At 43.5% G+C, this 72,089-nt stretch overlaps 1 protein-coding gene across 3 annotated transcripts; it reads left to right on the top strand.

The window, feature by feature from the left end:
- Positions 1–24,663: 24,663 nt before the first annotated feature.
- Positions 24,664–43,743, top strand: Sertm1 (serine rich and transmembrane domain containing 1). 3 transcript variants are annotated; one of them, XM_048424759.3, is made up of 3 exons: positions 24,664–24,910; positions 25,419–25,559; positions 41,061–43,743. In XM_048424759.3, exon 3 carries the CDS (start codon positions 41,220–41,222, stop codon positions 41,541–41,543), a length of 324 nt encoding a protein of 107 aa, XP_048280716.1. In that variant the 5' UTR covers positions 24,664–24,910; positions 25,419–25,559; positions 41,061–41,219; the 3' UTR covers positions 41,544–43,743. The 3 variants fall into 3 exon arrangements, with proteins under 3 accessions (XP_048280716.1, XP_085538676.1, XP_085538678.1); XM_085682550.2 differs by lacking the exon at positions 24,664–24,910 and adding an exon at positions 24,929–25,323; XM_085682552.2 differs by lacking the exons at positions 24,664–24,910; positions 25,419–25,559 and adding an exon at positions 39,890–40,262.
- The last annotated feature ends 28,346 nt before the right edge of the window (positions 43,744–72,089 follow it).

Consider the following 72,089-nt stretch of genomic DNA (forward strand, 5'->3'; position numbering starts at 1 on the left):
CTCAAGAATTTCAGGCAGACAAGCAAAATCCATTTTGTTTTAAATCACAACATGCCACATGGAAGACACATTAAATGAGATCAGAACAGAAGCACCAGTCAGGAAGCTGTGTCACCACACTAATCCAAGAGAAGATGTAATGACCAGAATCAAGACAGTGGAACTGGTGGGTGGGAAGAAGGAGAGAAGAAAGAGAGAAAATGGAGGGGGGCACACCTGGATAAGAATTGGCTGGAGAGAAAACGAAGCAGGAGTCTGTGAAGATTTTGAGGCACAGAGCTTGTTGGATTGATCTTGCATGAGATCTGGAAGATGTAGATAAAAGAAAGAGCGTGTGAATGCTGGGTACAGGGAGGCTGTCTCCCTCACTTTAACAGGGTAGATCATGTAAATGCTGGGCTCAGGGAAGCTCCGTCCCCCTCCCTTTAACAGGGTAGAGCGTGTAAATGCTGGGTACAGGGAGCCTCTGTCTTCCTCACTTTAACAGGGTGGAACACTGTGTTCGTTATTTTGTTTTTCCAAAGTAGAAGAAGGGAGGCCCAACCTTTCTTCTGTTGAAGCACGTGTAGACTTCACCGAGCTTGGCAACTCAAGGCAGGATTTCATTTTCCTTACCTCTAAGCAATGGTAGACAAAAGTCAAAGAGGGAGAAAGTGAGGAGGGTATTGTAGTTAGCTTTATTGCACTGAAAAACACCATGACCAATAGCCTCTTGGTGGAAGAACAGGTGCAATTTTTATTTTCTTTTTGGCTTATAGTTACAATCAATCATAAAGGCGAGTTGTGCCAGGAGTATGAGGAAGGACCCTGGAGACAGGAACTGGAGCAGAGAGCATGCATTTGCACTGAATATTGGCTTCTTCTCCGTTGCTTGCTCTATTACCTTTCTCACACAGCCCGGGCCCACCTGCTAAGGGATGACTGCTCACAGTGGGGTACACCCTCCCTCATCAGTTAGATGTCAGGAAAATGCACCAGAGGACAATCTGAAGGAGGCAACTTCTCAGCTGAGTAAGATTATCTTTTATGTCTAGATTTGTGCCAGGTTGATACAAACTAATCACGGTTGGGGATCAAGGTCAGAGGACAATCTACAGCCGGTACTGTGCGAAAGGTGTCCATTCTGTATCTCATAGCACGAAGAGGGAGGAGCAGTGCACTTTTTCTTTCGTTTGGGGGGGTTGTTTTTCTCTCTCTGCTTCTCTGCCTGTCTCTCTGTCTTTCCTTTCTCTGTGTGTGCCTCTTTTCTCTTCTGCTACTCCTGTCTCCAGAAACCAGTCTCCCCCTTCCCATTCCCTTCCCCCCCCAAAAAAAAAAATCCTAACCACTAGAGAGGAGATGAACAGAGGATCAGAAACACATAATTAGGGTTTAAAAGTTATTCGCTTGCTGGGTGGTGGTGGCGCATGCCTTTAATCCTGGCATTCAGAAGGCAGAGGCAGGAGGATATCTGTGAGTTCGAGGCCAGCCTGGTCTACAAGAGCTAGTTTCAGGACAGGCTCCAAAGCTGCAGAGAAACCCTGTCTCGAATAAAGAAAACAAAAGCCAAAAAAAAAAAAGTTAATTGTTCGAATATCAGGTTTTACGTGAGGAGAACCTGTGAGTTAATCTTGGTGAGCTGTTTGATGGAATTTGGGATTCCTGGGGAGACAAACATCTAAGCCTTTCTGCAAAGGTGTTTCCACAGAGGCTTAACAGAAAAGGGAGCTTTACCCTGAATGTGGGTGGCACCATTCCACAACTTAGGGTACCACATTAATTTAGGCACTTTTCTTGCTGTTATAATAAACACCATGACTGAAAACAACATGGTACAAAGAGATTTTGTTGAGAGCCGTACAGCCTAGTTTTGGACCAGTATATGGGTGCTTGTTCAATGGGTCTCCAGGTGAGGCAAAGCCCACAGGGACAACCTCACTCAGCAAGGACCAGTGGACTTTGGGACAAGATAGAATACTGCATGGCTCGCATGCTCCCTTCTCCAGTATTGATGATCCTTTTGGTAGTCTTATTGTCATGTCAGTCATGCATGGAACAGATGTGATCATTCCCGGAAAACCCATTTTTTTTCAAATATTTTCCCCTCAAATTCTTTGGGAGCTGATGCTTCTCAGGTTTCTTGCTTAGGGTTGCCAGCTGCCACTTCAGACCCCAGGAGCTGTCCTGATTCAGTGCTAACAGGGTCAGAGATAATTCACCCCTATTCCTGTAAATATGTTTGGTAACTTTTTAACAATGTTAGCGCTCTTGAAAGTGTGTGCCTTTGTTTATGACTTTTTAGTTTTGTAAAGACATGATGTACCTGGCTCGATATTTGGTAAACATAACAAAATAGTAAGTGTCGTGTTTGATTTCAAAGAGATGTTTTAATGTAAAAGTTGGGAGGGGCACATTTGATGTATTTGTTTTTGCTAGGAGTTATCATTGGAGGATGGAAAAACTTGCTTGTTAGTATGGTAGGACATGCTTGTTTTGATGTATAAATAAAGACTGTGGGAACTATTTGGGGCTTGTGTGAAACTCATCTGGTGTTTGGACCATTCATTTCTTTGCACTGACTGCCCTTTCCCATCTCAGGACACAAACCCAGGCTGCAGCAGGACCTTGGCAAGGTGTTGTTAGGCTTAAAGGTTGCAGTCCATCATAAAGTGAAGCCAAAGCAGGAACTCAAGACAGAAATCTTGATGCAGGTGCCATGGAGGATGCTGCTGACTGTCTTGCTCCTCATGGCTTGCTCAGCTAGTTTCTTATGCCCAGGACCACTACAAAGGGGTAGCACCGCCCACAGTGAACTGGGCTCTCCTGCATTAGTCAAGAAAATGCCCCCACAGGCTTGATCATGGGCCAATCTGATGGAGGCATTTTCTTAGTTGGAATTCCATTTTCCCAGGTGACTCTAGTTTGTATCAAGTTGGCAAAACCTAAGAAGCACAGTCTGAAGTTTTAAGAATGGAAAGAACGGAAAGGACTGTAGAGTACAAACCTTCTTCTCTGTCTGTCGTAGGCAGTGACAAGGTTCCTCACGTTCGACCTCCATGCCTGGCCTTCCATGAAAGACAGCACCTTTATACCAGGTACTGAGATCAAGCCTTATGTCTCTCCACTGATTTCTTCGTATATTTCATCACCGCAAGGAGAAAAAGCGATCTTTAGCTCGCTCTACTAAAATATACTTCTCTGAGGGGCAAATGTAGAGGATCAGGTCTCGACAGACTCAAACTGAGAAAGCACTCAGTTGGCGAGGTGTCTGTAATGATCTGCTGCTGCACAGGAGTGAAATAAAGGACTGAATGCTTGCTTCAAAGACATGTGAATAAAATGTATTGATTCTATGCTAGTGATAAAAGCCCTACACCGGAAGCTGCTCTTATCACAAGCGTTGGGTTAGCTGATGGATTACAGACAAGTTGGGGGAACATGTCACCTAATATGCGTGGTGTCTATAAAATATAATTATTCTGCAGACTTTTAGGAGACCCATGTTATTACCTCTCTATTTGTGCTCATGTAGTTTGTAATTTATGGAAATAACAATACCAGAATAGAGACTATTTCTAAACAACATTGGCAGACGAAATGAAGGAAATTCTTCCATGATTCTTAGCGGATTTTAGTATTGTCTCAACTAAAATCATTTTTAACCTTGGACTTCCAAAGATTTAATGTTCAATCGGAAACATGGATGGAGATTTGCCCTTTCATTAGCATATAAATTTGTTAATACAATAACTGTAACACTGGGGGTAATGAAGTACCTCATATCCAATAAGCCTTATAAAAATATTGCCTTTGGAGTGAGACTTCTTTTTAAAAAAATAATGAGAGCTAGGAATTAAGTTTGCAAAATTGGTAGCATCCCCTTTTAGTATCCTTCCGGAGAAAGATCACATTTGTGCCCTGTGGGACATTCCCATGTCCAGTAATTCTTAAATATAATTTTAGATGATATTAAATATAACTTTAGAGGTTTTAAAATGTCATTTAAATTATGACATGGTTTCATGAGAGGAAAGAATCAATGTGTCTTTGCCACTACAACAAACCTCAGATATAATTCAGGGTCATTTGACAACATCCATGCTCTCCAACAAGGCGTGAGAGATGGCGTTGTCTGGAACCTTCTCCCAAGGTCAAGATGAGTCTACTGTGAAGCTAACAATCCAGTCTTTGCCAGCCTGGTAAGGAGAGTTCTGAGCTCCGGGACTGTAGTGTCCAGAAAACTCCGCCATGCTCCTTCAGGGACAGTTTTTTTTTTTAATAGCCATTCCTAGTCAACTACCTGAGGAAGTTCTTAATTGCCTGGGCTGACATAATTTGTAGAGGTGAATCATTCATTTGAAATAAGATTTTCAATTTTTCTGAAATGAAACTTACAAGTGTGTAAGTTTCAGGCCCTGCAAACCCCAGGTCTACCTTGGAAGGATTTCTTCACAAAGCAAGCGTGTTATTTCAAGTGACATTTTACAATTGAGTTTCAGGAGCTTCATCAGAGCCCCTCACCATGGTTTGTATGAATGGGTGAATGATTTTCCTCTGCAATCATTCGGAGATTGGGGCTAATGAAGTGAACGCTAACCCTGGAGGCAAGTGGAATCTCTAATTTAGCTATATCCCTGCAAACCCTCCTAGCAACAAGTGCATTGTCGCACTAAGAATGACCACGCAGGTGTTAATTTCAGTCTTGTTGCTAAGGAGACTCCTACAAGGTCTGCATGATCTGCCCCCGAATCTCCCACTGAAATCCATGCTCAACATCCCTGAGAATATTCAGCAGCCACCTACACCATGATGACTAGCCAGCAAGTACATTAAAGGCTTGGTTCCTCCATGTCTCCTAGAAGTTCTACTTGCTGAGCTACAGAAGATCAAACTGTCACAGAGACCCGGAGCTGATCCACAGAGAGTTGTCAATCATCTTGACAAACATGGGCTAAGAATTCATAAATGTTTAATGCAATTAGCAAAACACGGGCTTCGTTTTTCGTCTCTGAACTCACTAACTGCCTGGAACTAAACTTTAATGAAAATGATAGGGTAGACCGTCAATAAAATTAAGATGAAGTAGGATTTTTTTTTTAAATTATGCAAGTTAGTGACTGCAGAGATGACTCTGCAGTTAAGAGGACTTTCTGCTCTTATAGAGACCCAAGTTTGGTTCCTAGCACACGTGGTGGCTAATAGCTATTTGTAACTCCAGCTCCAGGAGATCTGATGCCCTCTTCTGGTCACCACAGGCAGTTGCACAGATGTGGTGCACATACATGCACATAAGTCTTTAGAAAGTTCTGTATGTGAAAGTAACTTCCATTACTGATATGAGTATCCTTTTGTTATTTAAAATGAATAAGTATAAGAATCTCTACAGAATTTCCTAGGTCAGATGGCAATCTCTCCTTCAAAAGAATGGAAATCCTTTTATCTTGGATAAAATACATGAACCCAGAGGACATTATGCTGTGATAAAATAGTCAGTCACAGAAGAAAACAAGCCATTTTTTTTTACGTGACATCTAAAGTAGTCATCTCATGCATGAAAACAAAGAATAAAATAGATTGAAGATCTTTTCTGAGACCTGAAGGGAGGGGGCGGGAGGAGTTGTCAATCATGGGTATAAAATCTCAGTTGTAAAAGTTGATTCACCTCTGGACATTTTATGTGCCTCATTGGGCTTGGGCTGATAGACAACGGTGCTATATTCTCTACTTAAAGGTGTTGAGAAGGGAGATGGCATCCTGTGTTAGCACGATTTAAAAAAAAATAAAGTGAAGAATAAAGGAGAGGGAGAGAGAAGAGGCCGAGAGAGTGGAGGGAGGTAAAGAATAAAGAAGCAAGGAAAAGAAAATGGGGGAGGGAGGAAGAAGGGGATGTGGGAGGAACATGAGAAAATGTGGGAGGAGGCAGAGGATGTGGGGGGCAGGGGAGTGGGGACAGTAAAATGAGAGACTTTCCCCAAAAAAATGAATACAATTAATTTCTCAACCTGATGGATAGTGGCATTGTGGGTGAGGAGCAGGGTAGGTGAGAGTGGAGGGCTTTGTGTCAGGGGAAGATTGCAGGAGACGTTTGCAGGCTTCTTTGGGAGAAAGTGGCTAGCTAATCCTTAATACAGAAGTGAGAGCCATGGACGTGGAGTCCTCAGAATATTCTAAAGCTCAGAACTATGTGCATAGCAGTCCTGGGAGGTTATTGGCCTCTTTCATGCTGTCGGTATTCGCACTGGCGGGACGAGCACAATGGCAGGTAAAGCTGCTGTCGACTTAGGGCAAACCAGGATAATGGGCACCAGTGGGAAGTGTCCTGGCACAGTGTCTGTGGGCATCTATTAGGCTGCCCTTCACAGCCACTCACTGGTTAATAAGGAAAGGACAGAAGATGTCCGTTTTAAAATTTCTTTGATCAAGCAATGCAAAATTAATTTTATTAAGTAAATATCAACCCTTGAGGAGGCTTTTTTATATTCTTTTTGACAGATTGGAACATGTGGAAAAAAACAAAACAAACAAACAAAAAACTACTGATGTTTGATAACGTGTGATGGTTTTCTCAAAGGAAAACCAGGTATGATCAGAACCAGTCACTTTTTACCAAGAATGCAACCTACATCTGATTCAGCCAAGAGCCACATTCATTTAGATTTGTTAGTTGGCAGACACTTTGTCCGCAAAGGACTGAGTGAGACATCACATCAAGGAAGAAGCCTGGTAGTGCTTGCTGCCAATGCGAGGACTCCAGCTTTTCCTTAAGAACTGGGGTTGTTGACAGGCACATCTGTCACCGCAGACTTGGCAGACCTTAAAGCTCAAGAATGCTTCTGATGAGATTAGCAGAAATAATAACAAACACTGAGGTTTATTGAGTAATCAAACACACCGACACATGGAAGCTCGACACAATGCGGTGAGCTGACACTCTATGACCACAGTTAAAACACACACTCAGAACAGAAGACAGGCCGGGAAATTTCAACACGACAGAATTCTGAAAAGTTCATTGACGCAGCTTCAGATTCCAAATTCTATCTTACCTTTAGGAAAATGCCACTTTTCTCTTATCTACTACTACAGTGGGGAACGCTTATCTAAGAATATATGCAATTTTCTGAAAAGGCTATTAAAACTTTTCTAACAGCTTACCTGTAGGAAGCTGGCACTTCCTATCCATGTCAATCAAACCAACATCTTCGTAGGGGTTGGGGGGGTGAGAAGGCTCACTCAGTAATGCATTTGCTATGCAAGCACAAAGACCCCCAGACTTCAACTCCCAGAACCCCCAGAAAAGTGGGAGAAGAGAGGTGACTCCACAAAACTGTTCTCTGCCTTCCACATTCACACTGTGGCACCTGCATACATTTTCACACACACACACACACACACACACACACACACACACACACACACACACAAATAGTAAATAAAATGTTAAACAAAGCCTCTCACTGTAGAGTGATATGGCTTTCAAAATATATCTATAGACTACTTGACCATGAGTTAGTAGAATCCTGTCCTCTAATTTTTGCATGCAAGTCAAATGACAATAATCTTAAATTGTAAAGAGGCTAAGCAAGTGATGTTCATGCTGGATAATTCACTTCAGCCATTAATTCTCACTTCTAGTGAATACAGGAATCAGAGATGACTACCTGGCTTACAACACTTCTTAGAGGGGCTGTGTTTTTCCTTCTTTCTGTCTCTATGTCTCTGCTGCACTATCTCTATCTCTGCCCTGCCCCCCCGTGTGTGTGTGTGTGTGTCTGTGTGTGTGTGTGTGTGTGCACGCCAGCACAGAATCATGGTGGGCTAGTAGACAACTGCATTTCACCAGAAATGAGTTGATGTGCTGGTTTCCTCCTGATGCATCTAATAACAGAAATGAGAAACAAAGGAAAGGGAAGTATTTGGTGATGGAGGAAGGTCATCTGTCTATTGTTCCTTTCATTGGTTAATAAAGAGACTGCGTTGGCCTTTTTGATAGGCCAGCCTTTAGGTGGGTGGAGAAGACAGAACAGAATGCTGGGAAGAAGGGAAGTGAGGTAGTCGCCATGATTCTCCTCTCCAAGACAGCTGCAGGTTAGAATCTCCTGGTAAGCCACCACCTCGTGGTGCTACACAGATTATTAGAAATGGGTTAGATCAATATGTAAGAGTTAGCTAATAAGAGGCTACAGATAATGGGCCAAACAGTGTTTAAAAGAATACAGTTTTCATGTAATTATTTCAGGGGTAAAGCTAGCTGGTAGGCGGGCGGCGGGAAGCGGCCCACCGCTCCTTTTTACAGAGTGGCGCCCAACGTGGTAACTAAATCCACTTAAAACCTGAGAGAGCTTAAAAATAAGGGAAAGAGAGTTTAACACAGCTTTTGCTGTTTCCTAGGGCGTGCTGTAGAGAGATTTCCTGTTTCAGCATTCGCGGTAGAAAAAACACTGCGCCATTTTAAAATGTGGCTTCCTGGGTCCTGCCGCTGGTGCAAACTCTGACTATGGAGAGTTTCTGGGCCCAGACATTTGTGTGCCCACTTGAGGTGGGGAAGAAAGTACTCTGAGACCCTGCCATTGGCTCAGCGCTCCCTACCTGCACCTGGGCAGACGGCAAAATCAGGCTTAGTGCAATCCAACCAGATTCTCTGAAGGTGGCTGGCCCGGAGTCTTTCTGAAAAGCCATTGACAATGGCACTGGGACTTGTTTCCTCTGCATATATTGGATTTTGCTGTCTGGACACTCACCTTCCTGGACCTGGAGGGAGGAGGGAGGAACTTGAACTTCCCACTGGGCAGGAAACCCTGACTGCTCTTAGGGACGAAGAGGGAGGAGGAGAGGGAGTGGGGGGAGTGGGAGGGTGGTGGGAGGAGGGGCGGAAATGGAAACTTTTATAATTTAATAAAATTACTTTAAAAAAATAAAAATAAAAATAAAAAAAGAAATCAGGCTTAGGCAGACGGGAGAGCATGGAGGATTTCTGTCGCCATACAGAAAGCTGTTTCCAGACTGTGCAGTGCTCTGCGTGTCAGATTTGGCTGTAACTTGGATGAAAAGAGTTTCTGTGCTGCACACTCAGTCTCAGAGTTAAACTGCTGAGTGCGGCTCCAATGTGCACCCGCTGTGTGCCTGGTACTGTTCACGGCTCTGAGGCTGGAGTGGCTCTGGCTCCGCCACGCCCTAAAAGCAGGCCCATGCTTCCAGGGGGTAGGGCTCAGGCAGCTGCACAGGGATGGGGCTCAGCCAGGATAAACAGTGCTAACCTCAGGCAGGAACGATCATAATTATCATAATAAAAGCGCAGTTAAGGTTTAGACTGGAAATTGGCGGTACCGTATTACCTCTACATGGTGCAACTTAAGTTTTTAAGTACTGCTTAGCGTATTAAGAAGTGCTCCTGGATACAAAAAATATTACAGATTCACAATAGAACAGATTCAGACTTAAAAGACCTCTAAATGGGTCATAGTGTTGGATGACTGTACGTAGGCTTGGGAGAGAGAAGAAAAGGAATATAGAGAATAAAGTTAATGTCTTAAAAAAAAGGGCAAAGTCTTTAAAGAGACAGAGTACAGACAGTTATAGATTAAAATAAATAAAGTAAAGTAAGCCATGTAAAAATGGAAAACTCACGAAGAGTCTGGATTCTTTCTATTATTGTGTTTTCTTTAAATCTTTTGACTGTGAAGGAGCTAAGTACAGAGAGACATTTCATTATATGGGCTGCCAAGCAGAACCAGAATGGATTTCATAAGAGTATTATGACTTCAGAATTTGGGTCTAAGGACATGATGCTTTGGAGAGGGTCTTCTTTTGTTTTCACAGAGGATGAAACCCTATGGATTGCTTCTATTCCAATATGGTATGATAGACCACGCCCTCCTGAAAGGTTGCTGTGAACACCCTCAAAAAATTACTTCATTCAACTGCCAACTGAGATAAACCTAGCACACAGGTTTTACTATGAAAGACTTGATTAACAATGCCCCCATACAGCAGGAAGCAGTTTGGAGAGAAAAAACTGTGCCCATTTTCCCAAATATTGTTTATAATTGTTCTTTTACATTTAAAGGGGGATATGATATAGATATGAATAATTTGCATTGGTATGGATTTTAAGGTCAATTTTGTTATATGTATATATATTTCTGATCTTGATTAAGGTATTGTGATTGTGTAGTTCATTTAAAGATGTAATGTATAATTAGAAAATATAGGTTGTTAATGGATAATCATTAATAATAGTCAAGCTTGTAGTCATGTTAGTTAGATTTTCTAGATATATAAAGATATATTTCAGTTAGATAGGCATTCTTCATATCTTTCAAAGGCTACAGAATATGGCATTTAAAATGTTTTAATAACTTAGAGCTTTTCATGACAATGAGACACATCTGCTCCTGGCAGCACCAGCTACTTCAGAAAGAAGTTGGGCATCGAAGAGGCTCCTTATGGAGTTTGATAGCCATTTGGGCAAGAAACTGCTCTTGCCTGGACTGATGCATAGACTGGATACAAAGAACCCGCAGAGAGAGGACTACTGAACTTGTCTAAAGGTGAGATGATCTTTCGGGGTTCCTGATTCATGAAAGAGTCTGCAAGACATTCTGCAGGACACAGCAGATAGTAACTGAACTGCCTTTAAAATTTCCTGCTTCATGGAAATGTCTGCTGGAAACTGTGGGCCTGAAGGCTAAAGATGGATGCCCCAACGGTACAAAAGAACTTTGGGTGACTGTTCAGGCAGTGAGATGTCTCTGTCATTTCTAGAGTTTGAAAGTTGCTTATTTCTTGTTTACTTGGGTAATATTATATCCTTCTGGAGTCTTTGATGGAGTTGAAGAATGGTTAGTTGTAGTTATAGTTTTCCTTAGTTATGGTAAAAGATAAAGTAGATATAAATATTGTAACTGTAATTCTTGCTTGATAACTGTTTTGTTATTTGAAATTTACTGTGTTAAAGTGAAAGCCTTTTTTGTTTAAACAGAAAAAGGGGAAATGATGGAGGAGGGTCATCTGTCTATTGTTACTTTCATTGGTTAATAAAGAGACTGCCTTGGCCTTTTTGATAGGCCAGCCTTTAGGTGGGTGGAGAAGACAGAACAGAATGCTGGGAAGAAGGGAAGTGAGGTAGTCGCCATGATTCTCCTCTCCAAGACAGCTGCAGGTTAGAATCTCCTGGTAAGCCACCACTTCGTGGTGCTACACAGATTATTAGAAATGGGTTAGATCAATATGTAAGAGTTAGCTAATAAGAGGCTACAGATAATGGGCCAAGCAGTGTATAAAAGAATACAGTTTCCGTGTAATTATTTCAGGGGTAAAGCTAGCTGGGAGGCAGGCGGCGGGAAGTGGCCCACCGCTCCTTTTACAATTTGGAAAGGAGTGGCATCCATTTTGCATGCTCTTCAACTCCTTCTTGAAACAGTTTTGGAAAGCCGCGCACCTCCCACACATGTTTACTGTAATACATAAATGCTTTGTTGTAAATTTAAATGTGGCAGACTTTTTGATATAAGACATACTTTTATCTATCACTCTTTAAAGACTAACCCGTGAATTTAAATTCCATATAATTTTGGTACCCACCATCATCCATTTAAAAATACATGGAAAAGGGTTTCTTAATTTGAAAATTTTCATCTTCTTTCTATTTGAGCCTGTACTTTCAGTCCACTCCCTTCACACCTACCCCCATAATTGAATTTTATATTTCTGTACTCATAGGACTTTTATTTATCACCCTCACACATTTCTCTGAATAAATATGTACATAAAATGAAGCTTAATATATATTTTCTATTTTTATGAGCATAGGGTTCTAGATGGTAAAACATCTCTTTCAGACCAAGCTGCTACTGCAATTATTATAAAGTAGTTAGACTGTTTACCTATTCAAATGTTTTGTCAAAACATGTTTAAAACTTTAATTAAAAAGCCACTAAACATAAAAGCTAACACGTTGTTGAATTCTCTCTTAGAAGGATGAGAACAGCCAAAGTCAGTGTCTTATTTATAATTTTGTTGCTGTGAAAAAAAAAACCCACCATAACCAAGGAAACTTAGAGAAAGGAGAATTCACGTCCATGGTTTCAGAAGAGAGGCACGGTGACAATGGCATCAGAACCAGGAACCAAAGCTGAGACTGCAAACTGGAAGCAGCAGAGGCTTTTCTATCTCAAAGTGTCTCAGTGACAGACTTTTCAACAAGGTCACATCACCTAAACCTCTGGAAACAGTGTCACAAACTGGAACCAAGTTGTTCCAATGTGGAGACAATGGGCAACATGGTTCAATCAAACCACCAGAGTAAATGAGGATTTATTATTATTATTATTATTACTGCTATTGTTGTTGTTATCATCATCATCAACATCATCATCATCACTATTTCATCAGTGATTAAATGTTACTTATTTCCGGGTTGTTGCAGAAAATATAAACCATTGTTAATCCCCATATTTTACTGATACGTGTATGTTCAGAAGCTTTCTCTGATACTCAAACAATAGAAGTTTAATAACAATGACACTTGGTCTAGTTTCATTTCTGTGCTGTGATGACCACACTAATGAAAAGCAACTTATAGAGAAAGAGTCTACATGCCTCACAACTCCACGTCACAGGACACAACTGACGGAGAAAGTGTCTATGTGCCTCACAATTCCAAATCACAGGCCACCGTTTTGGAGAATTCAAGGCAGAGATTCACACGATCTCTTTGGTCAAGAACAAAAAGAGAATACACAAATCTTTGCTTGTGCTCAGCTCTCTCCTCTCTGACTTTGTTAAGAACCCACTGCCTAGGGAATGATGCTGTCCACGGTGGGCTGGGTCTTATATCAATTAACAGTTAAAGTAACCCCTCTGAAGACATGCCTACAGGCCATCCTGGTCTAGATCATTCCTTATAAACATTCTCTTCCCAAGGGAGCCTAGGCTGCGTCGAGTTGACAGCTGACACTAAACAGCATAAGGATCAACTCTATGAATCCTTCCTGAATTAAAAGTCAGAATAAGTTATGTAAGTATCTGTTATCGAGGTGTCAGATAGCAGCAATTATTAACAGTAACAGTGAAGAGTCTTCTAATTTGCCAAAGTGTTTGTTATTCCGCTATTAGAATCATTTCTTTCCCAATGTCTTTGGCATATGTCAAAAAAGCTTTATAAGACTTGTCTGAACATAAATTATACTTGTTGATGTTTCCTTTAGAGGCACTTCCTTTAATCCAGATTTTCACAATAAAACATGGAAAATTCAAAGCAGAAATATTGATTTCATCACACGTATCTTTCTGGCTACAGTAGTGCACACCCATGGTTGTACACCGGGGAGGCAGAAGCAGAAGGATTGCCACGAGTTCAAGGCCAGCCAGATCTACCTAGTAAGTTCTAGCCAGGGATACAAACAAAAGACCCCCATATCACAACACTTTTGTCAAAACCATATTTTCATGGGTTGTTCTTATCACATCACATTTTAAAAATGAAAATTGTTATTTGGAGACAAATGTTGTCTGTAAGGGGTTGTAAGTCACAAGTGGTTGTAAGAAGCGGTGCAGAAAGACTCATAGGCTCCGTATCTGGCTCCTTCAGATCACATGGTTTTTTATAAGTTTCAACAGCACTTTAAAATGACAGAAATGGTTTACTCAATATACGGAGAAAACTTTGTGTGCAATCCAACCGAGAAACCTAATATCTGACAAGTCAGGCAGGGAGCTAATACTTCAATGCCTTTAAAAGGGGCTGACTCCATTTTAAAACTGTCCTTCATGTGCACTGATGATGTTACTAAAATAATGAGAAATTGCTGAAAGGTTTCTGTGAGACTATTCACTAATGAAATCAATATATGGACTCTATATAATGCATCCTAATTGGTTATGATAAAAAAAAACATGGCAGCAATGTCCTGTCTCCATGGTGATTTTCTAAAACCATGCAATGTCAACTACAATGACAACCCTTCATAAAGGAAGAGACTAGTGATATGTGCATGGTTTCCTTTGTGTCTTCTGCCTGTGCATCTAGTTTGTTTCTTATCTTTTCTGAAATAAATTTTAAAGAATTAATATGACAACAGAATTTTGAACCAGTCCCGATGGCTCATGCCTCATAATTCCAGGATCTGAGAGCCCTGCCTGCACAGGAAGGTCATGAAATCAAGGCCAGTCTGGACTTCTTAGGGAGACCTCGCTCTAAAAACAAAATTAAATAAATAAAAATATATAATTTTCCAGTAATTTTGTTGGCTGTAGAAGTTCCTAATAATAAATTCTGACTCTTCCTTTGATCTGATAAAAGAAAAAAATAGCAACTTTTACTGTTGAAAACTTACCAACCAGCAAGCAACTGTAGTAGTATTTCTTGTTACTAAGAAGAAATTATTAAATATTTTATAGCCTAAGATTATTAGCAAAATTAGAATATTTTTTAATTATTTGTTACAAGGAGGGTTGTCTTCTCAAAAAATCTTAGGAATTCACAACACATAAACATTTTAGCTTGTAATTTTTGAGTTGGGTGTAGTGGTGCACACCTGTAATCCTAGCTCTTGAGACACTGAAACTAGGATATTCTGTGACTTTGAGGCCAGCCTAGGCTATATAGGGCGTTCCAGGACAGCTTCCCAAGACCCTTTCTTTAGAAGCACAAATCAGGTAAGCAAGAAAACAATCTTCAAAAACTGCCGGTCGTACAAAGCATGGCACTGATCCATAAGAATCAACAAATGGACTTATTGATTATACTCTTTACTCTGGTGTTTCAGAAGTTCTTGTTATTCCAGCTAACGACAAGCTCTAGGGAGGACTTTTTACCATTGTCAACTCAGCAATCACTTTAGAGTTCTGTTCGTGGAGGCCACTGCCCAACACGAGCTCAGCAGAGTGGGCAAAGTTGGTGCTGATGAACAAGATGGTGGTAGCCCCCGGGGTCCCCCCATCCCGCAAATCTAGAACTGGTTAAATTGTACAAAAGACTGCAGACAAATGCCTACGAGAGGACATTTGATACAACGCCTCGTCAGTGCTGTTCTAGTTTGGGAAGGTCATGAAACAAAAGAATTTTAAGGAAGCATCACAGCCAAAAATAACCCAAAGAGACAGGATGGAGAATGTGATGTGGCAGTTTGGATGTGGTCCAGACTGGTACCTATTAAAAGCTGAGAAAAACTGAATAAAACATGACCCATGACTAAGATGGGAACATTAATTGTTTTGTTAATTGTGATAAACATCACAATGTAAGATGTCATTAGCAGAGCTTCTTGGGGGCCCTCTGCCAACGTCTTTCTAATTCTTCGGTAGCTCTTGTTGTTCAAAAGTTTCCAATTGCATTTGTCAGACAGCTCAAGGGGAAAAGTCTCGGCTGGATAAGGTAAACATTTCAAGTATATCGGAATGTGGGTTTGATTTTTGGCGTTTCTTGAAGATTCCTCTTTGTTTCATTTTCAGAACTAAACTTTTATTGCAGATGGGGTGAAGGAAGATAAAAGAGCCAAAATTATTAAAGAAAACTATTGTTTTTCTCCTTCTACAGTATCCTATTCAATGTCTGAATCTAGAACATTGCAAATGACAAAAATAGACTATTTCTCCTTAAACAGAGTCCATAGGAAAGAAGCAATGTGTGAAGTCTCAAGAGTTTAAGTTAGTTAGTTTTAAGAAAACTCTCTTCTAAATAATGTGATGGTATAATTTTATGTAGCATGCTAAAGGTTTGGCAGCACAGTTGGATATACAATAGTACAACCTGGAGTGAAGGATGCCTATGCCTTTCTCATATGCAGCGGCAAAAGGGTAATATAAACACCCGTGAGTTCTCAGATACATCAACTTAAAAATAATTGACGTGAAACTGGCGAGCAACACGAAGTGTCTTTCTAAGGACCTCCGTTTGTGAGTCATTCTATGCTGATGGGCACCTGGTTGAGAGTCTCGGAGCTGGAGCCCAAGCTGGGATGGAGGGAAGTTGAGACACAGGGATGGTCAGGCAAGAAAAACAGCAGGGACACTGAGTAGATGCCTCTGGTGATGTTGAAGAAGCACTGCCCTTTGAAAGCCTAGAAAGGGAGGAAAGAAGGAGGAGGGAGAGGAGATGGCGTAGGAGAGGGAGCAGACACAGCAAGAAGATGGGAAATAATGAGGTGTCTGCTTGATTGGTTCCTAAGGAGGAAAAGTCAGTACGGGAGAGTCAGCACACTGGCTACCTGTAAGTGGGAACATCACAAGGCTGGTGGCATTGTCAGGCAGAATTGGAGTGTTCATGCCAACCACAGCCACTCTTTCATTTGCTTGTCTGATTTGTCATCTTGTCTTCTACACAGTCCCTAGTCCATGGGAGGTGTTAGATAAGGTCTGCTGAGTAAATAAACGCACTTCTGAAATTTAGATGCAAAGTACTTCCGGTGAACTACAGGTCAAAGCAAGGGTGAAGATGGCCGTAAGACTGGCCATCCTTTCTGTTTGTTTTGTTGGTGGTGGTTGGTTATGATTTTTAAGGCAAGGTCTCTCTGGGTAGCCCTGGCTTGTTCTGAAGCTCACCATATCGACCAGGCTAATCTGGAACCCACAGGGATCTGTCTGCTTCAGCCTCCTGAGTGTTGGGATTTAAGGTGTGCACTACCACACCTGGCTGATTGGCCAGTCTTAAGTGCATCACTTCCACAAACATTGTGATTACATTTCCTGTGCATAGAAATACTTTCTTGAACTCTTTTGAAGAGCATGTTTAAAAAATAGTTCGTGCTGGGTGGTGATTGCACACACCTTTAATCCCAGCACTGGGGAGGCAGAGGCAGGTGGATCTCTGTGAGCTCAAGGCCAGCCTGGTCTACAGTGTGAGCTCCAGGACAGTCCCGGAGCTATTACACAGAGAAACCTTGTTTCGAAAAACAAGAGAGAGAGAGAGAGAGAGAGAGAGAGAGAGAGAGAGAGAGAGAGAGAGAGAGAAAGGAAAGAAGGGAGGGAGGGAGGGAGGGAGGGAGGGAGGGAGGGAGGGAGGGAGGGAGGGAGGGAGGAAGGGAATTGTACAACTGTGACTCTCTTGGGCACATTCATCATACCCCACGGATGCTGACTTTACTGAGAAAATCAGGATGTAGGCATTGTCTTCTTCACCTAACACTAGAGCACTTTTGTCGAGATGTGTATGTTCCCAGGCAGATGGGTGTCCAAAGATGCCGGACATGCTCTATGGGATGGTCAAAGCCACACATGTGTCTGGCACAAGAACTGTTTCTGAAAAGCCGTGAAGCAAGGTCAAGTATACAGCAACTATGCCTGGCTTGGAACCTTCTGGCTTCTCCCCTGAAGATGATCAAGTCTCGTGTCATTATAACCTTTATACTCTTTTGAAAGCATTTTAACGCCGGGCAGTGGTGGTGCACTCCTTTAATCCCAGCACTCAGGAGGCAGAGGCAGAACTTACTCTGTGAGTTTGAGGCCAGCCTGGTTTACAAGAGCTAGTTCCAGGACAAGCTCCAAAACAACAGAGAAACCCTGTCTCGAAAAACTAAAACAAACAAACAACAAAAAAAAGAAGAAGAAAGAAAGAAAGAAAAGAGAGAAAAGAAAGAATGAAAGCATTTTAATGGATAATAAAACTCTTGCCAGACAATGGGAACTCTCAAAGTCAACATTTTTGGAAAGATTTCAACTTCCATATCTCAAGCCCTTCTGGTTCTATCCCGCTACACCCCAAATACCTTGCTAATGTTTTCAAAGTTAGTTTCCCCGCCCTAATGCCCTTTCGCTATGAGGAAATGGCAAATCCATATCAAGAAAACCCTGGCTCTGACAAGCGGCCACACAGCAATTGAAAATGATGAATATCAATCTCAAAGTTGCACATAGACTCAGTTCAGTAATCACAACCCCGAGATGTCAAGGTCGCACCCCACTGGTGATTAACATTGCTCATGAGTGATTGATAACCCACAGCACAATGTCCAGCCACACGAGCCTCACCGAGACAATTCCTTTATAAGATTGTCCATCTTTATGTTTTAGTGATTTTCTGTCATCTGCACCCTGGTGTGATTCAGTGTAACTCCAAGAACAATTCTAACCCCTGCTGAAAGGAAAGAAGAGAGAAAGGAGGGGAGGAGGAAGGGAGGAAACCAAAATCCTCTGATATAGTTTATGTTTTTGAAAAATAAACAGAGGATATTTTTCCTTGGGGATAATTTTGCTTCTTTCATTAGGGATATTTTAATGTACCTCCCCTACCTTCGCACAGTGGATGCTTCCTACTTGAAGTCTCATTAATGAAATCATTTTCCCCTGAACTGTATACAGTCCACTGACTGATTGGGACTTGTTGGTGCTTGCTTTGTCATAAATCGGGAGAGGGCACTGTTGTGGGAGATAAAAATGAAGGTCACAGGTTCATGTAATTAACCCCAAACCACAGCGACTGCTGGAGTAACTAAGCAGGGTCTCTGGGTCGTTCGATTGCATTCTTGCTGGTCTCTGCCCACTGTAGCCCATCTCAACCTCTTGCAGGAGCTGGCGCGTGAAGGACACGACACAAACCCATGCAAACAGGCCAAGGGTGAGCGTGTTTGGCATTGGTGTCTACCACTTGACATGGCCACTGTCTTGGTTCCGAAGTCCCCCCCACCCCGGTACTCCTTACATCGTGCGTCCAACTAGCACCTCCTCCTAGGGAATCGTACCATAGGGCATCCTGTTAGATTGCCCCAAAGAGCCCTATCTAGCTTTGTTTCGTCAGAGTTCACATTCAAGCACCAGCTCCTCAGATCTCTGTTGCTAATGACCAGTGTTGAGAAAAAACAAACGAACCACTATGGTTCTTCTTTCTCTTTGTGGAATGGAGCGCCCTTTAGGAGGGCCTCCTGTGGAACACTATTGGTGAACGCAGTCGTTCAGTTCAGATGCAGGCTCTGATGCTGGGGATTTCTGGACAAACGGTAACTTGGGAGGCACATTAGCAACTCCAGGCAACAGCCATTTGCAGGGTCCTGTCACGTCACTGTCACTTTTGAGGCGGTGCATATAGAACAGAACATTGCCTGATTGTCTCAGATAACTGGGGACCTGTGGAAAGCATATGCCCAAATAAGGGCAAATGGGAACTCACAAATAGCCAGAGCAGCTCAGCTTCCTAGAAATGCAAACGCAGTTCACAAATAGGAAAACAGTTCAGGCTTCCAGGAAGATCTACTGAGCTGTAGCTTGAAGGCCCCGAGGAGGGTGACTCATTCATTCCCTTACCTTCTCTATGCTTGGTTTCTGTCAGCCTGCTGCTCTCAGGTAACCACTGTTTCCCCCTTTTCTCCTCAGCATGGATTGTGTTCTTTGCTAATTCACAACTTTTTTTTTTTTTAATTTTGAGACAGGGTCTCAAACTTGGCTGCCCCTATGTAGACCAGGCTGGCCTCAAACTCACAGAGATCCTCCTGCTTCTGCCTCCAAAACCCTGTGATTAAAGGCATGCGCTACCACGTCTGGCAATTTTTCTCGTTTGTAATCTCTATTTATTCAGGATTTCAGCTACGCCAAGCTGTGCTGACCCAAAGCTTCAGTGTGTGTTTCTAGCATCTGTTCTAGATGCTAATGGACACAACCTAATATTTCTGACACAAATACCGTAAGAAGAGAAGTTACCTGAATCAGTTAATTGTCTTTCTTGTTGAAGCACAGCCTGTTCCAGGCTTTAGCCAAAAGTATTGCCAGCTTCGGCAATAGAAATCAATTTGCCTGGTATGTTTTAATGATCAGAGATGCGGACAAATGAATAGAAACAAAGAAGCCAGAATCATACCCGTGAATTAGCAGAGAAGGGAGTCTCCTGCCATCTCAATAGCAGGTGCTGTGACTTGGAACTGATCCTTGGACACTAGAACCACAGGTCACTAACCATCCATCCCCTTGTCCTGGTCGGTGCTGGAATCCTACAGTGGTTTAACTACCACCAGAGGGAGCTCATCCTAGGAACCTAGCTCCCAACTCCAGGGCTAAGGACTATGCATTAGATGGGCCAAGTCTAGATCACGTGCTCTTGTCCCAATGATTACATGTTCAGACGGAGGAAGAGTGCATGGCCTTTAGACACTGATGAAGTCTAGATCACATGCTCTTGTCCCAGCGATTACATGTTGAGAGAGAGAAAGAGTACATGGACTCTTAGACTTCATTATTGAGACATGCATTCCACCTGCCACTGAGTCTCAAGCAATGGAGCTGTAGTATAGGGCAAAGCTACAAAAGAAATGGAGACTTCAATTCCAGTAACTCAGACCAGACATGGCTGTCTTTCTGTTCCACGCCCATCCCCATCCAGCTGGCTTGCTCAGGAAGGAGAATGTGACTACTCACTTAAAAGGAACTGTGGGTAGGAAGAACATCATTGGCCAAGAAAAGACAATGTCACAAAACACTACAGCGATTCCTTTCACGTGAGCCACAAAACATGAATAAAAACAAGGTCCTTTAAAGCATGTTTCTGTGACGTGTCTGTCTTTCTAGCTTGTGCATGCAAATTTTAGGGCTCGTGCTTAGCCTCCTTGGTTCTTATATCCGTAATTCCTGGAAGCCAGAAGATGCTCCCAAAACAACTCTTAGATTTAATAGAACCCACAGACCAGAAAATTTTCTGTAACATCAGATGCCATAAATTTCTCCATACTTTGGGGAGTATAATAATTTAAACAATAGAAAAGATATATTGACACATCGTAAAAAGATTGTTATGATCTATAATTTTCTTAGAGCTATGTTTTCTCAATACCTTCAGAGAGCACTGATTTCAGAAACTGGGGTAGGTGGAATGAGGAAATTTGCTCGAAGACCGAAAGGTGGAAGCAGGAAAAAGCAGGTAGATGTGGGGGAGGGGCATCGAAAGGGGGACCGAGCTGGAGAGCAACAGAGCTTGTAAGATTCTGACAACCTAGAAGAATATTAGTGAATGGACAAAGGAACTTTGAATATTGCTTTAATGGTAGCAAGGAAGAAAAGGGGAATTTTTCTAAGTTTTTATTTTATGTATGAGTGTTTTGTCTGCACATATGTGTGTTTACTGTTTGCTACATGTGTGCAATCTACATAGAGGCTGGAAGAAAGGTCATCAGAACCCCTGGAATTGCAGATGGGGGTGCTGGGAACTGAACCCAGATCCTCTTCAAGAGCAGTCAGTGTTCTACACCACTGAGTCATTTCTCCAGCCCCAGAGGTAATATTTTAAGTGTGCACTGTATTCTGACTTGTTGTGGGAATTCATTCTGCTGACAGCTTTGGGGGTACTGGCCTTAGGGCGCAGCTTCTTGTCGCTGGATGTGATCTCTTAAAAGGAGAGGAATTTTTTGGTTCTCGTAACACTGGCCTGTAACTAAGAACCAGGCACATTGGTACCATTTTGCAAGTGTGTACATTAAACATCCCTGACAACAATTTCATACAACAGACTCTACTCTATCCAGTTTTTAGATCAAGAAAATTATGAGGCTCCAAGAGTTTTATATAATATAATTGAGTTACATCACCATCACACACATAGTAAGCGTCAGAGTCAGGCTTTAATGATTCATTATTATTCCAAATTCCACATGATTTCAGCATCCATTTCTGAATAAAACTGAGGAGCTAAGTTTCAAGCTCACCAGAAGCCGTATCTCCAGAGTCTGCTCGCAAGTTCCATTAATGCTTCCTAGATATTTGTTCATGGAAGAAGAGGAGGAGGAGGAGGAGAGTTGATTCCCATATCAACCGACTATCCAGTTCTTCATCCAGTTCTTCAGTGCCACAGGAGGCAATAGGAGAGTTTTATATCATTTAAAATAGAGGATGCAATTATTAATCCATTTTCATTTAAAGAAACGGAATAAAGAAAAGTTATACACAACTAACGAAAATACAACGACCTCCAAACACACTGGCATGTGTCTCTAGGCCATATTTGAGTGCCCCCTTTTCTTGTGATATGTGAGCAAATTGATTTTGATAATGAGCTAAAAAGCCTAACATCACTAGAATTTACCTGATGTCAGACTGGGAAGGCGGGGTGTCCTAGCCTCCAAGCCCCAAAGCAAAGAACTTGGATAATCACTAACCTTCTATAATGGGGTGAGTGGTCTCACCCCAAAATATATGTACAGTCAGAATCTATGAATGTATACTTTGAGGATATATGAAGGTCTAGGTAAGACTGTCAAATGTTGTCTTGCTAGACTAGGGTAGAACTTGAAGCCAATAAAAACTGTCCACAGAAAAGGAGAAGAAAGACCCAGAGAAGATGATGAAGATTGGTGGTGATTGAGGTGATCCATCTGCCTACAAGCTGAGAGCCATCAGAGGCAGCCAGAATCTAGGGGGAAAGCCATGCGGCAATTTCTCTCAGTGCTTCCAAAAGGGACCAAGTGACAATTTGATGTCTCCTGTTTAAAGCCATTGTGAGAAAAAAAAAAGTCAGTTTATACTAATCTAGAGACAGACAGACAGACAGACAGAGGTCCCAGGCAGCAACCAGCAACCTCTGAAATTGACAGGGCCTCTGCAGGATTCTCAGTGGAGACCCTGAGCTAGAACCACATGGAGCATGGAAGCCAACTATGGGGCTAGGGCTAGAGATCTTAGGCACAGATATGTTTGAGGACAACTGTCCTGAAGGCTGACAGGCTTAACTCTCTGAATCCTCAGGGTTTCCAAGGGGATGTGTAAGAAAAATCAACTGGCTTCATGGCATGATTTTAGGAGGCAGAGAGAACTTCTCTCTCAATGGTAAAACATCCCTGGATATAACAACCCGATGTAATGGATATTACTGCTCAGGAAGAGGATACGTGAAAAATGAAAGGTAGGATTTACCAAATAATGAGTACGAGGCTGTTCTAGTCTGCCTCTCTGTTGCTGTGACAGACATCACGACCAAGGCAACTAGGGGAGAAAAGGGTTTATTTGATTTACAGGTTACAGTTTATCATGGAGGGAAGCTAGGGGAAGAACCCAAACAAGAACCAGGAGGCTGAACTGAAGCAGAGGCCATGGAGGAGCCAAGTTATTGGCTTGCTCAACCTGTCCCCTTATGTAACCCAGGATCACCTACTCAGGGGTAGCATTGCCCACGGTGGCTGGGTCCCTTCACACCAACAGTTAATCAAGAGGATGCTCCCATAGACTTGCACATCGGCAGATCTGATGGAGACATTTTCTCAGTAGGTGACTCTAGTTTGAGATAAAATGACAAGGAAGCCAACCAGCACAGAGGTAGATGACAGAACAGAACTTGTGGAGGTGTCAAATGAACAAATGGGTGAGGTTTACCGAGCAGGCGCGGTAAGCGCGAGTCAGCAACTCCAGCACTTGGGATGCTAAGGCAGAAGAATCGTAATGTTGAGGTTGGCCTGGGCTACACAGGGCATCCCAGACCAGTCTGGGTTATAGAGTGAGACTTTGTCTCAAAAGCAAACAAAGAACACGAAGTGGGCAAGCTTTGGAGTACAAATGTTGGGAGAGAAGCTTCCTTGAACTTGCCTTCTTGACAATACAGCTCATTAAGCCTTCCTGCAGTTTTTATTTTATTTGAAATGAGATAGGTGGACAAGACTTCCCTAATACTGACTAGGTAGTTAAAGATGGCCTTGAACTTCTGATCCTCTGCCTCCACCTTTGGAGTTGTTGGGAGTACAAGCAGGCACCACCATGCTGAATTTATGTGGTGCTAGGAATGAAAACCAGAACCTTCTTTGGCTAGGCAAGCACTCCAAACAACTGAGCTGTTCATCCCTCATCCCTGCATTTTAAATGAGGCCCATGCAGACCCATGTAGAAAAGTCTCACGTGTCCAGGAGGAGGAAGAATATAAGGAGGAGGAAGAAGAGGAAGAGGAGGAAGGGGAGGAGGAGGAGGAGAAACCCAGCACAGTCTTTACTCACAGTGGCGCGGCGCCTCAGAGTTTAGCTCCCTGCCTGTTTCTACCTGGAAAATCAACAAGCATGGACTGAAGTAGTGTGGTTCAGGAGCTGGGCACTGATGAACAGCGGGATATGCACATGTTCATAGAGACTTCAGCATCTCAGTGCTCTGCTGAATTGCTTTTCAGGCAAAGAAAAACGGGCCTCCGGGTGGAAATCCATCAACAGAAAGTGACCAACACTTCCCAGGACTCGATGCTTCAGACCACATAGACCAGGGAGTCAACTGGGCCCTTGGATGTCTGAGTAAAAGGCACCCATCTCGACTGAACTACCTTCAGGTGTGGAAGGCTCCCATTCCAGAATTCCTTTATACGACTGTGACAGTTGTTCACAGAGACTTTTACAAGTATCTGTGACTAGCAGTCATAGAAACCATGGTCCTACTCATTCATCTGATGGTTTCTCAGACTGAGAGGGAGTTAAGGAGAAAGGCTAAACTGGGGGTGGAGGAGTCTAAGGTAAAATTCGTCATAGGAGGAGGCGATGTCCCCACACAGCTCGCCTTTGGGAGTGGGGGCTACACAGGGCTCCTAAAGACACAGGAGGAGAAACTTTGGAAGGAAGGGGATGCTTTCCCCTGTGCCTAAAAGAAACCTCAGCCCCACCATATACCCCCACCAAAGTTCACCGCACCACACCTGCCTTCCCCAGATGGGGCTCCCCGCGCAAACGCCTCCACATCCTTCAGCCATGGTGTAAGCTCCTCCCTTCTCAGAGCCTGGTGCTGTCCTAGCGCCTGAGCGCCCCGACTGCCAGGCAACTGGGAGTGGGCCCGGCTCTCAGCCATTGGTCGCGCGGCCCCTGAGGGCGGAGGGACGCCGCAGAGCGGGGCACAGCCAGGCGGGTGCCCACTCCCACTGAGCCTGCCGCCTGCCCGTGCGCTCTGATCGCACCTCGCGTCCGCTCGCTGGCGGTGCATTCCCTGGGACCGCCCGGCGGGCGCGCAGCTCCAAGGCAGGGCCGCCGCCCCACCCCAACGCCAGAGTCCAGATCCGCAAGTCAGTGAGCCCGGGCACAAGAGTGGGGAATTGAGACGTAGGGGGCGAGGAGCAATGGCAGTGGGTTGGTACCCAGAGAGGGCCGCCGGATGCCCCATCTAGGGTGGCAGTGGGATCCCTTAGCTTCGGACATCTTCATTCCCCCGTCTCTCCTGGGACTACTTGAGATTTGTCTCCTTGCTGTGGAACACCTTTGAATCTTTTCTTGAATCTTTCCTTTTCGTAGCTGGACGCATCCTTAAGGTCCTGAAGCAGGCCCTGCAGCCCAGCTCTCAGGGTCTTAGGGATACACAGCCAGCTACAGCTGGATCTACCTGGGGCCCAGTAAGCAATGTCCTTGGCCCCTGGATGACCTGCGTGGTTCCCTGCACAGGGAGACAGGAAAGTCTGCACTCCGGTCCACCGCGGCAAAGGTTAATTCCGCTGCCGACTATGTACACTTTGTACTACGTTTCTGGTGCCTTTTGTGGGGGTTTTGTGGTGTGTGAGAGCTTTTCTTTATTTCTAGGGTCATTTGTTCCTTCCCGGGGAGTCGCCACGCAGACATTGACGATTGGCATTGCTCTGTGCTGTATTCGCTTGAGTCTTCTCACCTGTCTTCGGTGGCTGCAAATCCGGATAAGTTTTTCCCAGGCGGAGCTTTCTCCGGGTAAGTAATGCACCCTCAATCCTTCGTTTTCCCAGGATGTGAGAGACTCTGCCTGCAGCCCTGCGCCTCCCAGTCCAGAGAAAGGTTCGCAGATTATGGGCAAATGTTTGAATTCTCATTAAGACGGAATAATAGGCAATGCGCCCCCTCCCCTTGAGAGCAGAGAGACACATTCATTCGCAGAAACGTCTTGTTGAAGACCAGGACTATGCCTGTGCGCTTTGCGTGGCCAGATGTCTGGTCCCGCCCGGGCTCACTCGGGTTTGATGTCAGGTTCCAATGACAGGGTCTATTTCTTAATGTCCTTCGTTTTCTCTGCCGCTTTATTTCCCTGGGGGAGAACGTTCTGCGGAAGCGCTTCAGTTCGCCTGCTCTTTTCTGGCGGCCAGATACTTAGAGATGGTCAGAGCTACCGTAATGGCCATGGTTCCCTTTGCAGGTACCCAGGGCAGGAGAATGGGCAGCCACCGGGTCCACCCAGGAACCACTCCTAAGGATGTTTATTCTAGGGTGCTTTTTGCTTTCTAGTTCCCTGACTCACTGTTCAGACAACGGAAAAGAGGAAAGATTGTTGAGTCTTTTCTTAAAATAATTGCTTTTTTGTGCCATCCTGCAATACATCGTCCTTAAAACTGTATTAAAGATTATATGTAATTGTCTTAATGGACCAACTAGACTATAAATAAGATTGCTTTGTGACCTAGCCCATAGTAGGCCTTATATATGGGTCTGTAACTGAATGTGCTTCATTTTTGCTGGAGAGAGGTTTCTTGTTCCCACCGACCACATACACACAAGGCACAACCTTTATCAAAAGAAAGTTGAGGTGCTTGTGAGTGAAGTTGCCTGGTGGGTCTACGCCCTGATCACCTTGGCATGCTGGGCAAAGTGGAGATGGAGAAAGAATTGCCTGCTTCTCTAATACTCTGAGGCCACTAAGCTCCAGGAAGTGGGTAGAGAATTCCCTTTTGTGTTTTTAGCTGAGGGAGGAGGGGCTTACTTCTCATCTTTATTCCCCTTCGAAATACAAAGTTCTTTAAAAAGCAGCTCAGAGCACAGTCATGACTTTCAATGAAAAAGCTTGGTGTAAGGTATGATAGATCCTGGTCTCGCTTGCTCTTGGTCGGCTTAGCTTAGCATGCTTACTGACATGTGTGAGATGCACAACTCTGTCCAATGTTGAGATAACGGCCATGCTGTTGTGCATGCCACCGATGGATTCATCTGCAGGGTTCCTGAATTCCTCTTCCTGTCTTCCTTTATCCTCTTTAATGAGGCAGATGAGCGATAGTGGAGATGATTGGTCACCATGATGAATTATGTGAGAGTTACTGAACAACCTTGGGGTTGTCATTCATTATAAGAGTAAAGATGAACCCATCTCAGGTGAAAATTCTCTCATTCAGTCTCTATTTCCAGCAGGATCAATTTGAACTTTGTTTGACAAAAGTTCTAGACTCACTCTTTTCCCTGCCCTTGTATTTTCCCATCCCTATATTATACAGTGGTTTTTACATTTAATATATTATCAGGAAGAAATGGCAAGATTGGATCGTATCAGTAGGTATTATCACATTTACTGCATTAATAAAAGGTATAGACCCAAATTTTGTTAACTTTTATCATTGCTCATACTGAAAGGTAAAGGAAAAGTAACAAAGCCTTTTGGTTGGTGCATAGATTAAAAAATCCAACAACGGTGCTCAAGCTGTAAGTGTGTGAATAGGCAGGACTCCTTTCAGATAATGTATTCGTGTAAAAGACCCAGACAGGCTTAGGTGAAGTCCTGGACAAGCATACATGGCTTGTTCTTGATTTAAATTCAAGAAATCTATATGGGCATTCACTGGGTATTCCAGGATGGCATGAGGCAGAGCCAAAGTCTGGTCCCGGGTTCTGATTCTAATGTTTGGGATGTGACCACAGGGTATAGCAATCTGAGGCCAGCTGTTCCTTGACACCAGAATTCCTTCTTCGGGAGTTCCGTAGGGATGTGACCATGCCCATGTTCACACTCTGAGTCCAGTTTATCATTTAACCAGGCTTGGCAGTGAGAACTGGGAGAGAAAGAGAGGCTGACTGATTCCTAACATTCAGGAGATCGTATCTACATTAACAGCATCTCTGGTTTGCGATGGTACAGCCCCACCCAAAACAGCAGGAATACGGCGGAGATCTGAATTCTCATCAGGAACTGAGCATGTCATTATGCTATTGGCAGATCCAAGCTCTTAACTGCTAATTTCCCATCTATTGTCTCACTCTAAGATATAAACTCGGTCTAGGTTACGGTATGTGTTGTGGAGATGGCTGTTTGACATTGATAGTGCTGTAAGCAATAATGAAAGACTCTGATAAATATCAGCCTATAAGAATTACTAAAGAAATTACTTAAAGAAGGCAAGGGACTAAATTCAGCTTCTGATGGGAATCAAAAAAAAAAGAGGTGACTATAATCCCCACTTTTAAATTAGAAAGTCAGGATGGTGCCCACAGTAGCCCACTAACTGCTGTGCTCAAATTGGAAGATGCCCTTCCATTTGCTTTACCAGCATAGCCTTCCATTTCTTCCTTAGCTGTCTTCAATGACTGACCAGATGAAATTCCAGATTTGTAAGTGACTAACAAAAACCACAATTGGTCGTGAGGATGTATGTGCAGATTTTACTCTGTGTCTCAAATCTTAATTTTATTGCTACAAATAAATTCTTTATAAACCGTAGGGGAAATTCATGCATATTCTGAGTACTTGCCATTCTGAGTAACTATGATTTTATAAAGAATCACTTATTCATTCAGTAAATACTCTTCTGCTTGTAAAAATAGAATATGGGTTGTCTCTCCCAGAAGCTTCACGTTTCTTTCTTCTTTCACTCATTCATGTAATTGTCTAGCAAATAATCATTGATCCTGTACAGGTATGCTCTGTGGGTAGCAGAGTAAGTGGAATATTGCTCCTTCCATCTGGGGATTCACAGCCCATCAAAGCGCACAAACGTGCAGATATAACTGGCATTCTGAAATGTATGAATGCTTATGGAGAGAATATAGAACATAGTTCGAGAATACAGAAGAGGGAACCAGAAATTTGCATGGAGAAAGTAGGTGGAGATTATGAGATTAAACATACGTGCTGAAAACTTAATTGGGAAATTCTTAGCAGTTTGGCATGCCTGGAACATCTTTCTTAGATGTAATGGGGGGGGGGGGTTATGCTGGAAACGTAGCCTACGACATATAATACAGGACATATAATATAGGACAAACCATGTCTGTTTAGATTTCTTAGTCAAGTGCTGTATGAAACATGCACACGAGGAAACAGTCTTTTCCAGACACAACAGGACAGACACACGTGAGCTCATAGATACTGTGACAGCATGCCTAAGACCTGCAACAGGCTCAAGACAGACCAATCCCAGCACAACATGGGAAGTGGGCACAAAATACCCTGCCACGAAGCAAAGCATAGCTGCTGGGAGAGGGAAAATCAGTTTTCTTTCAGAGTGCCACTGGGTGTCTCCGCCCGACTCCAGGGCAGGCCCCAGGGCTGGGCGTGTTCGGTCAACACAAAACAAACTCCATATATTTTAGTGGCATTTTTTATTTTATTTTTTTTAAAGAGGAAGAATATGATGTGGGATGAGTGGTGGTGTGGATCTGGGAGGAGTTAGGGGATGGGAAGACATATGATAAAAATCTACTGTCTGAAATTATCAACCGACTGTATGCATGTAATGATCTTTTATCCTACCCCTGTGTAACACTTAATTAGACTGTTTATTGAATCAATGTTGAAAAGCATTGCTTTTCTGAACCAAGAGCAGTAGACTTCACCCTAATTTCTATGATGGACTTTTTTTTTAACTTTATGCTACTTTTAATGTCATTGTCATTTGTCCCCCTAGAAACCATCTGTTTCTGCTGAAGACTTTCTTGTACTCTATCAGCTCATCACATTTAAATTCAAGAGGGGATACATGTTTGGTTCTATTTACTGGTAGACCGTTATACTAGTTATTAATATACAAAATCTTAGTGAACATATCACACATACAGTCTACGTGGCTGTTACCCAGAATCAGGCTTCTTTGCAGTCATGTTCTTGGAGACCCATCATAAAATCTGCCATCCGTAGATTGAGATGTTGCATTAGTCATCACAAGATGGATTACATGTCAATAATAAAACTCACAAGGAGTGTCTAGCCGCTGTTAATGTTCAGTGCCGATAGCATCAGCAAGGACTGAAGGCAGTCACTGTGCTCATTCGGGGACCCTTACACATAGTCACTGCCACAGAGGGGGGACGTGGCAGCTCTTGCTCTGGTCACATGTGCCCTGTCATGACACATGCCACAGTTCCTACATTTCATTAGCTCTAAGCAAGAGATATGACAGCCACCCTAAATTCAGACAGAGTGAGAACACTCCAACAGACATAGAAGGAGGGGTAATCGGAGCATTTCCTCACTGATGACTTCCAGTCTCAAAAGATCTCTCTCCCAGTTTCAGCCTCCTGAAAAAAATAAATATAATGAACATAGAACACGAAGACATAGGGATGTAGATACGGATTCCAACTCTGCCTCTAAGTGCATGAGTGACTTGCAGCATCATTTTATAAAAAGTAAAAATAATAACTGCCTTTAAGAGTCATAAAGATGGAAAGAGACATGAACAGTCTCCCCCCGCTCTCTCCCTGTACTTTTTCCTCTTCCTTTCTCCCAGAACTTGTACATGTTGCTTACCAGCAAATCCTCACAGCTAGCTTCCATGTGGTACTGCCGTTTTCCCCACTGGTTTGTCTAGCTCTTCTTTCTTCTAGAGGCATCCAGGCTTTCCCTCCCTCTTCCTATCATGCTCTGAGGATTGCCCTTCCACACATCCCCTGCCTCTTCCCTCTACTTCATAACTTTCTTCTTCACGATATATCCCTACATGCCAGCTTTCAACATTGAAATAAGAAAGAAGAACAGGTAATTGTGATTAAGTGTACATCTCTGACCAAGACTATTTTTATGCCTAGGATAAGGCAATGAGCATGTACAGAAGATTATTCATTATTTCCTCTTTCAAACTGTGTATGTTTATAATTTAGAAAAATATATAACTATTTTGCAAAGGTCACCTCTACAGTAGTCTTTTTTTCTGTAAATAATTCTCAGTTATTTTTCAATTTTGCCTTCTTCAATGCCAAGGCTGAAGTACATTCTAGGGGAACTGAGCCAACATTTGTTTTTCTGCTTCCATATTGCATTTGCCAGAGCCTGGTCTTGAGTTATTATCTAAAATGATAAGAAGCTGTTGAGGGCTTGAGTTCCTCCTACGGTCAATAGATAGCCTGGCGTATCATTTATTTTGTTCAGTGTTACAAGGGATATGTCGATATTCTTTGTAAGCCAGACCTTTGAGCTCACTCTGCAGGGTGTAGTGGGGAGGAGGGCAAATTCTACTACCCTGTTCTCACACAAAGGATGAATAGGACCTCAGAAGTATGGGGAAACACACTTTCCTAGTGAAAATCACAGCATCCTCTATTCCCTGCTATTCTGGTCTACGTAGAGATCCAGGTAAGAGAGTATCTATCCCCTGGTAGGGATGGTGGCATTTGTAATCTACATCTCAACTCCAACTGGTCCAGTCTTTATCATTTAAGAGTACCTTTTGGCGCTCCTGTATGATCAGTGAGGACTGGAAAGCCCACTTCTCCAATCAATGCTCCCAATTCTTTACAACTGTGTTTGTAATTGACTAGATTCAGTTTACAAATCATTTACTGGCCCCTGGTTTCAAAGAATTCTGGCCCTGGACTGAAGAAGGCATTGTAGGATGATGTTGGTTTGACCTCCTACCACTTTGGAGAACTCACCCAAACCTGGATGATCCAGGAGGTGGTCCCCATTGTGAGAAGCATAACTGCTTCAGTCTGTGAAACTTGCTGTTTGCAGCTTGTGTGCTTTATTTGGCTGCCTAGGTAACGGCTCTATTTCTGTCTCGCTTATCTACTACTGTTATTTCCCAGGTCTCTACTTTGAACCTGGACACTAGTAGCTGTTGTGGGCTTTCCACAAGCCTCTCAGAGTCCACCTGCTCTGTAGGACGAGGATGGTTTTCATAGTACTGCCTTTGCCTGGGTATCTAAGCTATAGGAGAGATTCTGTGGCTGCCTCTGAATATGATGGATGATGACAGAGGAACATGCCTGGATTCCTTCACCCAGGGGATCCAGAGGACATTCATTTCAGTGGATAGTAATGGAAGTGAATTCATGAGAAAGGCTCACTGGTTTCTGGTTCCCACACAGGATCCCTTTACCAGGGACCATCCTGCAATTGCTTACTGCAACCACCTGTGAGATAAGGGACATCCTGAGCGAGCTAATGGTAGCAACAAAAGGTTGAACTTTTTGATGCTTGCTGAAGCAGCAGGCTTCCATCATTGTATTTCTTTAGGATCTTCTAACATTTTGACTAAATTTTAGATTATTATTCTAAGCATATTTTCTTGAAATCAATTCATGAAAAATTGCAAGAGTCCTAACAGTGAACATCCCTATAGCCTTAGATTGGAGCAACCAGTTGTTAACACATTGACACATCTGCTCTGTCACAGTTCTATGCATAGGTACATGTATGCACTTCTGTGTTACTTGAAGGTTGCTAATATGGTTAGCTATTTCAACATAATATTTCCAGAGAATATTTTCTTATACTTCATTTGGAAATTTACTATTGATATAATCTAACATAAAATCTTTATTCAAATTCCTCAATGTTTTGGGTCATCTTATGTATTTAGTTCAGGCTGGCCTTGAACCTATGGTCCTCTATGTACTGTGGGGATTACAGATATGTTCCACTATCTTGGATCCTTAATATCCTTTATAACAAAGCTTTTTTAAAAATTTTAATTTATCTAAGATCCATCAAAAATTCTGCATTGCATTAAGGGGGATAAATGTCAAAATCTGGGTCTTTCTTTCATTGCTCTCAGTATTCAGAAGGCATAAATCATGTCATATGACCAAAACTGAATGCTTCCAAAACTTAGCCAGTAGAAGCTAGCAATTACTAAGCATTATTCTTCTTAAATACCCACTTTTTTTCTACAAAAAGCTTCATCACGCTTTGAGTGTCTGCCATAAAGGACTGGAAGAATGGTGGGATTTATTTGGCAAAATTCATCTGGATGTGTTACACTAAATACTTGGCTAATATCCAGATAACATGTGCAATTTGTATACTATATAATCAACTAAGTTTTACTTGTAGCTGCATTGCAAGTAATGATGGTTCTTTAATTTAAGCAAATGTTACAACTAAATTTTATGTTTAAGCCAAAGACTTTGAGCTGGGATTCCTATAGAGAAATGCAAGGTACATAACATTTTATACACCCTTGTGATGCTTTACTGTCTGAGCTGGATCCCTATAGAAAAATGCAAGCTACATAACATTTTGTACACCCTTGTGATGCTTTATTGTCTGGCTTCAGTTTAAACAAATGCAGGAATGTATTTGTAAAAATATGGATATGAAAAGCACCTGGCTGACTATTTTGTTAATGCTGAAGCTCGCTAGACAAGCTGTGTCATCATTGGAATGAGCAAACCCAGAAAATTGGCTATACTAGATAATTTGCATTCCTTTCTTCTCTACGCCTCAATTATCTAGATATTTCTAGTGGATATGAATTTGGGATCTTGGTTAGAATGAATGAGCCATGCAGTGTTTATACATTCTTTAGGTTGGAAGCACTCTCAAGCACACACACACACACACACACACACACACACACTCAAATAATAATAAACATTTATAGACCCATGTACAAACAGAAGCACATTCATTGACTACCTTATCTTGGATGTCTATGTACATATGGAGAAGTGGCATGAAGAATGGATATGAAGGGGATTAGGATCACAGCAGGACAGGAACTGGAAAGCATGTCTGTGTGGATGGTGGATGAGCAGGGAGGCCGTGGGGGCGACTGAAAAGGCAGGGTAGCATGGGCAGGGAGGGTGATGACAAGCCACATTGTCCTGTTCTCAGCAGCCTGCAGCTGCCCCATTCTGAGGAAGCTGTAGAGGTCAGGGTGGACTTGGTCCTCGGCAGTACAAACAGTCATTTTCCCAAGCTCTTCCCCTATTCCCCTGGAGCAGTCTAGGGGACACGCAAAAGCTCCTGAAATGGAAGGATAGCATTGGATGTAAAGAATTCTAAAGCTGTCTCAATCTCAGAGATCTATGACAATTACAAACCCTACCAGAACAATTTTTTCCTATGTATTACACTAGAAAAGGAAATATTCTAAGCATACCTTCACAGGAAAAGCATACATTAAATAGAAATTATTTTACAGTTATGGTTATCTGCACAAGACTTGCTCAGGTTGAGGATGTGATCTCCAGGCCTAATTCCATAACTGAGGAGTTACTGGCAGCTAATAGCTGCCGAGGGAGGGACAGACATTATTCTTGGAGGATGTGGCCACTAGTAGATTTCCTATGATCTATGAGTGACCTCACACTCATGGACTAATTAATTAGACTTAGTAGACAAGCACTAATTTGATTTAGTGTGTTATCAAAGAAGAAAGAAGACTTGAAGTTGGGATGGAGGCTTGTTGGTGCAGATACTGGGGGAGGTAGGGAAAACGGGGGAGGAGATCGTATTTTATTGCATACATATATGAAATTCTCAAAGAATAAAAATTATTATAAAATATTTTAATTGAAGAGATAAAATGGGGGCATAATAAGAAAGGATAGAAACTCCTTCACGCCTACCACAGCATGGCTTAAATGAATTCTTAAAAACACATCCAGATTGTATAACAGTATGTAAGACTTTTGTATACTAATGATAATGCTATGGTATAAACAATCCTAGATACTTTAAAGACAAAAATTGTTTTTCTGAACACACCTCTAAAAACTGGAAATGGTTGGACTTGCATATGAGGAGAAAACAGACCTGAAATCCCTCATTAAAACTGGGGTAGCATTTTGAAAAGTAACCTTGGCGTTGACTTCTTCTTCCCCAAATTTGTTACAACTTTACCTGTGATCAAGTCATTACTTCCCTGTGTGCTTTTTTGTAAATGATCCCTTTAGCTGTGACTTTTACTCCCACTCCCAAAAGTGACATCCATCTCTCTACTACTTCTTAACTGGTATTTCATTTGACCTTGAAGTCATGTTTCATTTGACCTTGAAGTCACCACTTTGGTCCTTTTGGTGTAGTCCAGTCATCCTGTGCAAGGTGGGCCCACTCACAAGTGTGGGAACGTTTCTTCTTGGTTGTTTCCCAAACACCATGAAAGAATCATTAAAATGCTATGCCTGGAACAACCTCTATGCTGCCTTTATTTTTTTTTTAATCTAGGCAGTTGCCTGTTTAAATTACCTACCCATCTTATTCCAAGAATCTAGTATTTTGGGAATGATTTTTTTTTTGCCAAGACAGCAATTTAGACATAAACTTTTTTTGTGGCGCATGAATACACTAAAAATTTTTTAGGAGTAATAGTTTCATTTTTTTCCCTAAAACACTATCATATAAATGCAAAGGACTTACACCTAAATGATTTTTGAGAATGTAGAAGATAGAAAGTTAGACTATATTCCCTTTGCAATGTTTTCATGGTTTTATAACATCTCTGAATCAATTCTGCTTTGTATATCAAAAATTATATTTATGATATTATATCCCAATTGAATAACTAATTTCTAAAGTAAGTAGAAAAAAATCCATTATCTAACAAAGCAGTATTGATTTTATTTTTCATTCATTTATTATTGTTATTATTATGTGTGTTTGTGTATATATGTGTGGTTGTATTTGCACATGGGTCGAGGAGAAGTGTCAGATCCCCTGGCAGTGGAGTTACAGACCGTCATGAGTCACCTGACATGGGTGCTGGGAACCAAACTCAGGTCCTCAACAGAAGCAGTCCATGCTCCTAACTGCTGAGCCATCTCTCTAGCCTCCGCATTCATTTGCTTGTGCATTAATTTGTTCATTCATTTCCAAGTAAACATTGGATTGACTCCGAAAATACCTTGAGTAGAGAAGAGATTTGGCTGAGGGGGAGACACTGAGGATGGATTGGGTCCACAGTTGTTAAATAAGCCACTGACACGAGGTTTTCACTTCTATGTTGCAAAAGTGCAATAAGGAAGTTTTCTGTTCATCCATTTGACTTGTGAGAGCAGAGGACTGTGTATCTTGATTTTCCACTGCACTCTATCCAATAGGGACCCATGAATGAGCTTCCAGTCCCTTCTGCTAAGGTTCCTTCTAGGTCAGTGGTTCTCAATGCTGTTAATGCTATGACCGAAAGTTTCTCATGTTGTGGTGACCCCCAACCAAAATTCTTTTTTGTTACTATTTCATAACCATACTTTTGCTACCGTTATGAATCATAATGCAAATATTCTTGAAGAAAGAGGTTTGCCAAAGGGGTCACAACCTCTCAGGTTGAGAACCACTGCTCCAGCCCAATGGCTGATAGCCCCTGGATGCAGCTGGGCTCCTTAGCTGGGTATCGATTTGTATTGGACGGATACAATGAGTCATGATGGGCGTTCATACAGAAGTCTACTCGCATACTGCTCTGATAAGTAAGAACCGATCTCAAATGGGAAAACAGTGCGTGGCTGAATCAGCTTTAGGTAAGCGTAGCTCATTAGGTGATAAACTTTACTTTGATGGCTGCAAGCCTAGGTCTGTGTTTGCCAATGAATGCAAATAAGGCTTTTCATTTAGACAGAGTGGTGGGGAGAATTGCGGTCAGCACCAGTCTCTCTCTCTCTCTCTCTCTCTCTCTCTCTCTCTCTCTCTCTCTCTCTCTCCCTCTCATCTCACACAATCTAAAGGCCAAGGCAACGAGAAAGAATGAGAGAAAAGTTAATTACACAAAATGGGAAGGGATGGTGGAAATGCAAGTTCTTATATAATACATCCTTCGTTCTAGTAAGTTTTCTTTCTAACAGCTTTGCTCAGATCTTGGAGTAAAATCTCTTCTGGATTCTGGCAATAGTAGTTCCTAACTGTTGGATGGGAGAAAGATAACTGATACATCACCTGAGACAATCAACTGCATTACAGTATTTCATTGTACATCTGGGCAGGAGTATGCCACTCGCGTAAGCACCTCCTCACACAGTTCTAACTTTCCAAGGCCTTTCCGTATGGCCCAGCAGGACGTGATACTGATGACATGTTGCCGTAACTTTGTTGAGCATAATAGCTAGATCATGGTTTAAGGATTGGCTGCAAGGATACAGAGTAGTCTGTCCCTGTTTTCCACAACAACAAAGCTTTAAATACTTCTTACCCACATAGAAATTTGAACAGCAGCCTTAGAGCCCAGCACAGAGCCAGTAGCACAATGGAGGTTGGCTGTCAGGCTGGGTTTCACAAACCACTGTGTTAGAATTCAGGGCCATGTCAAGTCTCTGCTCACACGCCACCCCTCCTCCACAGAGCTCATCCTGTGTGGGGTGGGAGAAGTCTTGAGATGAGGGAGGTTCATTCCAAACCATCACAATCTCATGGGCATGGAAATGTGTGCTAGCTCTCGGGAACTAAGGCAGGGGAATTGTACATTCAAAGCAAGCCTGGGCAGTCTAGTGAGATTCTATTTCAAAAGGTAGAGAAAAAGATTCAACTTGCTCTCTTTATAACCATCTTGTGGGAAAAAAGTAGCCACTGTCCATGAGAGAGGCTGGGCACGGTGCCACAGGAGTAAACAAACCTCATCTTGTGTGTGCTGTCCTCCCATCCCCCATATCACTGAGTCCATGGAGAGCATGGCAAGTTCCACCTTGCTGGCTTTCGTAGATCGCTCACTACCCTTGGAGTGTTTCTTCCCAGGACAAGTTTTTATTCCAAGAAACAAAGAAAGATGTGGCTGGCCATGAACTGTCTCAGGTGCCTCAAAAAAAAAAAATCTGCTGTCTGAGGATGACTCTGAAAAAAAAAATCAAAAGCTTATCCTGAATCTAAGTATGACTCTCGATAAAACACTGTTGTAGCTGCCCCAAGGCAATGCATTTAAGATGAAACCACTTTCTTCTTTGCTTTAGCCTCATCTGTGAAAAAGAGCAGGGAAGGGCCATCCTGAAACACTCTCCTGTGGTTTCTTTTTCACCCTGCCACCTGCCACGGCATTAAATGAGGATGGGTTTGGCCATCACCAGCATTATGTGCTTACCACTGGCTAAACCGTTCGCCAGATAGAAAGAGGATCTGCCAGCTTTTTTAGAACTCTAATAGGGAAATGAGAATCGATGTCACCAAATTAAAGTCAGCTCCAACAATGCATGTACTCAGTTGTTTTGGAGTAGAACAATGAGATCAAATGTGGATTGCTGTCATTTTACATTAAGAAACAATCTGGAAATGATACTCAATTTGCAATATTAGGAAGATGGCTTTCAAGGCAGAAAATATTTTACTGTAACATTGAATAAAGACACAGAGATTTTTCTGCTTTTATTTTCCACCATTATCCTAAGGCCACGCAGGAAACCCATAGCTTCTTAGCATTTTCTGCAATCTGTTCCATAGATAGATGAGGCTTCTGGGCAGAAGGTAATCTTTGGGAAGTAAAAAGATCCTCTCAGGACAGTTACCCTTAAAAGAGAGATCTCTGTCACAACAGCAAGCCTTACCATGGTACCACGGTAACATGGCCTGTGCTTCCAACATAAGAAAATGATACTAATTTGAGTGGCAGAAAAAGTTTGAGGAAAAACCTGTCAATTCCAGCTAAACGTGTGACCTCATGTTAGACCTGTGAGGCTGGCAGAGACTTCAAAAGCACCACTTGTTTCTCAGCCTGGTGTTTTACCTGGGAAGGTCTTTGTTTTTTCTTTCTCTCCTGGGATGATAATAGGAACAGAACTATCTTTGCTCAGGCCTACCTGGAGTGGTAGGAAGGCAATCATTACCGCACAAGCAGGAAATAACTGATATCTCAAGACAAGTATTGCATTGGGTATTGGCACAGTCCTTTCACCTTGAGACACACAAGAGTTTGTCCCAAAAGAAACTCAATCTGTAAACTTGTCCATGGTGGAGTGACAGCTAGGAGCCAATTACCCAAGTCTTGTCATTTGACTTTTTCATACACCATTGAGGAAATCAAGGATACAATCCAAACGTGGTTCTGGTTCTCTCACTGCCTAGCTATGCACCCCAAGTAAACCTCAGGGTCTTTGCCCCTCAATTTCTCATCTGCAAAGTGGGTGCTATCCTTACCCTACCTTCGCTGGAAAGTGTTTTGAGGGACAGGGGGTGCCCAATCCTTATCCTCTTTGCTCATTCCAGAAGAGGAATATGGGCCTTGTCACCAAAACAACCGAAGAATGAAGAGCAGATGGTAGACGGTGGGGATTCACAGATTCCTGATGCTGGGACTTATCTGCTACCTACAAATCTCACTCTTGTCAAATCGTCTATGCATCTCCTCTTTCCCCGGCTGCACTTTGGTTGTGCCAGGATATCTGGGGTACCTTTCTGCTATCGTCTGTCGGGCTTTTATACTAATTCTCTCTTCCTGCATTATCCTGCCTCTGAGACCCCTTAGCTTTAGTCCCCAGAAACAAATGGCTGGATGATGGAAGTACTGAGGAACGGCTGGCTGCTGCCAGGCCAGGGTGACACATTTGTGCTCCCACTATAACTTCTTTCGTCATTTTTATTTTGAAAGGATGGTTAGGAGCCTGCAGCAGCCTAATAGAATTAAAAACACCAGGCAAAGCAGAGTGAGAAGTGGGAGTCTAATTATTTTAGGAACTAGTAAGACATTGCTGCTAGCCCAGGTTGAGGCACTCAGCCAGACTCATTACTCTGTGTAAAAACCTGACAGAGACAACCCTTTCTGAGGTGTCCCTGATCCAGGGACTGACAGTCCTGGCCCCAGCAGCAAGTACCATCCACTTAAAGCTTCTGTCTCTTAGATTTAGAGAAAAGACGAAGGGGGCAGGTTCTTGGGTAAAACATGGGGCAGTGTTTAGGAGGGAAAGCCAGGGACAGAGTGGATATCACGGTGTCACCCCAGTTTACCACACTTAAGTAAGACGTAGAGAAAAGTAGCCTCATGCCAGAAGGAGCTAGGAAGAGCTCTTTCATGGACCTGAAGAAAGTTCTGGAATTTTCTACCTGGAGGGATATTCTTTATTAAGGCTATATCTCTCACAAAATGAAGACCCTTTCTTTGCTCCAGAGTAACATGAAAGCATTCTATTTCCATACTCCTTAGAAACACACACACACACACACACACACACACACACACACAATTGAGTCCATTTAGTGTTTCTCTTATGTACATGTGTTTAGGGCTGAACCCTTGAAACTGGATAACTCAGGGTATTCAACTGTGAAGAAGACCCACTTTTCTCTCTCAGCAGCCACGGATTGCCTGTATCTCTTCAGCTAGGGTTGGGGCCTTGTGAGATTTCCCCGTCCACGTTGGCAAGTCAACTGGTGTCATCATTGTGCGCGTCTTGTTGGGATTCCATGGGTACAGCTTCTCTGCCACCTGTAGAAGACACTGCCGCACAGCAGATGTTCCTGCTCCCTTTCCTGCAATGTCCCCGAACCTTAGGTGTATGGGCTTCACCGTAGAACTAACAACTTTGACTACGTACACCATTGCATACACGGATTCTCTGGAATTTGACAAGGTTTGTGGTCTCTGTGGTTGCCTCAAAACAGAAATAATCTTAAGGAAACCCCATGCAGCATAATGACAGCTCGTCTTCTCCTTTTCTATCTTCCATATTAATTCACTCTAATGATTCCAGTCCCCTTCAGACTTTCAATCAGTTGACAGTAACATATAAGAACAATACTGAAAGTTTCTCTCTTCTGAAAGTTAAGGTTCAATGAAAGGGTAAGGGATGGTGAGTCATTTGGGTCTCAAACTAAAACGCCTTGCTCGCAAACCCTGTACAGTCTCCATTATTCAGAGGCAATCTGACCTTAAGAAAGAGAATCACGTAAGAGTGAACCCTGACCGCATGGCAAGAAAGTTTTATTAATAAATCAAAACGTTAAACAAAAAGCACACCTTGGGTCCTGTGTTTGTCAGGAGTGGGCTGTGTGTAGCCTGTGTGGCGTTGATTTTTATGGGGGAGGGAGTTTTGGATCTGAACTTTGGTTCCCGTCTCAGAGCATCCACTTGGAGAATCTGGTAGCATCACAATGGAAGACATCAGGTGTATATTTTTCTTTTTACTTTCTTTCAAGTTCCTTGGAGAAACCTGGCATCTAGGATCCTGTGAAGCTCATTTTTACATCTCTTTTATAATAATTAAAAAAAAGACATAAACATTACTTGTCTCTCAGGGAATTATTTCATTCTTTCCCCTCCCTGGTGGGTTTCATAATTAAGCCTCCCTGAGAGAAAGACTAAAAGACTCGATGACCGATGTGTTACTTCCTGACACGTGCACTGAGCTGTGCCTTTGTTGTTTCTGCAGTCTCTGCGGACAGCTGATCCCCGATGCTGCCTTTGCTTAAGAACCAAGACGTTTCGCTGCGCTGTCCTCAAGGAAAAGCAATGCCAATGTCATCGATCCTGAGCCCAGTGTGAGACTTTCGAGTGCACCTACGCACACCTGCCTCCCCTGCCTGTAGAGATGTCTGGGGCTGACCCTTCCTCTGCCTTTGCAGGGAGTGTGGAGAACGGAACCTTTCTGGAGCTGTTTCCCACGTCGCTGTCCACCTCGGTAGACCCGTCCTCGGGCCACCTGTCCAACGTCTACATCTATGTGTCCATTTTCCTCAGCCTCCTCGCCTTCCTGCTCCTGCTGCTGATCATTGCCCTCCAGAGGCTGAAAAACATCATCTCCTCCAGTTCCTCCTACCCGGAGTACCCAAGTGATGCTGGGAGCTCTTTCACCAATTTAGAAGTCTGTAGCATCTCCTCTCAGAGGTCCACGTTTTCAAACCTCTCGTCGTGAAGGAAATGGAAGGACGGCAGGCCAAATGATCATGGCTTTGGTTTCTCCAGGCAGAAGAAGCTGCTGCATGAAAGAAACGATCACTCTGGTAGCTGCGTTTCCCGCTTTCATGGTTTATTTCTCTTCTGCTCAGGATGCGTTCTGTTTGTGAGAGGAGGAGCCAACGCTGACAGAAATTTACACAAACATTGAGGTGTGGGATTCTGCCCAAAGCTCTTGGCCAGCCTGGAGGCTGGTCAGCTCTGTGTTGGACACTACAGACTCAGCTGAGTGGACTGCTGGGAATGCTGGGTAGAGGCTCTTCCAAATCCCTGAGACTGAGTCAGTAGAAACAGAACAAAACAAGACTAATATTTTCTGTTTTAAAAGATAAGGCAGGGATGGTATATAAGAGGCGAGAGAGAGAAAGAAAAACTTAGATTTATCACACAACGTTTCCAAATGGAGGTTAAAATCGGCTAGATGTTTTTCTTTAACTTCACCTTAGCAAATGTCACACATGATGAGAAGTCATTTGGGAACATTCTGGGGGAGTCGAAAGCTTCAATGGCACAAGGACTGTGTGTCGTGATGCAGCTTGCCCTGCTTTTTTTCTGTTCCTGGGTTTTCTCTTGGCTTGTTTTGCAGCCCTAATGCTCTCCAGCTCTGGAACCCTTTGTGACAGTTGCTGCTGCTATTACTAAACGAAGCACAGAAGTGGCACAATTCATTTTTATTTCCTCACTACCTTTTCCATCCAGTAGGAATTAAACATAGAGAAATATCTGTTCAGTTGTATTTTATCTAGTAAGACTCTCAGCGGTTGTGTGATCCTTCACTGAGTTCGTCTCTAAAGCCTTACTATGGAGTAGCATTGTCTCTACGGAGGCAGGCATATTTGCTCATGCTAGTTTGTAAACCTTAGGGATTATATCGCTGATACTGTGCCACACGCTGTGAATGTGACGAGCCTCTGACAGTATTTTTGTGTTGACAAAATACTCTGCACTGGGTTTCTAGGGTGGGAGCTTATACTAAAAGCTGCAGACATTGCAATTGGGTCGCTGCAGATCCTTCAGGGCTGCTGGAAGGTACTGCACGGAGGCCAGGCACGGGTGTCCGTGCGATAAAGTATGGCTACAAGCATGGTCTGTGCAGGGAATCGGGCAAAGCCAACCACAGCTGCTTATGGATAGGAATTTAAACTCAAATTTTCAAATAAACTGTCCACAGCCTGAACACTGAGTTGAGGACCCTTGAGTGCCGCTATGCCGATATACAAGTCTTTCTGGGACAAACCCTGCTCAAAACATTTACTGATCTTAAACACTGGAACTCCAACACAAATCCCGGGTGGATTCTGCAGTCAGACCTCCCTCCCCAGGGACAGGAATGGGAGAAAGCATTCAGCCTTTTACAGGCCTTGCCTGACATCCTAGCCATGCAGAGGTTTGGAAAGGAAGATCAAAAGCTGCTTCCTTTGTTTTGCTCCACAATCAAATCAGGACACACTTAGCTGCTTATATAGTGAAACCATTCACAGACACCATAGGACCGGTACAGATGCTGCCCTCAAATGTGCCGTGAAAATCTTGCCTCTGCTGTTACTTAAAGTGTAGAATCTTAGACTAGAGAAGTTCTCCATTTGAGGTGGTTATAGCCATTCTTTGAGTACTGTGGGCACATGTATACATGTAACTATGTATACACAGTGTACACACACACACACACACACACACACACACACACACACACACACACGTATGCACGTATTTCCAGGGAAATGTGTGACCACCATCAGGATTACAGAAGCACCTGTAATGTCACTTCGACACTTTTGATTATTCTTGTACTATTTTGGTTCTGAGGTTACTGGGTAAAGAGATTTTAATAAATACCAAGACAAACATCCCATTTGATGGACAGCCTGGTTAGCTATTGTCCTGGGGAGGTGACGTTATATTCTTTTCTCCTGGAATAGATTCATGAACTTTAGACAGGAAAACCACTTGAGTCAAATTCACTTGCCTCTGCAGGCATCCTCCCCAGCCACATGATTCTTCCTCCCTGTGATAACTGGATAACTACCAGCAAGACTCAAAGATGGAAAATAGGTGTCACCACTACACACTGTACAAGCTGAGATGAGTTTGCCTTGTTGAAAAAGCTCAGAGAGGCTAGAGAACAGGAATATGAATAAAGAAATGGAGTCTGTTGGAAACCTGGCTGCTTCTTTTATTCAGCAATTTACTCTCCCTAGAGAAGACGCTTTGCCTGAAAGTTCTCAGTATGTCTGTAGTTACATATTATCCATATGCTAAATGCCTATGGGGACGGGAGAGATGGCTCAGTGGATAAAAGGGTTTGCTGCTTTTCCATAGAACCAGAATTCAAGTCCCAGCACCAATGTTGGGTGGATCACAACCCCCTGTAACTCCAGCTCCAGGAGAGGCAAGGCCCTCCTCTTGCCTCCGTCACACACACACACACACACACACACACACACACACACACATATACACACACTCATACACACACACACTCATACACACACACACACACACTGCACAGATGGACATTTCCTTTAGTGTATCCTGGAATGTGTGGACGTGTTTATAGGCATATCACCCCGGCATTTCTCTAAAGGGGATCAACAATGCTTGACCTAGTGTCATCCTCTCCTCACTCCCTCTTGACAGTGGGGGAGCCTCGGATTGGCCTAATGAGAAGAATCATTTCACAGGAATACATGGAAATTTTGTAAGTTCCTAACAAATCAAGCATCTAAAGATCACAGAAGGCTCCAGGTGCAGAGGAGGAGGAGGAGGAAGAAGAGGAGGAGGAAGAAGAGGAAGAGAAGAAGGAGAAGGAAGAGGAGGAGGAAAGTGTCCCTCTTCCTCACATGTCCCGGGAGTAAGGCAGTACATAGGGCTCACATACACTTGGGAAGAGAACTTTCCTCTCGGGCACTACCCACCTGACAGCAGCGTCTCCAGTCTGAGCAGTGACCCCCTGCCACCCACTCACAGACCCACTTCAGCTTCCTCTTCTGCTGGAGAGTGGAGTCTGTGCCCTTCCACAGCATGGGAGAATGCTGCTACCGTGATGAGTTTGGAGGAAAAGACAGGTGAGCAAGATCCTATCTCTCTCGTCAAATCCCTTTGTTCCTACAACTCTACGTTCACGAGATGAAGCATGTGTAGTAGGCTAGAGGATTGAAGGATTTATATGATGAGGCAAAAAAAAAATGTACATTGGGGACTGGAGAGATGACTCCGTGGTTAAGAGCATTGCCTGCTCTTCCAAAGGTTCTGAGTTCAATTCCCAGCAACCACACGGTGGCTCACAACCATCTGTAATGAGGTCTGGTGCCCTCTTCTGGCCTGCAGACATATACACAGACTGAATATTGTATACATAATAAATAAATATTTAAAAAGGTTTTAAAATGCACATTGTATACCAAGACATTCCCACAGCCTAAAGGAAAAACACAAAATGACCGGACAGTCAAATCTTTAGACAGACACCAGGTTCGGCGATGCCCTGCCTTGACATCAGATTCCCACTTGTCACCAATACCAGGTCCCACCTTCCCATTCTCCATTACAATGTCCCTTGGGGAGGAATCTCCATCAGTCCAATGCACAGCACCTCATCTGTTAGCTAAGCCATGTATCCAAGAGAGATTGGTCCGTGTTGTTTGTGGAAAGACTAAGGGTAAGACGCCACCTCAATTCTTAAAGTCCTCTCAGCTCAATTTAACCCAGCCTTCCATGACAAACAGAATGTTACTTCACCCTCGTGCATCCTTCCATCTCAAAACCATGCCCAAGTCATCAACAATGTATGAAATGCTCCCTGTTCGTACTGATTTTGATTGTGACTGTGACCATTCTTCTGACAGCAGAGACCACAGCAAACCATCCCAAATGCAGGGTTTTTTTTTTCTTCTTAGCTGGAGTCCACACTCTGAAGGAAGTATGCCATCCTGAACACTATAAGAAATGGTTAGCTAGTATTTGCGAAATAGGTGAATGCATCCTTTGGTACTGAATAGAGCAGACAGATATAGTTCTTCCGCTCCTGAAACATATATAATCTAGTGAAGGAAGGACTCAGAAGAATATGAAAAAGAAATATATACAGTTGTAGTGTCCTTGAGAGCAACTGAGAAAAAGCAGTTGTGAAGTGACAGACCCCAAGGGCAATTCACTTAGGAAAGTGCTTGAGAGGTGTCAGAAAGAGTGTTCTCTGTAAAGAGAAGAGAATACACAAAATCACCGTAGTAGGGAGAGCCTTGGCTCTTGCAAGCAGAACCGTTAGTGCTGGGGTCTGAGATGTGGTATGGGAAGGTGGGTGGTCCAGGTCAAGCAGGGGCTTGTAAGTTTCATGGTTGAAATTTCTTTGTGGGAAAGCAACCAAAGATGGACAGACGAAAAGTACTAGTCAGATGCATGCTGAGTGGGACACAGGAGTGGGAGGGGAGTTCTTCTGTCTGATACAAATACCTGCTCATCTTCTAGCCATGGAGACAGCCTGAGCTGAGAGTGAGCTTCTCACACAGCCCATTCTGCCTACACTAATTGTTTCCAATCCTACTACCCCCTCTCTCACACAAATAAACACACACGCGCGCGCGCACACACACACACGCGCACATGCACATGCACACACACACACGCACACACACCTTCTTACACTCCCCCCCTCCTCTCCTGACTTGTCCCCATTTGGCCCTTATTTAAAGTCTTTCAATCATTTTCAGTGCACACTGGGACTCACTCTTACTCCAGTATTTTTAACATATTGTATGACTAATGCTCCAACAAAACTCTAATGCCACAGTAAAGTTGCAGCATTAAAAGTCTTGCAAAATCCCATTTCTAAACAAGTTGTTGTCCTTTGTACCCTAGAAAGCCCACCCCTTTTGATTCCCACCTCCTGTAGCTAGATGATATTTTGAGATGGGCTCTCCTTGGTTATCTGCCTGCCCTGTTAATTAATGCTAACCTTCTTAGGATGTGGGATCAATCTACACAGGTATTTAAGTCCTTAAGCTCTAGGTATTCCCTCTGTGACCTCAGACAACATGTTCTGAGGTCCTAGGTCTTAATAAAATGAAGAAGTAATAATGTTTTTAAATGCTGTGTGGATTCAGAGACAGCCATATGTGAACTGGTACCCCACTGTTTAGTACATGGTAATATATGCATGTGTCAAGCCAACATCACTTTGAACATTTGGCTCTGGGGGTTCAAATCTTCCCACTGTTCCTTCTTACCGCCAACTCTCTCTGTTCTTCTCCACCTAATTCCTCTCCCCTTCTTCCTTGGCAACCCTAAACTAACCTTTCACATGCTGAGCTTTCTGTCCTGGTGACATCTTCTGGCTTTAGCCTATCACTAGTCTGTGGCCCCAGCATAGGTATATGGGGAAATACAGAGGACTTTTTTTGAAGCCCTTTCTCCCAAGGGATCCACCCACTTATTCATCCTATCCCTTCCCATGGACCATAGGAGACATTCATGCTAGCAGAATTGGTGAGGAAATATCCAAACTCAAAGACATCTGTTGAGTACCCTGCAGTTCAGAAAGCATTACCAATGTGCTGGGAAAGGTGGGGGTTACAATGAAACTGGCACTGACTCGGAAAGTCATGTGGGGTAAGGTGTTATGCTCTTCAAAATTTTTGTTTTTTGCAGTGGGCAGGGGTTAATGCATACCCAGAACTCCCAAAGCACAGGGAGTCAGTGACCGAATGTTTAACCCTCATAGAGCATCTGTATCAGGCCCCTGCCAAGGCTCAGGGAACACTGTGGGAGAGGAGACAAGAAGAATGGAAGAGCCATGGGATGGAGAGGAGTGCAGAAAAATGCTGTCTATGTGACATGACCATTGCACCCATGAACGCATAGAAGTTGTGGTTGACTGTACAAGACCTGTGCAAGATCAAGCCAGTCAAAACTTCCGCCTGAGTGAGGGAGAGACTCGGAGGCTCCACACCTGGATGGATGAGGACCTATTGGCCGGTAATGGGTGCTGGGGGTGAGAGAGTCATTTTCCCTTGGGGGCATGGCCCCTGGTAGGTTGTCATTCTCCATATGGGCAACATAACTAGACTCAGTAGGTTATAAAAAGAGGATGTTAAGTTGTGAGGCATGTATGTTGGGGGGGGAGGTAGGAGGAAATAGAAAAGAGATATATATTCATATATAAACATATGAAATTTTAAATAGTAAATGGAATGATATCCTTAAGTTACTAGAAGAATGATGATAAACTAAACATTAAGATTTATAGTAGATCTAAGACTAATATTAGGATATACTTGCTGTAAAATGTTAGGCATTCTTACCCAAATGTGGCTATAGATCCTGTGAGCCTCCCTACTCACTGACATGCTGGAGGAAAAACTGTGCAACACCCAGTAAGGACTCTTGCTTCTGCAGTGTGCACACAAAACCATCTCAGCCTCCTAGGCAATCCAAAAAAACACGCCTTTACTGGGCCTTTTCTTTTGGGCCACAGTTCAGCTCTCAAATCATGACATAGGGACTTAATATTAGTTATGAAAGCTCAACCTAGCTTAGGCTCATTTCTGGCTAGTTCTTTTAACTTAAATTACCCGGTTTCTCTTTATCTGCCTTTTGCCTCGGGGCTTCTTACTTTTCTTTCCTTCTGTATGTCATACTTTCACAGCTTCTTGTGTCTGGCTGGCTGGTGGTTGCCTGGCTTCTTTGCTCTGGTGGGTCCTTCTCTTTCTCTCTCTTTCTCCCTTGTTCTCTTCTTCTCTTCTTTCTCTTCTCTCTCAAGCCTAGATTTCTTCTGTTTATTCTCTCTACCCGCCAGCCCCGCTTATCCCTCTACTGCCTAGCTATTGGCAGGTCAGCGTTTTATTAGACAAATAGGGTGCCATTAGACTGGTGAGGTGAAGCAAATACAATGCATCTTTACACAACTAAATATACATCCTTTCATCATGAAACAAATGCAGCATAAACAAATGTAACACATCTTTACATTGTTAAGATAGTATTCCACAACACATGTCAGTACACACATAAAAGATGTATTTTAGGGATCCCCTTACCGGAAAAGATTGATTTTTTATGAAATGATAAGCAGTCGTTTATTTAATAAATATCTACTGAACACGTGCTGCATTCAGCCATTGGTCTTTGCTCTTGGGAATTAAATAAAACACACAAAAACCCTTAAAGAATTTTACATTCTGGTGGAATTCATACAACAACAAATCAAGGAAGTAAAATATACAACATGTTTGATAATCATTGGTGAAGGAAAACTATGTAACAAAGAAATGAGCTAGAGAGTTTAAATTTAATTGGAAGTCTAAACAAAAGGCGGTCTCTCTGTGTAGATGGTATTTGAGTGGCAAACTGAATCTTTTTGCTTTTCTCCCAAAATCATAACAGAATGGGCAATCTTCCAGAAGATTACAGTACAGAAACTATTAGAGAGCATTCATTATTTCAATCTCTTAAACTCAACCAACAGGAGACCACATGAGGAATATTTTATAGATTTGCTTTTTTTTTAAGAATACAAATAAATTAACCTTGCACTAATTTGGCCTTTCATTGCTCGGTAGAATGATTCTGGGACTAATTCTGGGAATGGGAATAATTCTGAGCTCACAGGGTTTGATAATTTTTTCCTGCCTACCTAAAATGGATACTCATTTTGACATCCTGTCAAACCAGCCTCAGCCAAATCAGCACGTGTTAGCTCTAACATTCTTTCTGCTGGAAGGAAGCGTCGGGTACGGCACACACAGGGGGAGAAATCTGTGCTCAAGCTGAGGAGACTTGAGCCAACTGCTGGCCACACGTCTGGTACTGAGGGGAGGCAATCTGAGACAACACCAAGTTCTCTCAGAAATGCAAGACAGTCAGAGAAGATGCAGCCTGTGCAAGGGTGCTGGGCATTCCCTATTGTTAGCCACAGCACTAACGCCATCAACAGAATGCCCGCAGCCTTCATAGAAGGGATAACATCTAACTCCTTGTGCCTCTGACTGCTGGACACTGATAACTAGACACTCATGCACCTCAATGACAGTGCAAGGACCTTAGTTCAAGACCGAGGACAAGTAGCACTTCACCAGGAGGCCAATCCATCTCACCTCATCCATGTGCCTCTTCCTCTGAGGATCTAAGAAGACTCCAGAATAAAATATAAATAGCGCTCTTCCAGGACATAGTGAAGAATGGGCTCAGCCAATAAGAACTTCACAGAACAGGCCCGGATGCTGCAATAGATCTGGGTGTCATCCTGTAACTAAGGGAGCTATTGAACCTTCACACGCAGTGGAAGCAATGATATATAGAGAAGTGGTTTTGCAAACTTTAAAGTCCTGGGGTTCCCCATTGGTGCTTAGGATGACTCAGTAACATTCATAGAATGAATAAGGGATTAAAGGACAAATGCACATTCAGACCCACAGGCAGACACACATTCCCTCCGCTCCCAGAAGGAAAACAGCTGAACCACGAGGTGACCTGACCCCCACCAGTTTCGCTGGCACCTTTTTGGAGATCCTCCCTGTTGCACTGAGTTGCTTCAGAGAATATTTTGCTTGGACAGGGGAGTGGGCAGAAGTCATCCGGAAGCCATGAGGTGCCGGGATTACTGGCTTTGAGAGATTTAACTGCTTCTCTGATAAAGCAAGGCAGGGTAAAGGTCCTAAGAATATTCCCCCAAAGCTCCAGGGACACAAGAATAATCTCCAAGAGCAGGTAACACCGTTGAAGAGGAAGGGGACCTTTAGTTCTGGAGCCTGGCCTTTTTGAGACATTAACCCTCCCTTTCTGACTCTGGGAGTTAAAGTTTCAGTCATCTGTTCTGTGTAAATATCACTGTATTTCAGGCTCATTTGCACCTTTTGCTTCAGTGACCCTGTAGAAAATGGACCCTGAGCTGTTAGCTATGTCAAATGAGATCCAAGGTGCAACCTGAATAACTCTTCCCCTTCAGAGGTCCTTCCTTCCCTGTAACTGCAAAGGTGATCTGGTTCACAATTCTCTCCTTACTTCTGATGCTGTCCTATGGTAACCCCAAGACTCTTCTTCGGGGCTTCTATGGGCTCCTCAACATTCTTCAGAGCAATCATCCCTACACACACACTTGAGGACTCTCTGTCCTGTGCTCAGATACCAACACCTGTTGGCTTGATCTTCCAAATGCAAGGCTATTAAAACTGTCTTCTCTGGTAACTTCACAGAGTTACTTGTTACTTTGACAGTTAATCTGCAGGATTGATTTGACTAGGTTTAGAATCACCTAAGAAACAGCCTCCTGGGCATGTTTGTGGGTGTTTTTCTAGTGGTTAACTTGGGGAGGGGGAGCCCCACACTGAATATGTGGACACCATTCTCTGAGCTGTAAATGCAAACATGGCCAAAGGGAGGGGAAAAAAGCCAGAAGAGCATTGCCTCTGGGTTCACCCAGATGTGCAGGACCCTACCACAGCTGGAAGTGCCTCCTCCCATCATGCCATCTGCACTGTGATGAACTATATTTCTCCAGCCACGAGCCAAAATAAGCCCATACCCTAAACCCTCTTCTTTTTGGGTATTCAGCAGCAACAAGAAGAGTGACTAACAAGATATCTGTACTCTGATCTACAAAAATATCTCTACTCAATTTGCTGTTCAGGTTGCACCACCATAAGGAAGTAGTAGAATGTGAAATACTACATATCTTCTAATCCTTTGGGGTAGAGCTGACTAAATATTTACCTCACCTGCATTTTTATCTCACCTATAGTTTCCAGAAAGCATTTATAATGCTCATATGTTCTTTGGTGACAACATTATTATCCTCGCTCTACAATCTAAATAAATTATGTAGCGATCACTCTCTGTGCTCTCTGGAGAATTAACCTTCTTCTTGCATGAATGATATATGTGCTACCTCCTAGTGTGTGTGTGTGTGTGTGTGTGTGTGTGTGTGTGTGTGTGTTGGTGCTAAGCTGGAACTCTTGTCTTCTTCTTACATGTAAGTTAAACACCTAACCACTCAACTCTACACTGAGACCTGACAACTCATATATGACACAATTTGCTCAAAAAAATTCTTTATGAAGATTAGTATTCATATTCTCATCCCACTTGGATGCCGCTGTTCCGGTTTCACTTTGCTATTATGATAAAAAAAAACAATCTGACAAAAAGCAGTTTAGAGAAGAAGGGGCTTCTTCAGCTTACAGTTCCAGGTTAGAGTCCACCATTGCAGAGAAACTGAGGCAGGAACGGAACGAGTTAATCACACCATTTGTATAGGAAAGGGCTGAGAGAAACTGATGCATGCTTGCCAGTGCTAGCTCACCTTGTGCTTTTCATTCAGCCCAGGGCCCAGCACAGGAACTAGTGCTGTCCAGAGTGGGCTGAACCTCCCCACATCAATCAATGTATTAATTTTTTTTTAAAAGTCCCTCATGGACACGCCCACAGACCAAACTAATCTAGACAACCTCACATTGATAGATCATTCGAGGTTGTATAGAATTGACAATGAAAGATCACCATTGCATCGATCCCCATGGTCCTAACTCAAGATGGAAGAAAGTTAGTGGTAGGTGGTCAGAACCATGGCTTATAACTTTGGGAGGGACCAATGTCATCAAGAACAAACAGGGAAACCACAGAGGAGACCATAAGTCTGGCTTCAGGGGGTGATAGAGTGAGACACAACCAAGAGCCGAAAGCAGCGACGGAGGATTAAGACACCCAGTGAGGGCCCCAGTCTGGCTCTCTCTGACCTCAGTAGCATCTGGCACTGCTGATTTGTGCCCACCCCTTACCCCATTGTAAGGCCCCATATACGTATGCTTTTCATAAGGCCACTTACTCTGCATCCTCTTTCTCAACTTTTTTTTTTTTTAACATAGGGTGTTTGCACTGCAGGAAATGGTGTCAGCATTTTTTCCCCACCTCACACAGCCATAGCCTCTGCCCCGGTCCCCTTATTCACTGTTGTCTACATACTGTTCACCTGATGCCAAGCCCAATCTAACCTCTTCCTCCTACCCTGAACTCAGCCTAACCAAAACAGAATACCCACTTCTTAGATGCCTGCCCTGCAGACAGATTTCCCACCCACTCTCCTCTCTGTCTGACCCTGTGACACCTGCTGCCTTGCCTACCATCCAACAACCAGGAAAGCTCCTGACCTACAAACTCCAAGCAGCTCTGAAATATACCCGCATCTTCAGAAGAACCTTCTTACTTTAAGCCCCTTCAAGAAGATATGTTACTGGTCTTTCAGTATGTGCTCTTAGTTCGTGCCAATCTTTTATCTAATCTACAGCCAAAATGGTCTTCGTAACTCGAAACTCCAATCTACCATTTACCATTCCTCAATGACTTCCCAGCAAAATTTCTCCAGTGGTTATAAAGCCCCCATTCTTTTTCTCTTCCCAGGACCCTAACTTTCTCTACCCACATCTTTTACATATTTTTTCCTTTTATCTGGATTTGTAAATCATGTCTCCACCCGAGATGAGACATGTCCTTGTGTCTTGCCTCCATGACGGTGCATCCACGAGGTTTTCTATCACTATTCCAAGGCAGTGTCTCCTGTGGGCTTCATCCAACCCCTCCTGATGGTCTATGACCTACTCCCCACTAGGGTGAGGCATCTAACTCCCCTCACACAGGACTCCCTGGGCTTGCTCAGGCAAAGCTATACGCTACCACAACACGGCTGAGTGCACAGACACTTCCATGGAGAAGCCCACCAAATGATGAGCGACCGGCTAAGAGTGTAGAAGTAAATTTTCTTTCTGTGTTTCAAGATTTTCATACAAAATCCATTTAGAGTAACAAAACACTTGGAATTCCCTTTTAAACGCTTGCCTGTATGCTACATAATAATTCACACAAGAAAATTGGGAACAGAAAAGCAAATCTTAGTTTAGATGATTTGTCTAAGTCCCTTAACGCAGAAAGCTTGCCGTCTTGACTCTTCAGAGTGAGCTCACAACAGACTGCTTCAAGATCCAGCCTCTTCCCTTTAGCTTCCTGTGGAGCTGGAAGGCTGGGGTGGAGTGCACTCTACCCTCTTTCTCTTTGTGGAAGCGATCACTTTGACTTAGCAGCATGGAACCTTTTTGCCCAAAGCAGACTGGGAAGCTCCCAACTGCATAACTTACGGCAACTTTAAGTTATGGCCACACTGAGCAGAGCAGGTACTTTCTCAATCAAAAGGTGCCTGCTTCTGAGTGGCAAGGATCTGGAATCATTGTTTTTTCTCAAGAAGAGATCATCATTCATCCGTGTTCTGTTGTCATAGTGAATGCTGAACTATAACAAATAAAGGAACAATGTCGGTACTCGGCGCCTCACCCTCCAATAATAATAACCTAGACACTGGCACTGGATACGATTCCAGTTTAATGAGAGGATAAGACTACCAAAATTAATCATAAAATCCCTTGGTTCAACAATGCGCACAGTGAAAGTTTCACTAAAATTTAGAAATTTGGTTATCAATTGTTTAGACTGGGGGAGGGTTGTTCATATTAGCTGGTGGGAGGCTTTAGTTATTTTTGGCTTTGTCCTAGAGTGAGTTTTGCTTGGTTGCTCAGGCTGGCCTCAAGCCTGCAGCCAGATACTGGGGTTATAGGTGTGTCCCACCAGGCCCTGTTTCCAGATTGTGTTCTGAATGCAGGACACAGGCTGTGTGGATGATTTATTCTTAACACTGTGAAGACATAGTTATTTAAAAACTTAAATGAATGTTTGCTGTTACACCATCCCTCTGGTAGGCTTAGTCTAGTGAGGGAAAGAAGAGGGGAGAAAAAAAAAAAGAAGAAACCAACATTCCAAGTGTGTGCTGACTGTCAGAAACTTTGAGACATCCATGGACTTCCATTTAGCCTTCACAGTAGCTACGTGTGGGTAGATAAAATCAGCTGTGTTGATGAGGGGGACAGAAAGGGTTGGAGGGCCCAGCCAAGGTTACATAACCATAAATCACTGCAAAGCAATATGATAAAAGCCGTTATCTTCGGAAAGGAAGCAAGGCCCACAGAACTAAGGGAAACAAACAGGAAGGTTGGAAGAGTCTTTCTTTCCAAACATAAAGGGTTCAGCAACCTCGGTTTGGGGATTCTCGTAAGGCAATCCTGAAAAGAGGACAATTAGCTGAATATATGGTCTGGAGGTCAGAGGAGCTACATGGCTGAAGGAACACTTGAGATGTCTTGAGATCATTTCAAACCCGAAAGAAAAAGGTTGATGACTGATTTATTATTTTTTTTAAAAAAATCAACATATAAGAGACAGATAAAAAGGGAATGATTCACCAAAAATAGAAAAAGATGAAGGAGAACACCGTGTAGTGAGGGAAAAGCTGCAAAAAATGCAAAGGGTGAGCAAGTGTCAAAGGAGGGGGAGGATTGATGATGGAGAGTAGGGTGGGGCTTGGCCGAGAGTAAGTAGCCCAGAAGACTGCAGCGGTTAAAGGACCAGAAGGGAAAGATGGACAGATGGACTTGTCCCCTCGTCCCTTACCCTCGACCTGCAGAGCTGCAGAGGACTCAGCACAGTATAAGAATTATGCCTTGAATTACTCAATAAGCCATTCAGCTAACTGAAGAAGAAACTAGAGCGCAATGAGCCTGGAGCCGAGAGAGATCAGCTCCATCTCTGACACTAGAATCAGCAACGCCATAGCACAGTGCTCAGATTAGAGGAGACAGGAAAAGGTTTGTGGACCAAGCAAATTCTACTGAAGCCGTTATCAAAATATAGCTCTTTTGTGTTTCCTAACTCCACAGTTAAGTTTTATTTTAGAAAATTAATAAGCCCCGAACTGGGACAGACTATAAGCAACATGCAGACAACTTATAGGGTTGTGTGCTGAGATCTCCAGGGCGTAAGCTGGTAGAAGCTGTGATAGTGCATGACCTGGCTTTGGGACTGGCACCTAGGAACACCGACAGCAAAGGCTGGGCCCTTCAGACTCCGCACTCCACCCAGATCTCATCCCTGCGCCTCTATCCCTTTGCTAATATCCAAGGCCAATTTAGAAGACCAACTTGGTCCTGCTCTGTTTCCCATTCTGTATTGTTTCTTGATTCTGTTTTGATTTTATTTCCATTTCTGTTTTGATAGGCTAGCTTGGTTTGGGGATGGTCCCTACTCAGCCTCTTGAGAGCTGACCATATTGCTCTTCCTCCTTCCATCCAGTTTTCAGCCATGGTTGTCTTGTCTCCTGATTCCTATTCTCCTTCTCCCGTTGTACTTTCTCTTTCCTCCCTTTTTATCTATTATCCTAATACTAATTACTAGTCTTATTCTGCCTTCTTCCTCTCCACTCATACTTACAGTGCAAATGTCTAGCTGCATAGTACTACCAATATTCCTTTATTTTACACAACTTTTAGAGGTGAAGAGCCACTGTTACTTAATCAATTATTACTATATTTTATTGACTGCTACTTTATTTAACTTTGACAGTGTTTCTGCAGACACTATTCTACTCTTAGTGACGTGTTGGGGATTGAGCCTGGGCCCCAGCACACGGGCTGAAATGTAACTACTATACAGAGAGAAATGACACCTTGATCCTACTACAGCCTACTCCCACTTGAACATGGTAAACAATTATACCGAAAGGATGAAAGTGATTTGAAAACTACCCAGCCAATGACCTCATCTCAGATGTGCAACTCTGAACAAAAAAAAAAAAACACAAGAAACATGATAAACCAAGCTATACGACTTCTCCAAAAATTACTAATTCCATAGTGGTGACTTCTAATGTGAATTGATTTATATGAAGTCCTAGATGTAGAATTAAAACCACATAAGCATGCTAAAAGAAACCACAGAGGAAACAAGTGAACTTCTGAATGAATTCAAAGAGAACGCAGACAAATTAATAATGGAAGTCATACCAGGCAGTGGTGGTGCACACTATTAATTCCAGCACTCGGGAGGCAGAGGCAGGCAGATCTCTGTGAGTTCAAAGCGAGCCTGGTCTACAAGAGCTAGTTCTAGGACAGGCTCCAAAGCTACAGAGAACCCTCTCTCAAAAAACCAAATAAATAAATAAAAAGAAAGAAAGGAAGGAAGGTGAAGACGGACACTAGAAAGAAATCCCATACTAGCTCAGAATTGAGTATAATAAAGGGTTATTTATTTAGGGATAGACTCACAGATCACAGTCCACTGCATGAACAAGGAACAGGAACTGAATCCAGCAGCCAGAAGAGAGAGGGAATGTGAGCTTTACTTTGACATTTATTGTAAAAGAGGCCACACCCAAGTGGGAGGGTAATTTAGAGGCTACTGGCTGTAGGATTTCCTACAGCAGGAAAGAAGTTATAAGATATGAAAGTTTTAAGATGTGAAAGTTGAAGTTCATCAGTGAAAAGATGAAAATGTTGTAAAGTCAAACTGAAATACTGAAATTAAAAGTTCAGGGATTGGTAGATGACTCAGCAAATAAGAGTACTTGCTGGTTAAGCATGAGGACCTGAGTTCAAATCCAGGCATAACATAAAAAGCCGTGCATTTTTCATTGTGAGACCCAGCCTCAGAAAAATAAAGAAGAAAATCGGACCGAATATAGGACATTTGTGGGACACCATGTAAACAGGAAAATTTACAAATCCCAGGCACGTAATCTGGTATTGATCCAATGAAAGAGGAGAAGAGGGCCTGAGAAGGAAACAGAAACGTGAAAAAAGGATTTTTCTAAGATAGTAGATCATAGCATCGTTCAGTGCTATGGCTATGAAAAGCCCCACTGTGTAGAGTTGAGAAATGCTACGACAGAGTCGAGCCCATGTGTGTTTTCCCAGTGGCACTAAAGGCAGAGCTGTGATCTTAGTGTTAAGTTTTTGTTACACCCGAAGTCCAGATCCTCAAAACATAACCACGAAACCGTATTCAATGCAAAAGCAAAGAGTCTTTATTGCAAGTCAACTGGGGTCCCTCTGTCTGTCCAAAGAGGCAGAAGAAATGACACACCAGCAGCCACACCAGCGGTGACAGTAACAGGAACAGCCAGCGCAAGAGAGACCCTGAGTGGTGAAAAGAGGGGGGTTATTTACGGGAAGAGGCTTTGGGAATTCCAAGGCCCTCGAATGGGGTGAGGAGAATTTCAGATTTCCAGGCTTGGGATTGGCTGCCTGCTATGATGTAAAGGGATTTCCAGGCCTGAAAGGAATACCAACCCTCTAGGGGCTCAGTGATTGGTTCGTTTTCCCTGCTCAGGGATTGGCTGGTTTTGTGACGGGGCAGAGATGGCTCTAATTCTAGCGCTAAATTGTGTTTCTTTCTTTGGTTCTTTTTACCATTTCGGCTCTAATTTTGGGACCAGGGCGAATATCTTTTGTATGTTCTGAATCTAGGGCCTTAGTGCACTCTTTTGGTCCTGGTTTCGGGGTCTGGGGACTTTTCTCTGGCTCTGGGCTCAGGGACATAGCATCTCTTCCCCTGATTCTGGTCCCATTTTCAGGGTGTGTTTCTTTCCCTGGCTCTGAACCTAGAGTCAGGCTGTTCTGGGGTTGTATTAGGGCTACAGACTCACTAGATCTGTGGGGGACTGGGTCTCTCGGTTTTGAATTCCTGATTACTGGAAATCTGCTGCCGCGGATGTAATAAGTCAATCAAAACGAATTGTTAAATCCGGCTTAATGAACAGAGCAAGGCAACTCCTGAGTGACCCTCTGGAGAGCAGGAGAGGAATCACTTGGCAAATAATGGCTACCAGATCTTAAGTAGCCTATAGGCATGGTCTTGAGCAGCCCCAAGGAGAGGGTGTCTTTGGAAAGGCTTTCTCAGGGGCAGATCCTGAAGAGGACAGGTCCGGGGGAGGGGCTGCCACTTCACACTAAGGGTAGAATTTGAGAAGTGAGACTTGAGCAGGGAATGGGACCCCAAGCTGGAGATGTCAAACATTCCAACCTTTTGGGGTATATGCGGAATGAAGAAAAGACGGACAGACATATAAACACATGAGATTGGGATGGGGTGGGGTTCTCTAATGCTCCTAACACAACCTGGGACTTCAGCACATTGATTAGGTATAGCATGGGGGGGGGCGGCTAGCTAGTCTTGGTAGGAGGTCTCTGTAGGGAAACAGTCTTTGGCTGTAAACATGCAGGAGCAGAAAGCTGCAGTTGATGCTCTTTGCACACACTGATCAATGTTAGCTCATAAACACTCAGACTTGAGAGTCCTGAGGAGAGCTTTGACATTTCCCTCCAGCCTGGCCATATGGGTAATGACTTTGCCAATTTCCCAAGGGCCAATTGACCTGAAAGTCCTGCTGTGCCCATATCAAAATACACATTGACTCACTCTGGGCTTCCTTCATTCCCTACACAGAAGGTTAGAGCCTACTCCAAATGCTGGCTATCTTGTTTTCCCCCTGGATTTGAGCTTTCTTCTCAGATGTGGAAAATCTGAAGGGTCATCTTGCTCCCTGCCCAGTCACTCACTGACAGGAATTCACACCTAGCCACTTTCAAGGTGTTATAGGAGAAGGCTTGTTTGTTACCCGGCCACCCAGACTCCCGAAAAAATCACACAGAAACCATATTATTTAAATCACTGCTTGGCCCATTAGCTCTAGCTTTTTATTTGCTAACTCTTACATCTTAATTTAACCCGTTTCCATTATTTTATATTTTACCATGAGGTTGGTGGCCTACCGGCAAGGTTCTGCTATCTGTCTCCAGTGGGGCTACATGGTTTCTCTCTGACTCCGCATCCTTTCTTCCAGCCTTCAGTTCAGTCTTCCCCACCTAGCTCTGCTCTGCCTTATCACAGGCCTAAGACAGTTTCTTTATTCATTAATGGTATTCACAGCATACAGAAGGGAATCCCACATCATCAAGGGATGGAACTGCCTTAGGGAAGATGGAGAATGCTTCCCTTCCAATGGATAAACTTGCTCAGCTGTTTTCCTTAATTTCTAGCCACATACCAATATTCTCCAGAGTCCCTCTTGTAATGGTCTGCCCTGTCCCTTTAAGAGGCAAGCCACACCTACTCCCTCCCCCCAGGCATGCTGATCTTCAGCTTCTAGTCTGAGTTCCTTCCTTTTCTGTCTCCCTCTCAAAGAAGCAGCTTTTGTCTCTCCCCACTTCTCCCCTTCCCCCTTCTGTTTCCCTGTTTCTCTCTCTCTCTCTCTCTCTCTCTCTCTCTCTCTCTTCCTCTTCCCTCTTCTCCCCTTCTCCCCTTTCCCATCCATAACCCACGAAATAAATATCCACCCTCACTCTGCATGGCATGCCTATTTATCTGTCTCTCACCCACCACATGGATCCCTGCCCGGGACCAGTCACCTTCGGAGACCTGCAGCGTGGTCTCCTGGCATGCCCACTGCAGCCACTTGGGGATCTGTACCTTCCCTGCCTGGGAATTGGCTGTTCTCGGGACCCCCTGTCTGCTGCCCACTGCCACTGCTTGGAGACCTGCATCTTTTTATTTTTACCTTTTAGGGAGTGCTATTTGGATAATTAATGACAGTAAAAACAATGTCCTGTTCTGCCTGTTCCCCTGGCCCCCTCTTGCAGCCAACTGGAATCAAATCAACTGGGACAATCTGGAAAGTCACCGTTTGATCCAAAATGCTTTCCCCACATCCGATTCATCCTTACCTTCATGGTCAGGAGGATTTCTAAGAACATTCCAGAATCTACCATTTTGAGGCCCTCCTCTGGGACCAATATGAGTCCTCTTGCCTACTACATCTTAGTTCTTTCAGGTAGCCTTTAAGACCTGAATTTGGGTTCCCTCTAGTTGTAGAGACTCCTCCCCACTAGGATGCCTTCAGGTAGAACAATGTCCTTTCTGAAGGGACACAGCCCACTCGAGCATGTGGCTCTGGCAGGCCTTGCCTTTCTTGGCCATTTCCTCTGCCTTGCTAAAAACTACTAGGTTACATTCCTAAAATTAGCCAAGGTCTATTCCCTTATTTGGCCATGTCCTCCTCCTAAGGCTGACCACGAGAGTCCAGCAATCAGAAGTCTCTATTGGTTCACCTAATTAACATGCGCAGTTAAAACTAAACACCTCATCCTAACATGGGGTTCCCCCTTTACCTTTATAAACTGCCATTTTCCTACGTGCCACATCAGTCTCCTCTCTGTCCAGAGGCAGACCTTTGTCCCTCTATGACAAAAACCCTTTCCCCCTTTCTCTTATCGCCTGTCTCCTTTACCACTACATCCTAGCCCGATTCTAACACAGTCCTCCCCTTCTCCTCCGCCTCTTAAATCATCTGCAAGGTGATTTGGTGCTGTTTTTCTGCCTGAGACAGAAAGCAGCCATTTTAACTTTTCTTCCCCGCTTAATAAAAGATCTCTGTGAAAATAGGTGTTTAGTAGCAGTTTATGCCAATCCAGGGTGTGGGAGGGACCCCCATTGTGCGTGCAGGGCGGGGATGGTCCTCCTGCACTTTCTGATTAGGGTTGTTCTGGTCTCCACCCCACCACTTGCCCTTGTCCTACTTCCCCACCAATGGGAAGGCCTTCCTCCCTTTTCAGGTACTCCTAACAGTTTCATCTGTTAAACCTGGGAAACAGAAGAGAAAGACCAATTTCACAGTTTTTGAGCCAAATTTGAAGTAAGGTTTAACTAAATACTGACCAGGATGACAGACTCTGGCTGGGACCATTCCCAGGTCCCCAGATAATGGTGACAAGTTGCATTTTGCAGAGGCTTATAAAAGCAAACCCATAAGGCCAATCAAGGGCAAGCATACATCCTGACATTTCTTCCCCCACGTAATTCACACCCACATGTGATCAAGCGCATCCGGTGCTGGTGAGTCAAACAAATCTTAAATATGTGGTTTGTTATCTTCTATAAACAACAGCCTCCAGCATTTCAAAAAAAATCTATCCTAGAGTAAGGATTCTTACAGGTTAGAGGCATTTTTGTTTCTTGGATCTCTTAGGCAGTTAAACTAAAATAAAATAATTAAAACTTAAACTACACCTTTAATCCCAGCACTCAAGCAGAGTTAGGCAGATCTCTGTGAGTTCGAGGCCAGCCTGGTCTACAAGAGCTAGTTCCAGGACAGCTAGGGCTACGCAGAGGAACCCTGTCTCAAAAAACCAAAACAGAAAAACCCACAACTTTGGTTCTTACACATCCTACGAATGAAACTTCCTTTTCCAAGGAAGTGTCCAAATCTTTCAGCCTCTGTCAGCCTCTCTCTTCCTGCTTATTGACCATCACCAATGTTAGATGATAAATCCGTAACTTACTATCCTGTGAACGAGGGAACTAAATGAAAGAATTTGAATGCTCCCAAAACACAGAAAATATAAATCTTTAAGGAGACAACCATGCTACTTGCCATAATTTTATTACACATTTTATACATGCATTAAATCACCCCATTAATATGTACAAAGTATATGAGGCAATTAAACCAAAGGCCAGCTAGATAATTTGGAGATAAGGGTCTATGACTTTACTGTATTTCATTAAATCTGTCTTGGGGAGGTGTCTTATGTTAATGTCAATATTCTTCACGCAGTCGTGGATCTGACACTGAAGTCTTCATGGCTGCAGAGTGGCTCCTGAAGTCTCACTGTCCTCTGGTGACCATCAGCTCAAAGTCACATTCCCATTCTTTCCCCACACCTGCTCTTCACAGCACACCCTCAGCAAATGCAAATCTACATACACTGTTGCTCCACAAAATGGCTTCTTCCAACTCATTCAGTGTTATCCAGAATTTAATATTTGCCTCTGGCAGATTTTCACTACTTTCTCAGAAATGTGCAATTGATTTGTGATTCATGCCCTACTGAAAGTGTGATGAGCTAAAGAGAAGAGTCGATTGATGGGGACAGGTGTATATTGCTATAGAAGCTTTGAGATTTGGTCATTCCCAGAGCCTTTAGGTCCACAGTTACCCTGAACTAAATCCATGTGCTTGCTTGGCCTGAAAGCCCCTCTGTGACATCAGAGGGCACCACGGCAGAACTAAAGCTCTACTGTCCATTTGAGGAGAGACACCACTGAAGTAAACAGACATGACACTTGGGGCTCTCAGTTTAACTCTCGAGGCCCCACTCAAAGGCTCGAGGAAAGTTCAGGCCTTTCTTCGATGCTCTGGAGTCTTTCTTCAATCATTCCCAACATTAGAATTAGCTTCTCCCTTGATTTTTATTCTAAATGTTAATTATACATTAACTGAGGAACCAGAAATAAATGGCATTTTTATTTTTGGTTTTCTGTGATTATTTAGGTCTCTTTCTCCAGAATGAAATCATTTCCTTCCTGCCTCATCAGAATATGGCTGTAGACCTCAGCTAGATCTCAAAAGAGAGGCACCACTTCCCAGCTGGCTGTGTGCTCCCGTTGCTTTTACCCCCACTTCTTCGTGGGGTGCTATCCCTGGGATTCTTGGAAACCATGTGCCCATTCTTTAAAACCAGTTCAGCTATGCTTCTCGCTGGTAAGCCTTCCCCAGCACTCCCAACTTAGTGCCTCCTCTTCCGCTAACAGCACTTGCACGGTTCTTTGAAGTCGTAAATATTTATTGAACACCTACTTTTCATAGTAACTGTAATGGTAAAAATAAAGCCAAATGTTATGGTGAAAATAAAATGGTGCCATTCCCAAAGGGCTCGAGGGGCCCGTGGGCCATGAGGAAAAGGGGGTCCCAGGCAGGGAACTGTGTGGCAGGAGAGTGAGTGACCTTGGTGGGTCAGTTGGTCCCATGAGGAGTGAGGGACAGAGACCGATAGGCACACCACACAGAGAAAGTTTGTATTTATTTAGTGGGTTATGGAGGAGAAAGGGAAAGAGGAAGGGAGGGAGAAGGGGGAAGGAGAGAGAGAGAGAGAGGGAGAGAAAAACAGAGAGAGAAGAGGGGGGATAGGAGAGAGAGAAGAGAAGCTACCCCTTCAGAGGAGAGAGGAAAAGGAGGGAGCTCAGGCTGGAAGTGGAAAGAAGATCTGCTTGCCTCATTGGACAGGGGATGGGGGGTGGAGGGTAGGGGGTGGCGGAGTGAAGGGGTGGAGGGCGAGGGGGGGCTTGTCTTTTAAAGGGACAGGACAGACCATTACAGTAACCCCATACCCTTGACATAATACGGCATGTGGACATTACATGCTGTCCTTTTAACTTCCTGTCTTTCTCAGTTTTAATGTTCCCCTGTTCCAGTCTATCACAGAGTGGAGACCCAGTAGAATAATTGACACCGTCGGTCACAGGAACTTTGCAGTTGCTAAGCAATTACTTGAGGGGCGGATTGATTCTTTGAGCCTGTGGTTTTAAAGTAGAAATTCATTTAAGCTTCTAAGCCCTGGCAATTGGATAAATGAAAATCACAGGAAGATAGGTTAGTGGTACAGAGGCCAAACTTTGAATTGAAATGATCTTCATGACTCCTGCTTGACTTCTCTCCCTTCCCTGTTGTTGCTGGCTCATGTGATCCACATTTCTTCCTGATAGTATCTAAGTTCGTCTCCCTGATTCTATTATACAGTCCTTTCTAGTCTGCTCTGGTCTGTCTTTAACAGAACCTCCAGCTTGACCTTTCTCTGGGCTCAAAGTCTTCCAACGATTCTCCTCTTTGTCTCTGTCTCTCTCTCTCTCTCTCTCTCTCTCTCTCTCTCTCTCTCTCTCTCTCTCTCTCTGACACACATATACACATACACACACACACACATTCTGAAATACAGAGTCCTTCATGTGGTATTGAGGTTCCACCCACAACTCAGCCCTATGGGCGGGGGCGACGGACTTGAGTACCAGCCTCAGTGAAATTACCTGGCGCAAGTGAGAAGGAAGCACAAAACACGCCACAAACTCCACTTAGGAGTTTATTAGAGATGTATACAGGCCTAGTGAAGTCGGAGTGCAGAGAGGGCTGAAGATGGCGCATCCAGCTTTTCAAGGCTACCTAGAGCATGCACACAGGGGGATGATGTAGCTATGCAATTTGAAGATGATGGAGCTGATGCATGCGTGCAGGGGCTTACGTAGCTGCATCATACACAGGTGATGCAACCATGCTGCACATGGGTCACACGGGGCCTTTTAGGGTACCTGGGGCGACTAGGTATTTTTGCCTGAGGGCTTGTCCACTCATGCATGGCCCTGGAACCCGGAAGTGCCAGCCATGCTGGTTGGCTAGAATCATAACATTCAGCACCCCCACAGGGTCCAGCTAAGATTTGCCATAGTAGGCAAAAACCTGGCTAATTGGAACTGAGGGTAAACAGAATAAATCAACTCATGTCTGCTACCTCTACATGTTCTTTATTCCTTTGGATAAAGAAGCAGCAAGAAGGGGGAAAAAGGGGTGATCTCTACCAGGTTTTTAGTTTTTACAGACTTGGTTAAAAAATGATAACAAATGCATTTTAGAATCACAAAATGGGGAAGGTAGAACCTGACAAGGCAGCATTCAGAACAGGTGACACCACCCAGAAAGGAGCCAGAATCCAAGGGGGAATACCTGACATTCCAAGCCCTTCACCCACACCCAGACCTATCTGTCTGGTAAGGTCCATGTCTTCCTATCCTTTTGAAATTCCTATGTGGTCGGTTAGCAAAGGTAATTTTGGAGGACTTGACTCTGTAAATTTGGCTGTTAAAGTGAATGTTTTCCCTCTAAGGCCTCGTGGAGTGAGGGAATGTGAGAAGGTCATTCCATTGCCTCTACAGGAGAAGTTACACTGCTGAGGTATTTGGGGAATGAATCCCATTTTGAGGGAAGAAACATGGCCTCACAAGGTTTTTACAGATTTGACAGCGACTTTTCAAAAAGACAAGTGTTCCACAGCTCTGCTGAACGGGTTGCTCCTTGTGGATGTGTAATCTGTGCACGTCCCATGGATCTGCCCATTGGTCTGTTAGCTGTACATCTACTGTGTAGTGTTGTGGGCTCCAACACAGCCCTTCCTTTCCTGTCTCGGCTACCCTCTCTCCAGCCATACCCACTGCTGAAACTCCCTAAATGTTCCACTCCACCAGAGCGTTGTGTCTTGGTGTATGGTGTTCCTTTTTGTAGTGGTGTACCCACTACAAATGTGTCCGTGCCCTTGTCTTTAAGTTGGTCAGCTTCCCATCGCTACAACAAAACACCTGAAAGAAACCATTATACTAATTACTCTTCTTATTGCTATAGCCAAAACACCTGACAAGAAGCAACTCCTTTGGGCTCACAGCTTTAATACAAGCCCAACCAGTTGACCATGTCAAGGAAGACAGGGCAGCAAGAATGTGGGAAGCAGAAAGAGAGGAATGCTGGGGCTCAGCTCAAGTTCTCCTTTTTCTTCAGTCCAGGATCCCAGCCCATAGATAGAGCTACCCACGTTCAGGAAGACTGCTGCTCTTCGGTTAGAGTTTTCGGCAAACACGCCCGATTTTCCTAATATAATTTACCTGTGGTACGTTTTTTCACATTCATGCCTTTCTGTGGTGATTCTAAACCTGATCAATGTCACAATGAAAGTTAACCATCTTGCTCACTTGGCTTCAAATATTTTGTCCCTTGGCTGGTTGGCTCCATTGCTTTTGTGCCTGTGGTGAGGCAGTCCAGGATTTGGAGAGGACCTGGCAGGCTACTGCTTACCTAATGTGTCTGGGAAGCAGACAAGATGGAGAGGGGGAGGAGTCAAGGTTCTGATATCTGTTTGAAGGCCAGCAAGAAATGTAGTAAGAGCTGCTGGTTGGTTCCCAGCTGCCCAGCTAGCTTAGACCCGAAATAATCACACAGAAACTGTGTTATTTAAATCACTGCTTGGCCCATTAGCTTTAGCTTCTTATTGGCTAACTCTTACATATTAATTTAACCCATCTCCATTAATCTGTGTATCGCCACGTGGCAGTGGCCTACCAGCAAAGTTTCAGCACGTCTGACTTTGGCGGTAGCTCCATAGCATCTCCCTGACTCCACCCTTCTTTTTCCCAGCATTCAGTCTAGCTTTCCCTGCCTACCCAAGTTCTGCCTTGTTATAGGTCCAAGGCAGTTTTTTTATTCACTAATGGTAATCACAGCACACAGAGGGGACTCCCACATCAAAGAAAAATCCCATCTCCAGTCAATACAGAGGCTCAATCCACAAAATGTAATTGTGAGAGAGGTTCTTATCACCCTATCATAAAGTATAACCTCACTAAGGCGGTGACATCCCCCAACTTTTCCAGACTCCTTTGGCTAGACCTCAGTGGGGTTCACTGTGGGGCGTGCTTAGACTGGCAAACAGAGCTTTCGGTGGGAGCCAAGACTGACAGGCACAACTCTAATGCATTCTGCCTGTTTCTTTTCCACTGAAAATAGGACGTGTTTGAAACTGTGATACTTACGTTTCCTCCTTTCCACTCAATTTTAAATGCCACTGAAGATAAACAGAAAAGAAAATTACTACCCTTTCTAGTCATAAAATTGTCAGTGTTCAACCATCATTGACTATAAGAATAGTAGTTTTGCATAATTTAACCCGAAATAGTTCTTTCGTGATAAACCATGAGAGGCTCATCATATGCCATGGTCTACTGCCAACTAGTGACCTGTTGTGGTGACTTCATCTAGGAAGCGGAATGGAAATGAACTTCAGCAAAACTGGAAGTACAGAAATTCTACTGCGACTCCTATCTCTGCTACAGACACAACGGTCAAATGGCTTTTCAGTTTGATGTGTTGACAGGGGTAGCACAATGTGAGCTGATGCTATGCGAGCAGAAAGTAGAGTAACGGGCAAAAAGAAGTTTCTCTGTGGTGAGAACAGAAAACATGGAATTAGGCAAAGTATTTTCATCAATGAAGTCCTGGACCACAGCCACCGTGAGGGTTCCTCCAGGTTAGGTCAGCTCTCTCATCCCAGGCAAGTCCTGGGTCTGCTCATGGGAAGTCATCCCTGGGGAAGCCAAATTGGAAAACGGTGACTCTGATTGACTTACATGGCAGTGTGCCTGGAGATTTCTATTTAAAGTAATCACCCAGATTCTCTCCCAGGAGAAATGAAAGATGACTAATGTGACGCTCTTTGGCCTGATTGGAAACTCAGAATCAATGAATTCAACTGGAGGGAGGGAAGGCCCAATTTTGGAAATGTGAATATTTTAGGGTATCATAATGGGTATCTATGGCTGTTTTGCTTGCCTGTGAAAATGAATAACTTCCAAGTAACAGATTCCAGACTGGCCTACAATGTTCTTGTGGAAGGAAAGCTGACCTTTGAGAAGTTATGTCACCCATGTGGCAGGACTGTCTGCACCATGGAAAGTTCTAGTTCTCTCTGCAGAGGTTTCTTACACCCACAAGTTCCCTATCACACCACATCCTATCCCCTCTATCCCCTAGCCACATGCAACCCTACTATACCATCCTGGGCACCCAAAGTGGAACTAGTCTGATTTGAGGTATACCAGAAATGTAAGATACACCCCAGATTTCTAAACCCTAATACCAAAATATTTCAATAGTAATTTTTATATCAGTTGCATGTTTCATAATATTCTACCATCTGATGATATATTTGGGTTGAACAGCATACAGGGCTACAGTTAGTTCATCTTCTTCTCTTTCAGTGGTCCCTAGAAAATGCAGAAGTACATGTGGCCCTGGTCTAGTGCTGCAAGACAGGGTTCCTCTGGATCTGGGAAGTCTGCCCCTCTTCCTCATCTCAGCGGTGGCAGCTTTGAAAGCTTGGGCTAAAATCGGAGGCTCTAGATGCAGAGGTGAAAAGTCACTCATAGGAGGATTTCCAGGGTGAGCCATATGGCAAGCAAAGTGAAGGAATGTCACCAGAACATGTGTCAGAGAAGACGACACTGGGGTCCTCCATAGTCAGTATCTATATCTCAGAGGAAATTAGGTGTGCCAGTCTTCAGAGCCCAGTCTCCACCTGCAGGATCAGAAACTCATCCCTTTCTAATGAGTCTCAGTACCACAACCATCTGCCACTTCCATTCCAGAAGGTTTGTTACTCCCTTCTGGTCCCCGAGGGCACTGCACACACATGCCCACACAGGCGTACATATGATTTCAAATCACATAAATAAAAGCAAAAAATAAGAAACTTGACCTATGCTATTAGTGCTACAAATAATAGAACAAGAGTAAAGGAAGGAAGAAAGGAAGGAAGGAAGGAAGGAAGGAAGGAAGGAAGGAAGGAAGGAAGGAAGGGAAAATCAAACTTTCAACCCCTTTGTTTCTAATCCTAGAAGCAATGCCTCCTATTAAATGAAAAAAAAAATCAATGGGAGAAACAAAGGTCAGATGAGATCTGAAATCTTTAAAACAGTAATTTTTAAGATTTTGGACCACAGATTCTAATGAAGCTGACAAAAAATGAAGCCCGCACAGCACCGATGCAGGCATCCAGTTGACCCCTGGAGAACTTGATGAGCCATCAGTGGTTGCAATAAACTGGTACCCCACACAGGAATATGTTCTGCGCAGACAGCGCTGCCTACAGCACAGAAGGGGAAATTTGGTCCTCAGTGTTGGATGCTGTCTTAGCTTATGCTGCTATAACAGGAGAAAACTTTCTCCCACAGTCTTAGAGGTTGGAAATCTGAAGTCAGCGTGCCAGCATACCCAGATTCTGGTAGTGCTCTTTGCCTGTTTGAGACAAGCAGCTCCTTCCTGTGTCCCTGTGTAGTAGAGCAATTCCTGCCAGTTCTCTCTTTCTGATGAGGACAGGGGTGCCATTCAGAAAGCCCATTCTCATGACCCCATCTGAACCTAATTATTTCCCATGTGCACCGTCTACAAATTTATTAGAGGCTGGGGTTTCTGGCAGTCGGAGGGTGGGTAAATTTCAATTCATAGCAAATGCGAAAGAACTATGCTTGTTCTATTTGCTTTGCAGGGACCCGACTACTTGACAGTAGCTAATAAACCAGCTGTTTTTGCCCAAAGGGAGCGGTGAGCACCAAGCTGAGTCTGAAATCTGAAGAGTAAGATCTCCCGGGAGAAGGGCAACAAGCATGGGTCACAGGTCGCACCGCACAAAGCAAGTGAAGAAGGACCTTCGTCTCTGCCTTCCCCATCGGAAGACGAAGTCAGTGACAATCATTCCTAAGCTTTGGCAGCAAATGAGCTTGAAAAATTGATGTCCAACAAATGTACCTTTGTGTTTGTGGTGCTGAACGTATTTGCAGAGCCTGGAGCAATGTGATAAGCACAGCACGGTTGGCTTCTAACCTCACCTGGAACTTTTATAATTTGTTCCCGGACGAAGGAGATCAAGTGCTCACAGACGGAAACTGGCTGTGTTTTTCAGACTGCCAGTTAATGCTGAACGCTTGTTCCCTCATTAAAGGGGAAATGGGATAGCTGAGCTGCACTGGGAAATCTTTAGTGTTTCTTTAATAAGTAATTTCACATTTAGGGAGATAGGAAGGGATTTAGGGATGCCTCTGTTCTGTTGCCGTTTATTTGAAGTAATTCTCTGAAGTAACAGGTGATGGATGGTTTAAATGTGTTGAATTCTCCAAGTTAACCCTTTAGAAACTTTCCCGTAAAAATTATAAATTATGAAATGACATGTAGATTAAATGGCTTTTCTTCTTCTAACTCTATCAGTTAAACTATATTTTAAAATTCTCTCTTAGAACAATCCTGCCCATTTGTTTATAGCACTGTTCCCTTGGGAACATAAGTGGAGAGACTCACTTTAACTTGATCTTGAGGGTGAAAGCAGGGAGTGTGGGTCCTTCACTACGACCCGACCCGTGATTCTGCAGAGCAGACCTGGGCTGTGTCTCCTGGCCCCCTGTGGAGGAGGAAGCCTTTTGACCCTGTCCAGGCTGCTAGTTTTGCAACTGAGAACACATTCTCCCCCTGGTGGTAGAATGTGTAAGAACAGACTATTTGGCCGGCCCTCTTTAGGTAGGTGAAAGAAACCCCTACTGCTTCCTTTCTCTGCACAGTGAGATTTTACCATCAACATCTCTCTGCCTCTGGGGACTTCTGGGCATTAGCATGCATCTGAAAGTCATGGCTGCTCTTTGAATAATTATCAGGAGCACCAGGGCTGAGCTAAGGACTGGATAAGAATGATAGATATTCTTGCAAGCACCCAGCTACAGCTTGCATTTACTTTGAGGTGACCTTCAGTCACATTACTAAACTTTGAACAAACTCGTGTCTAAACTAGCTTAAGTCTCCATCTCCGCTTTGTCAAACACTCTCCCTTCCTTCTTTATCGAAACACACGTGTGCACATAAGCATGTGCGTACACACACACACACACATACCTAGTATTTTGTTTCATACCACAGTCTTCATTCATTAATTATTTTGCCACTTAACTCATAAGATCATGATTTCCAGAACTATCATGATTAAACATGTTAGTATTCTAGGAGCATGCCCCTCCCCACCACCATTTGACCTCATCCTTTGCTTCTATTCTGTGTAGTAACCCAACCTCATTCCCACTGTGATCTGCTATATTCTCAAGCTGGGAGACATAGGCTCAAAAATAATTGATAACTGAAGCCCCTCCATACTCCAACTTTCACCCCACTGGGCTCTCTAAACCCTCAAGTGTCCATCCTTCCTTCACCTTCTTCCTTTCCCTTCCCTGACTGGAGATAGAGGAACAAATCTCCAGAGACCTTCCTGCTGAGTCTTACCCCCCCCCTCAACCCAGTGCTGTCTGAATGGCAAACCCTTATCTTCATTAAAGGCAAAAATGGCTTTTTCCCCTTTATTAGTGCTGAGTTTTTGAGGGGAAAGAACTGCATACAGTTAGTCCCAGCTAACTCAGACAGAAGGAATTGTTATTAGAGAATGTAATGAGATGTTGCTTACTAGTAAGGTTTAATGTATAGTTTGTTTGGTTCTATAAAGTTACTGAATAATAATTCAGAAAAATGTAAGCATCGATGGTAAGAGGCATTGACACAAGTCCACAGTCACTTACAGGGGTATCAACTCGGGGACTGCCCAGATCAGACTGGTCTACTGGCAACATTTCCTTGATTGCTAATTGATATGGGAAGGCACAGGCTACTGGGGGCAGTGCCAGCCTACACAGAGGGTCTTGAGCTAACAAGGAAGCAAGTTAAGCAAGCCAGTCAGAGAAAGCCTGTAAGGACTGATCCTGTATGGTTCCTGCCATAATGGCCCTTAGTGATGGACGGTGACGTTGCCATGTAAGTCAAATACACCCTTTCTCCCACAAGGTGCTTTTGTTCATGGTGTTCATCATGGCAATAGAAAGTCAATGAAAACAAATATCAAAATACACAAATTCGGAAATAAATAAGAAAGGACATGGTTGTGTTCGCATTCCTCTTAATGAGAGGCTGTTTTTAATGAGAGCAAGGATATCCTTCCCATCTCCTCCAAAAATCACACTGACTGACATTTTACTAATGCATTATGCCTGAAAAAAAATCAAATTTTGTTTTATTTAAGCTCCCAGTAGCAATTAAACTTGTTTGGGCCAGGATATCTGTTCTTAATGACTAGTGAGAATGTTCCTTCGACGTCACTTCTCACTTTCTTTCTGATGTTAAAACAAATCTTTCTGCAACATAAACCTGATAACTTCCAAACTGGAGAAAAAAAAAGTCAACTAAGTTTTAAAC

Source organism: Myodes glareolus, chromosome 20, assembly GCF_982192425.1.
Source record: "Myodes glareolus chromosome 20, mMyoGla1.1, whole genome shotgun sequence".
NCBI lineage: Eukaryota > Metazoa > Chordata > Mammalia > Rodentia > Cricetidae > Myodes > Myodes glareolus.

Excerpts from the sequence above, each read along its gene's own strand:
- Sertm1 (XM_048424759.3), top strand. The coding sequence starts at position 41,220 with ATGTCTGGGGCTGACCCTTCCTCTGCCTTTGCAGGGAGTGTGGAGAAC.